Genomic DNA, 72,089 nt, shown 5'->3' with positions numbered 1-72,089 from the left:
AGAGCAACTGTCCAAAGTTTCTTGCTGAGCTGAAAGAGAAAAAGAAAGGTAAATTAGATTTACTTGTACTCGAAGCTTGTATGGTGGAACAAGATAAATTATCATGGATAGTTGATTATGGTTCCACTAACCATGTTTGTTCTTGTTTTCAGATGCTTGAGTCCGCAAAGCAGTTGGAGCAAGGAGAGATGACTATGAGAGTGGGAAGTGGAGCGCTTATTTCAGCTAAAGCATGTGGAACAGTCCATTTAAATTTTAAGAACAATTTTCTAGTTTTGAATAATGTTCTATTTATTCCTGAAATTACTAGAAACATTATTTCTTTATCTTTGTTACATGAACAAAAATTTGGCATTTCTTTTAATAATAATATGATTTTTATTTCAAGGAATGGGAAAAATCTTTGTCATGCAAAACAAAAGGACGGACTGTACATGCTTAATCCAATTGAAAAATAGCTCAATAATTCTGAATTATTTAAAGTAACTATTCCACAAAGTAACAAAAGACAAAAGGTTTCTAAAGAAAAGGACACGTATCTTTGGCACTTAAGATTAGGTCATATTAGTCTAGATAGGATAAACTGGTTAACTAAAGATGGACCTTTGAGGGAACTAACAATTGGAACCCTACCGGTTTGTGAATCCTGTTTAGAAGGAAAATTGACTAAACGACCTTTCACTATGAAGGGAAATAAAGCCAAAGAACCACTAGAGCTTATACATAGTGATGTATGTGGTCCAATTAACATTCAAGCTCGAGGTAGTTATGAAAATTTTGTCACATTTACTGACGACTATTCTAGATACGGTCATGTTTACCTAATGCTTAAGAAGTCAGAAACTTTTGATAGGTTTAAAGACTTCAAAGCCTTAGTTGAGAAGCAAGTAGGTAAATCTTTAAAGACACTTCGATCTGACCGTGGTGGTGAATATTTGGATTCTGAATTCAAAGATTTCTTGCTGGAGCATGGTATTCTATCCCAACTCATAGCACTTAGAACACCACAACAAAACAGAGTTTTAGAGAGAAGAAACCGGACCTTGTTGGACATGGTCAGGTCTATTTTAAGCTACTCTTCACTTCCCTTATCGTTTTGGGGATATGCACTTCAAACAGCTAATTACATTTTGAATGTAGTTCCGTCCAAAGCCATGACAAAGATACCACTAGAATTATGGAATGGAAATAAACCTAGTTTATGACATTTCTGTATTCGGGGTTGTCCTGCTCATGTGCTAAGACCTAAATCTGGAAAACTGGATTCAAGGTCTGAGGTGTGTATATTTGTGGGCTATGCTCCAGAAACAAGAGGTGGATATTTCTATAGCCCAACTGATCAAAATGTATTTGTTTCAACGAATGCAACCTTTTTAGAACATGACTATATGAATGATTTTAAACCTCGGAGAAAAGTAGTTTTAGAGGAACTAATGACAGTGAAAATTTCATCTCCATCTTCTTCATCAGTTAATGATAAAACAACAAAAGAAACCACAATTCTTGAAAAGGAAAAACCAGTGCAACATCGTAGTTGGAGGATTGTGAGACAACCTATTCGCTACAAACATGAGGCACACATTCTTGTATCAGATACTGAAAAGGACGATCCATTGACCTTTAAGGAAGCAATGGAAGACCCTGATGTTGATAAGTGGCAAGCTGCCATGAATCAAGAAATAGAATAAATGTATTCCAATTCAGTCTGGGAACTTGTAGATCTGCCTGACAATGTTAATGACATTGGATGTAAATGGATCTACAAGAAGAAAATGGGTGCAGATGGAAAGGTAGAGACTTATAAAGCAAGGCTTGTGGCCAAAGGCTACACACAGAGAGAAGGTGTAGACTATGAAGAAACATTTTCTCCTGTGGCCATGCTTAAGTCCATTTGCATACTTTTATCCATAGCTGCCATCTATGATTACGAGATATGGTAAATGGACGTCAAGACAGCCTTTCTGAATGGCCAACTTGATGAAACCATTTATATAGAACAACCAGAAGTGTTTATTAAAGAGGATCAACATCAAAAGGTATGCAAGTTGTTGAAATCCATATATGGATTGAAACAAGCATCAAGATCTTGGAACTTAACATTTGATGAAACTATCAAAACATATGGCTTCGAACAAAATGTTGACGAAGCATGTGTTTATAAATACATCAAAGGGAAAGTTGTGGTTTTCATAGTTCTTTACGTTGATGATATCCTACTCATTGGGAATGATGTAGAGACATTATCAAATGTAAAGAAATGGTTGGCTGACAAATTCCAAATGAAAGATTTGGGAGAAGCGAGCTATGTTCTAGGCATTAAAGTTCTAAGAGATAGAAAGAACAAGCTGCTGACACTTTCACAAGCAAATTATATTGATGAAGTGCTTGAAAGATTCTTTATGGAAAAATCCAAAAAGGGTCAATTGCCAACCAAACATGGAATTACTCTTTGCAAAGATCAGTGTCCAAAGACACCATAAGAGCAACAGGACATGAGAAAGTATCCCTATGCATCAGCTGTAAGGTGCCTAATGTATGCAATGTTATGTACTAGACCTGACATATGTTATGCAGTAAGGATTGTCAGTTGTTATCAGTCAAATCCAGGTTTGGAACACTGGATTGCGGTGAAACATATTCTCAAGTATCTCAGGAGAACGAGGAACTATATGCTAGTATATTCGGGTAGTGACCTTGAACCTACTGGATACACTGACTCAGATTTTCAATCAGACAAAGATAGTAGAAAGTCTACTTCTGGATCAGTTTTTACTCTTGGTGGTGGAGCAGTTGTCTGGACAAGCATTAAGCAATCCAGTATAGATGATTCAACCATGGAAGCTGAATACATAGCAACGTGTGAAGCAGCTAAAGAAACAGTTTGGCTGAAAAAGTTCTACACGGATCTGGAAGTGGTTCCAGAAGTGGAGAAACCACTTGTTCTTTACTGTGACAACAGTGGAGTAGTGGCTAATTCTAAAGAACCAAGAAGCCACAAGAGGGGAAAGCATATAGAGCGTAAATACCACTTAGTCAGAGAAATCATACATAGAGGAGATGTGTCCCTTCTGAAAATCGCATCAGAACACAACCTGGCAGACCCATTCACGAAGAGGCTTCCTGCAAAGCAATTCAAGGGTCATGTACGTAATATGGGATTGAGAGAAATGACTCACTTGCTTTAAGTACAAGTGGGAGATTGTTAGGAGTATGTCCTAAAAGCATGTAAAAGACATTTGTTATTTCTATGAATAAATAAATACAATGGTCTATTATTGTTATATTTGGATTATTAAATTATTGTTTGAATAATTTTGTAAATATCAGAAAAATTCCATATTCATTATTGAGGATGTGATCTTGTATTAGTACGAGAGAATTAAGATCACATGAATGAATAAAAATAGTCAACAACAACAAATTAAAGTTAATGAATTCTTTAATTGGGGTTGTAAGTACGGTTTGCTGAGTATCATGTTGATACAAATAATCTAGATTCGGATTATTGATGTGGTAAGACATCTCGGTAAATGTGCTTTATATAATATGATTATATATAACATGGACCGATATGAATAAAATTTTTTATCCAAAAATAATTTAACAATAAAGACTTGTAATTCATATCACAATTGATGATCATTTATAGATCAACCTAAATTCTGAGTGTTCATGAACTCCTATTCATGTTTATTAAATCTTTTGATTTATTCGTTAAGGTCTCTTCATAGAATGAGGCCAATGACTTTTGTTTTGGAGATTAATATTATGGATGGCTGGGAACATGTATCAACAATACAGAATCTAATCTTTCCTAACAGATTGTATATTAGTTCCCTTAAGGGTTAATTCTGGAACTGAATGATTTTGAGCTCAAATCTATAATTAGATTATAGATTAATTATTCACTAGTGAATTAATGTTACTTAAGGAATAAGAAGTAAATTAGAAAGGTAAAATGGTAATTCTTCCATTCTACTTTATGAACTAATTAATTAAAGGGTTGAACTATTGTAAGATGGTTATATCAATGGACAACTTAGAATAAGATTTCTGTAAAAGTATATCTATAACCTAAAGAGTGCAATTTTGAATTTATAGTGGAGAAATATCAGAATTAATAAATTAACTATAATGATTAAAGAGTTTAATAATTTAGTTTCAATTTATTGGAGCTTAATGTTATAGGTCCATGGTCCCCAAAATGGCTCAAACAAACACTGACAAATGTAAATACAAAAATGGGCAAAATGACTTATTTGATAAGTAAAATATTTTTCTATGCACTGAACATAATTATTGTATAATTATGTGTAATTAATTAATTATTTGATTTAACAAAAATTTAATTAATTTTGAATTAATTTAATTTTGGGATTTTTGGTATTTAAATAATAAGAAAAAAATTGAGAAAAATTTCATCCTTTCCTTGGCATGTGGTACACGTGTAGCACAGTGCACAGTCATTGTGCTACATGCATAAGAAGCTCTTGGTAGTTTCTTAGTTCCACAGTTTTAGTTATTTAAATATTAAATAAATAATGAGATATTGTAATATGATTAAAATATTATTATTTAAACATAATCTGATAACTGATTAGTCATTTTCAAATTGTTTAAAATAACTAATATTTTATTTTTAATATATTGGATATATTAAATATAGGATATCAGTTTTTCAGAACGATACTTTTCAAGGATAGAAAATATATCGTGAAATCTCTCTGAGAGAAAGAGAACAGTGATACAAGAATATGTCACTATTCTTCACAAACTTAGGTCCAACATTATCAGATCTCATGTGTTGAGAACATCTGATAAATATATTTTTCTTATTATTTTGTATAGCGAGCCCACACTCGTTCTTTGTGTGCTGAGAACATTTTGGAAGATCTTGGTGTGAGATCTCAATGATTTTTTCCATACAAAAAGATAGCAGTAAGGAAGGACTTGAGGTAATTTTCTTTTCATATCTTTGATTCAATATATATATGTATGTCAAGAAGTAGATCTAGAAATTTTGTGGGGTTAAATTAACAATTTTGATTGTTGTTGTTCCTCTGCGTATAATCTTTGATTTGATCTATGAAAACCAACAGTTTGATTTATTGATTTTCTTGTTGAATGAGTGAAATACATAATGGAAATCATCTTTTTAGAATGAGGTTGCAATGTATTATTTTAAGTTTAGAAATTATTTGAAAATGTGATACCTTGTTTTTGTAGGGTAGTGTTGAATGAATGTTCTGAAACACTTATTTGTAGACAATATTTTTTATGAAGGATCGGTTTCCCATCGCATCATCAGCGTTTAGTATGGTCAATCCTTCTCTCGTAGTAACTCGAGACAAAACAACATATAATTGACCATGGGTGAATACTTGCTTCAAGAGATACAACCCAACATGTTTAAGTGATTTTCCTTGGCTTTTATTGATTGTAATGGCAAAACATGGTGCCAAAGGAAGTTGACATCTGTTAAGCTTGATTGACCATCTTGATTCATTCGGAGACATGATTTTTCTTAGAATTGTGATGTTTTGACCAATATTTGTGCCAGAGATGATGTCACCTTTAATGGACCATTTACCAAGACGTGTGACAATCAATTGTGTGCCATTGCATAGATATTCTATTTGATTCAGATTTTTGAGCAGCATTATAGGAGCACCTTCTTTAAGTCATATGTCATGATTAGGAATGCCATCAAATTTCAAATTGTGTAAAAATTCAGTTGGATACAGAAGATCTTCATCATTTGTCTTTGCACTTGCTTTGCATATACTATCCGAGCTGAAATAAGTTCTCCCTTCACTAGGTACTATATTCATAATCATTTCGTTCAATTAATGCACCATTTCATTTTTTGGTGTTAATATTGCGCTTTCTTTCAAATATGCAGGATCATGGTACTTATGCAAAATTGATGGGTAGATAGCTTGGACAATAGATTTCATTGGGTCTTTAGATGGGTATCTTGAGATATCATGCAAAACTTTTTATTAATTCTTCATCAATATCATCATAGAATGAACCATCTCCAACTTGCAACAACCAATTATCAAAAGAAGCTATTTTAGCAGCATCGATACCACTCACACTTCCATTATAGAGTCTCATATTTTTATTGAGTTCATATATTTTGAAAAATGGCCACAAGTAGGATGAGTTCAAATAAGCATCAACAATGTCAGCTCTTGTACCCTTTGGCACAACTGGAAATATTTGACAAAAATCCTTGTCACAAACTATTGTAAGTCCTCCAAAAGGTTTGTCAGAGCTGTTTCCATACCTTGTTCTTAGAATAAATGTATTATCCAAAGCTTCAAAGGAGAACTTGTTTGCCATAGGTGCTTCATCCCAAATGATCAAAGAAGATTTCATAAGAAGCCCATCTAATAGGGTGCCTTGTCGGATTTCACAAGTTGACTCTACTGTAACATCCAAAGGAATATGAAATCATGAATGAGCTGCCCTCCTATTAGGAAATAACAAAGCCACTATGCCTGAAGTTGTAACAGGCATACTATTTTGAATTTTGATCTTAGCTTTGCAATAATTGTATTTGTTATCTCTCAAAACTCCAGAGATGACGTGGCGAATGAGAAAGCAGCACGTGGCATCACAAATCAGAAAAAACAACGAAGTATTGAAAAAAGACCGATGAGTAAAAAAGATAGGTCCAGGACCTATAGAAAGTCAACCAGGCCTAAACCCCCTAGGGGTGGTCGGCTTGACCCCAACCCAAAGAGGTGGTCAGCCTAAGCATACCCAAGAATCCCTTGGGTGGTCAATTCACCCTATCCTTCATAGGGTGGTCAACCTACACCCCCAAAGACACTTCACTGGGTAAAACTCACACTCATTCAAACTAAGATCAACATGCTTAACACCCAACATATCAACAGGCCTAGCACCCAGAAGATCATAGGCCTAGCACCCAGAGGACCAATGGGTCTAGCACCCAAGCTCTAAAGGGTCATCGAGCCTAGCACCTAAGTCTCATAGAACAATCAAGACTTATTGTTTTCTTGAAGGTATCAATTGTTCATTATCGACCACGATCCAGAGAAGACAATGGGAAGACCCACGATCTCATAATCATGGGAAGGTGGACACGTACCTCAACTCCCAAATGATCGTGTACCAAACCATGATCCCACTCTTACTGATCATGTAAGAGCCCCTGGGTACTATAAATAAAGGACCCAGAGCTTCGTTTCAGAGCTCTCTTTTTCTGGACTTTTTAGATTGATCTTTTGGACGAACTTGTGAGGAGTGAACTCTGAGTTGATCTTTGTAATTGACTATCGAGCGATTCAATACTAAAGACTAAGTTGATTAGGTTATTACCGTTCAGAAGAATTGGGATGAACCACTATAAATTCCTATGTGTTTTTGTTTAGATATCGTATATTAGATTCATTCTGTTCAAAAGGTGTCATATATTGTACATACGACCATTGGCCAATTTCACAGGTCAACATTTTGGTGCTTTCATTGAGAGTGCGAAATCAAGAAACACACTTTCATCACTTTTACGATGCCTCCAAAATCCAGCCAGACAAAGAAGGCGACTCCTAGGGATTCCACCACTCAAGATCCTATCGATCCCTTTAACGAACCTCAGGTGAAGGTTGGAGACCAACCTGATGTAGAAGATCCATAGGATGCTCACCAGGAGGAGATGTCGCAATTTATGGCGAGGTAGGAGGTCTTTGTTGCAGAAATTTCCCTTTAGAGGGCGACTATGGAATGACAACGACGAGAGATAGATGAGCAGGTCCAGAGGATGATCCAGAGGGAGCAGGAAGCTGACCAGAGGCACTAGGAGGCTGTTGTGGCCCTTGAGGTGGCTACTCAGTTAGCCCGAGCTAACGCTGAAGCTGCTGCTCAGGCGGTGAGGGAGGCTTAGGCCAAAGCAACAGGAATGTGAGACAGCAGTAACAAGGAGTCCCAGGGGAGGAGCCGAACCCCAAGGATGCTTCAGAGCCATTTTCCCAGATATAGGATGAAGAGGCATAGTCCAAGACTACCTCCTCCATGACTAAGAAGAATAACACTTCATCTCGGAGTAAGAGTGTTACCAACCTGAAGGCCCCCTCCCAAGGGGATAGACGAAACAACGCATGAGATGAGGGTCAAACATCTGAGAGGCGTGACAGAAATGGAAATGGCCGCTCAAAGTCTCAAAGTCATGTAGGAGGAGAGGCTCGGGGGCAGGGTCGCACCGACAAGGGCAAGGTGGACCTACCACCCCTACATCCTCAGTCTCGCAAGGGAAAGGAACTGATGAACAACACCAATACCGTGTTCGATAGGCTCGGGAAAGATGAACAACCTTAGGATCTGAAGGAGGTCATCAATTGGAGGACCAACGCTCAGGAGGGGGTACCAAGGACGTCTACCCCACCTGGACCAGCAATCCCACATGTAGTGTAGGCTCAAATAGATGCACACGTCATGGTTGTCCAGGGTCTGACAAAGAAACCTTCTGATATTGAGTTGGCTCATAGAAGTGGGAGTCTCTTCAGTGCCAAGATCCAAGCTGCTCAACCACCACCAAAATACAAGACACCAAAACTTCCAACATACACTGGGAAGGAGGACTTAGTACGACACATTGGAAAGTTCAAGGATCAGATGGAGTTACTCGGTGTAGAGCAAGATTATAGGTGCAGGTATTCCCTACCACTCTCTCTGACTCAGCTCAAGAATGGTATTGGAAATTCAAACCTGGATCCATTACTTCTTGGGAGCAGTTCAAGAAGAAATTTTGCAAGGTCTTCAGTGCTGGATGAATTCAACCAGTTTATGCCAACCAGCTAGCTGACATTAAGCAAGGGAAGGATGAATCCTTGAAGGACTACATCCAAAGAATCATGAGAGAGGCAAACCAAGGGTCCACAGTAGGAGATGAGGGGAAGTTTGTTGCCATCTCGACAGGAATAATTTATCGTAGTCCCTTGTGGGATAGCATACACAGGAACCCCATCAACTCCTTGTAGGAGTTCCTGGACCGAGCAGACAAATACATGAAGCTAGATGACGTTATCATGAAAGAAGAAAAAGGCATATACCATCCAATCACTACCAAGACATACAAGAATGGCGCAAAACCTCAGGGCAACAATGGGGGCAACAGTAAAAAAAGGGGTACCTCAGGGGCCGAGCAAGGTGGAGAAAAGAAAGCTAAGTAAGCACCAGCCGACAAACAACCTAAGCATCAACCCTACTGGCCAAGGTCACCAATTATACTGTCCTGACTACATCAAGGTCCGAGATTTACTTGGCAACATACCAGTAGGTACCATACCGAAAGCCACCACCCTTGTGTTCAGAAGGAAAGAGGGACAAGAATAAGTTTTATCGTTACCATAATGATTATGGGCACGAAACAAATGAGTGCAAACAATTGAAGGATGAGATAGAGTTTTTGCTCTGATCAGGAAAACTCTCAAGGTATCGAGTCAAGACCGAACCCCCGAGCATGAATCTAGAGTTCCAAAGGTAGAGAAGTCCACCACTAGAGCCAGCGGCCGTAGACTTCACATTGGATACCATATGTGGGGGGCCCCCACATAGCAGGCAATAGTAACAATGCTTGTAAGAGATATGCAAGGACCCTAAGACATGAGATAGAGGACTTTTCCCAGTGCATGGCAGTCGAGGAGTGATCTCCAAAACATCTGAAGTATGCAAGTGAAACTCTCACTTTTACGGAGGATAACGCTAGGCACGTGAGGTGCTCCCACAATGACCCTCTAGCCTTTACCATTCAAATCGCCAATGCCCAAGTGAAGATATGCATGGTGGATATGGGAAGCTCAGTAGATATCATCTACAAATCATCCCTCAGGAAGATGAAGCTCACGGTCACGGTCAAGGAGCTGACACCTCACTTTGGGGATGACGTCATGGGGGTAGGACCAGTCGAAGATCTTGACGAAGTCCTACTAGATGAGGAGGACCTGACTAGAGTAATTAAAGTCGGGAAGGAGCTAAAGGTGGAAATTAAGGCACGGTTGCTAGAATTTTTGAAGAAGAACCAGGGCATCTTTTCCTGGTCATATAAGGATATGGTTGGAATTTCTCCATCCGTGATAAGACATATCCTCAATGTGGACAAGAACTACCCACCGGTGCAACAAAAGAGGAGACTGCTTGACAAAGATCGATCTCAAGCCCTGAAGGAGGAGGTTGAGCGACTCAAGGAATTTTTTTTTAAAAGGGAGACCTACTACCCAGATTCGGTAACAAACCCCGTGTTGGTCCAAAAGCCAAATGGGAAGTGGAGAACATGCATGGACTTCATAGATTTGAACAAGGCCTGCCCCAAAGACTGCTTCCCACTACCCATAATAGACCAACTGGTCGATGCAACTGCAGGACATGAAATACTCTCATTCATGGATGCGTATTTTGGGAATAATCAAATAAGTATGCACCCTCCCGAAGAGGAACATACCAGCTTTTGGACAAACAAGGGATTGTATTGTTATAAGGTGATGCCATTCGGCTTGAAGAACGCAGGAGCCACCTACCAGCGTTTAGTGAATGGCATGTTCTGAGACTTGATTGGAAAAAATATGGAGGTATACGTCGATGAAATTTTGGTCAAGTCCAAAGAAGCTAGAGGGCATGTTCAAGACTTGGAGGAATGCTTTGCAACACTTAGAAAGTATAGCATGAAGTTAAACCCTCTTAAGTGCTCATTTGGAGTTGGTTTTGGTAAGTTTTTTGGATACATAGTCAATTCACATGGAATCGAGGCTAACCCCGAGAAGATCAAAACATTGATCAACATGAAGTCACCTACCACAATCAAAGAAGTGCAAAGCTTAATAGGGAGAGTAGCTGCACTAAGTAGGTTCATATCGAAGTCAACGGACAAGTGTGTCCCCTTCTTTAACCTACTGGGGGGCAGCAAGAAGATCCAATGGACCGAGGACTGCGAGAAATCTTTCCAAGCCTTGAAGGAGCATCTTGCTTAACCTCTCGTCCTACCGAAGCCAATATATGGTGAAGTACTATTCATCTATTTGGAAATCACCAAGCATGCCATCAGCGCTGCTTTGGTAAAAGAAGAGAATGATGTGGATGCCGAAAATTCGCCAAGGAAAAAAGGTCTGCCCTTATTGAAATAAATGACTAAGGGTCACCGAAGGCATCAAGTACATGTTGGAGGCAAAAGGCTACTATGTGCTACTGAGAGGCTGTTGATGCAAGAGTTCCACATCAAGTATGAACATAGGTAAATTCCCAAAAGCGCATAGCCTATAGTCCCAAGGTGACACACTCCAAAGGTGGTCCCGAACATGCCCACGTCTAACACATAGTGAGACCCTCATCTCACGCCTTGGGTAGCACCTTGAGTCTCGGTGGTGCCTCGCATCCAGCTGAAGGGCCTCACACCAGGAAGGCGCCTTGCGCCTGGAAGGGTGTCTCACGCCTGGAGGGTGCCCTGCACCAGGAAGTCACCTCGCGCTTGGAGGGTGTCTCGCACCTGAAGGGGGTCTCGCGCCAAGAGGGTCTTGAGCATGGAGGGCCTTGCACCAGGAGGGTCTCGCGCCAGAAGGGCCTCACGCCAAGAGGGTCTCGCGCGCAGGAGGGCCTTGTGCAGGAGGGTCTCGCACGCAGGAGGGCCTCGCGCTAGGAGGGTCTCGCACCAGGAAGGCCTCGCTCCTGGAGGGTGCATCACACTAGGAAGGCGCCTCGCGTCTGAAAGGGTGTTTCACACCTAGAGGGTGCCTCGTTCCTGGAAGGGTGTACACTTGGACATCATGTCTCATTGCGTGTGCAGCTAGCCTCATTGAAGAGGCCTTATCTCTCTCCCTGAGATAAGCGCCACCAATGACGTACCTCTTTCCCTGTGGGTCTCATGAGATGCAGAGTCAATGACTTCTTGAATATGCATTCGAGGAAGGTTAAGGAAGTCCTCACAACAGTTCAATATGAAGTCAGAATAGGTACGGAATACACGTACAAACCAAAATGAGTTAGAGTACGGACACAATGTCCACGCCAGACAAGTAGTGACAATACTGGAATGGTACATACTAAGGACTCCCTAAGCACGCCTATGGCATTCATACCCAAAAAGTAGTGGAGGTACGACACGGTACCAAGGCAGGAGTACTTTTGCAGACCCCTGACATATACTGGAGTCGACCACCACTCCTCCAACACCACTACCACCTGTAGCCTGGATATGCAGCTCCTTGTCTCTTCGGGACCACAATGTACCAAGAGCCATTAGAGCTCACCTATAAATAGGGCCTCACTTCATCATTGAAGGGGGTTGGAAAATTCATTGTATGCTCAGAATATTATGCAATATACGAGTTTTCACTCCATCGTTGATCTGCACTTACTTTTCTCAAGTCTATTTTAAGTTCTTACTTAGTTATTCTCTTACTAAACATTGAGTTTTCCGATCTAACATAGATGACGAGTTCTCATCGTCAACAGTTTGGCATCGTCTATGGGAAGAACAAATAAAAAACAATAGTTCTTCCATTAATTTTAGTAAGAAAACATGCCAAGGCATTCAAACTGCCTACAAGACCACCAAGAAGCAAAGGTTTACCTAGACAGAACCCAGCTAAGGGTGTTCAAGAGGGATCCTCCGCCGCCGATGAATCTTCCTAGAGACAATGGCGAAGAGGAAGAATTATCATCCCCTGGCATTTATCTTACACTGGACCCTATAACACATACAACTCACCCTCCGCCACTGGTGTCCCCAAGTCAGAACCATCAGGACCCAGGTCCCTCGAACAAAGACATGGAAAATGCCAACGAGTACACTCAGTGAGTTCAAGTTCTCGATCTCGTTGCTACAAAGAGGAAGTTGTTGGATTTTATAGATCAAATCGGAGATTATACGCAGTGGAACAACAATCAAAATAGTTAATTTAATCCCACAAGATTTCTAGATCTACTTCTTCACATACATATATATATATTGAATCAAAGATATGAATAGAAAATTACCTCAAGTCCTTCCTTGCTGCTATCTTTTTGTATGGAAAAAATCCTTGAGATCACACACCAAGATCTTCCAAAATGTTCTCAGCACACAAAGAACGAGTGTGGGCTCGCTATACAAAATAATAGGCCACATCTATTTATCAGATCTTCTCCACACATGAGATCTAATAAAGTTTGGACCTAAGTTTGTGAAGAACAGTGACCTATGCTTGTAGCACTGTTCTCTTTCTCTCAGAGAGATTTCACGATATATTTTCTATCCCTGAAAAGTATCGTTCTGAAAAACTGATATCCTATATTTAATATATCCAATATATTAAAAAGAAAATATTAGTTATTTTAAACAATTTGAAAATGACTAATCAGTTATCAGATTATGTTTAAAATAATAATATTTTAATCATATGACAACATCTCATTATTTATTTAATATTTAAATAACTAAAATTGTGGAACTAAGAAACTACCATGAGCTTCTTATGCGTGTAGCACAGTGACTGTGCACTGTGCTACACGTGTACCACATGCCAAGGAAGGCATGTGATTTTTCCCAATTTTTTATTATTATTTAAATACCAAAAATCCCAAAAATAAATTAATTATATATTTTTTAAATCAAATAATTAGTTAATTCTTAATTAATTAATCACACATAATTATACAATAATTATGTTTGGTGCATAGAAAAATATTTTACTTATCAAATAAGTCATTTTTGCCAATTTTTGTATTTACCTTTGTTAGTGTTTGTTTGAGCCATTTCGGGGACCATGGACCTATAACTGTTATCCAAAAAATTAGCATTGATGACATGGCAAGTGATCCCTGGACACGTGGCTGATACCTGGAAGAGCTCTGCTAGGGTATCGACCAGAGGACGCATTAGAAGCAGTAAGCAGCCCAGTCTTACCTGCGACCAGTCTGGTCGATGGTTCCGCGTACAAAGTAACATTACTGTGAAGATCTTTGTAAATCCCAAATTTAACTCACACAATCTCCTGAGTATCCGATTATTTAGGAGAGAATATCTGTAACGATCTTATGTAATCCCCCTTGAGCCTATAAATAGAAAAAGATAGCTCAAGGAAGAGGGACTTTGTTTGGCTTTTGAATTATTTGAGATTAGAGTAATTCTCCTCGGAAGATTGTATTGTTCTTCAGAGGTTAGTGAAACTCATTGAACCCTTGTTCTTTGATTACTCCTTTGATTCTTATATCAATAACAGTCTAAGTGGATGTAGGTCATTACCAGATCTTGGGGCCGAACCACTATAAAAATATCGTGTTCTTATTAATTTTTGTCATTACGTTCTTCTCAATACATTAATTCATATCAAGCATATTCTGACTCCGTGTCAATTGACCAAAATCTGGGTCAACATTCTGGTGCTTTCATTGACAGCTTGATTTATCATTGCTGAGAAAACTAGTGGCGAAAACTGGAAGGAAAGCTGGACAGGCGGCCGCTGCTGCGCCATCAAACCCACCTCCTCCTCCCCCTGCGAGCGTGGCGGAGGATGAGCCACATCTGGACTTTGAGGAGGAAGAGATGGATGATGCAACGCTGAAAAGTACCCTGGGGGCATTGCAGGATGAGCTGGCTAGTCTGAAAGCCAGTCAAGAGACTGCTGCCGAAGTTGTGGCGCGGCAGCAGCAGGAGATTGAACGGCAGCGCGCAGAATTAAGCGAAAGGCAGGCGGAGATGGACCGCCGATAGAGCGAAGCCATGGCAGCCCTCGAGGCGGCCTTGCAACTAGCAAGGAATCAGGCCGCACCTGTTTCGTAGCCTGACCAACCTGTCAATGGGCCACCCCAGAGGGGTCCTAATCCCAGCCCACCGATCCAGCCTTCGAGTCCGCAAAGGCCCAAGCAGCCTCAGGTGCCCCATAACGATGTCCCACTGGACCCTGAGGCGCAGCCACCATCCCAAGCTGGTCGCGGCAATCCCCCGCAACAGAGGCAGAATAGGGCCGAACATCAGCCTCGTAGTCCTAGACGTCGTAGGGGCGATGAGCCAAATCTACCAAATAGAGGTCAGTATCCCCCTGGTAACAGGAGGGACTCAGAGTTAGGCTCTGCGGTCCGGGGTCCCCCACGGCATGATAATGCACGGGGACACCACGACCAGTGCAGGCCGCCCTCTAACGCTCGGGACGTTTCAGCCAGGGATGGAAATCGAGGGAACAGTCAATCCCACCATAGCCAATCAAGGTTCGGAGATGGCCATGGGTTTAATGAGGCCGACTCAGGCAAGGGAAACGCTGGCCGAAGGAATGAAGAAAGAGGTAAAGGCAGGAGCCAGGTACCTTAAGATGACCAACCCGATAGACGGGATGCTGGGGGGCAGCCCAGGCACAATAATGTCTTCAACCGGCTCGGGGGTAGCGAGCAGCGGAGAAGAGACAAGGATTTGAGAGACGTACTCAACGATCGCCGTGAGCGGCGTGGCGAGAATGTCCCCCCAGCAATAGATGCCACAACGATTCCTGCTGCTGTACAAGCCCAAATAGATGCCCTCAACCAAGCAGTGTAGCAGCTGGTCGGGGGAAGGACATCTTATATCGACCACGATAGGAGGAAAGGCACTCCTTTCGTACAAAGGATAGCTAATGCCGAAACTCTAAGCAAGTTCAAAATTCCTACACTTCCAAACTTTGACGGGTATGGAGACCCAGTGTCTCATGTCAATAAGTTTGAAATACAAATGGACATTCAGAAAGTGTCTGAAGACGCTCGGTGCAGGATCTTCCCTGCAACACTTTCTGAAGCCGCGCAAGAATGGTTTTTTAAGTTCCCTCCCGCAAGCATAGTTTCCTGGGAAATGTTCGTAAGGGAGTTTTACGGACAGTTCTATGCAGACCGTGTGCATCCGATCGAAGCAAACCAGCTGGTTGAAATTCGTCAGCAGGATGGAGAATCAGTAAAGGACTACATCCAGCGCTTTATGCGAGCGGCGGCTGGAGCAAAAACGGTGGGGGACGAGGAAAAATGATGGCCATAACCACAGGGGTTAAACATCGTTCTCCCATCTGGAAAAGTCTCCGAAAGGAAGGGGTGAGAACTACCCAGGAATTTTTGGACCGGGCTGATCGCTACATCAAGCTCGAAGAAGCCATTGCCGACGATGGAAAGCCCTCAGGCAAGGATAAGAAGGCTTCCGAACCCGCCAAAGCCGCCAATGGGTCCAAACCTAATGGCAACGACAAAGGCAACGGGAACGGCAATGACAATGGCAAGAATGGTGGAAAACGGCCGTATAATGAGCCTTCCACCTCCGACAATAAACGAGCCAAGGGTAATTGTTATGAACCTCGGTTCACTAACTACACTGCCCTCGTTGAGTCTCGGGGAGAGGTTTATCAGGCCACAAGTTCTAGTGTGCCTTATAAAAAAACCTGGCCCCATTCGAAAGGATATTTCGAAAAGAGACACTACCAAGTTCTGTCGTTATCATAACGACTACGGACATGACACCAATGAATGCAACCAGTTGAAAGAAGAAATCGAGTTCCTTATTAGACAAGGACACTTGAGAAGATACGTACGGGCCTCAGGAAATTCCCAATGAGAAGCTTCGGGTAGCAACGAGCAGGCGCCCACGCGCCAGCGCTCGCCACCCTTACAGCCTGCCCCCGTGACTGGCACACTCTTAACCATCTGTGGAGGCCCGCACCTCATGGGAAATATCGTAAAGGCCAGGGAATGATATGGTCAGACTTTGCGCCACGACTAGGACATCGAGATGATGACTGTGGAGGACCGTGCACCAAAAAAGGCTTGGTCAGAGGAAGGTGAGATAACCTTCTCTGATGGCGATGCCCAACACGTCCGGTTCCCACATTCTGATCCGCTGGTCGTGGACATCCAGATGGCCAACATGATGGTAAAGAGAGTACTGGTCGATACAGGAAGTTCAGTGAATATCCTGTATAAATCAACACTGGAACGCATGAAATTGTCCGTTAAGGACTTGGAGCCCTGCAACCAAACGATATACGGCTTCGCCCCCGCCCCCGCCCCCGCCCCTGCCGGATTGATCAAACTACCAATGACGACAGGTACAGCGCCTGCAACAAGGACATTACTCACCACTTTTGTAGTGGTCGATTGTCCTTCAGCGTACAATGCCGTCATTGGAAGGCCTATACTGGTTGATCTACGGACCGTCATCTCTATGTGGCACTTGGCCATGAAGTTCCCAACAGACGCGGGGGTAGGATGCGTGTTGGGGAACCAGAGGGAAGCCAGGGAGTGCTACAATGCCTCAATCACAAAAGCGAAGAGTGGAACGCCGAAGAGCACTACCTCAGATAGGTTGCAGATGGCAGTTGATACACAAGCCCAATCCGGTGATGGAGTCACCAAATAGGGCGTTGCCCAAAGTGAGGATAGAGACTTAGATCCTCGCTTTGGGGATTTTGAAGAAAACGTTGGACCCGTCGAGGACCTGGAGGAGGTCCAACTCGACAAAGAAGACCCGACCAGAGTCGTAAAGGTTGGGAAAAACTTAGAGCCTACCACGAAGCACGCACTGGTGGAATTTTTGCGAAAAAACCAGGAGGTTTTCGCCTGGTCGCATAAAGACATGGCTGGGATAGATCCTGCAGTTATCAGCCATGTCCTAAATATAGACAAGACCTTTCCACCCGTGCAACAAAAGAGAAGGCTGCTCGATAAAGATAGATCGAGAGCCTTAAAAGAAGAAGTTGAAAGACTAAAGGAGAATGGGTTCATCAGGGTGGCATTTTATCCATCGTGGGTCTCCAATCCAGTGCTGGTTCCCAAGCCTAACGGCAAGTGGCGAACCTGCGTGGATTTTACAGACCTCAATAAAGCCTGCCCAAAAGATTGCTTCCCACTCCCAAGGATCGACCAGCTAGTCGATGCAACTGCAGGGCACGAGGTCATCTCGTTCATGGATGCATATTCAGGCTACAACCAGATTAGCATGCATCCCCCCGACGAGGATCACACCAGCTTTCAGACTGATACGGGCTTATACTGTTACAAAGTAATGCCCTTTGGACTGAAAAACGCAGGTGCGACTTACCAACGGCTAGTCAACCACATGTTTAAGGAGCTGATCGGAGTAAACATGGAGGTATACGTGGACGACATGCTGGTGAAGTCTAAAAAGGCAGGAGGACATGTGAAGGATTTACAAAAGTGCTTTGATGTATTGAACAAATACCAAATGAAGTTAAATCCCCTTAAATGTTCCTTCGGAGTTGGATCAGGGAAGTTTTTGGGGTTTAATGTAAATTCAAGAGGAATCGAAGCCAACCCCGACAAGATAAAATCACTGATCGACATGAAATCGCCAGAAAGGATCAAAGATGTACAAAGTTTAACTGGGAGAATCGCAGCCCTAAGCAGATTTATTTCAAAGTCAACAGACAAGTGCGTCCCTTTTTTCAATCTACTTAGGGGAAATAAGAAGTTCGAATGGACAGTAGACTGCGAGCAAGTGTTCCAAGCCTTGAAAGCCCATATGGCACAACCTCCCATCTTATCAAAGCCAATCGAAGGAGAAACTTTGTTTATTTACTTGGTGATTACTGAAGTTGCTGCTAGCGCGGTACTAGTACGAGAGGAAGAAGGCGTACAAAAAGCAGTCTACTATGTCAGCAAAAGACTGATCGGGGCAGAATTGAGATATCCACCGATCGAGAGGTTAGCATATTGCTTAATCCTGGCCTCTAGGAAGCTACGCCCCTACTTTCAAGCTCATCCTATTACAGTTCTAACTGACCAGCCCCTTCGGCAAGTCCTCCAAAAACCAGAGGCGGCTGGGCGATTATTAAAATGGGCAGTCGAATTAGGGCAGTTTGACATAACTTATTCACCACGAGCAGTAGTAAAGGGACAAGTCTTGGCTGACCTTATTGCAGAATTCACCGAACTCCCAGATAGCGAACAGTGCGAACAACCTAAAGCGCCTGGGCCTCAAGACAAAGCTCCTTCGTGGAAGTTATTCACGGATGTGTCGTCCAACGAATCCCACGCTGGAGCGGGAGTGATATTGATAACACCGGAAGGGCATCGATTTCACTGCGCCATCAGGTTCGACTTCACAGCGTCGAATAATGAAGCATAATACGAAGCACTCCTCGCTGGGTTGAGAATGGCGAAAGATATGAGCATAAAAACGCTTGATATCTACAGTGATTCACAGCTGGTGGTGAATCAAGTTCTAGGAGAATATCAAGCGCGAGGCTTAAAAATGGTGGCCTACTTGAATAAAACAAAAGACCTTCTAGCCCAGTCCACGAAGTACACCCTCCAGCAAATTCCGCGAGATCAGAATTCAAACGCAGATGCCTTAGCCAAACTCACGAGCGCGAAGGATGCTGACACTTTGAACATTGTGCCAGTAGAAAGACTGAGTAAACCAAGCATACAAGCGGTCGAATCCAGTATGGAGATTCGAATGGAAGATACATGGATGGCGCCTTATTTGGAGTATCTGACAAACGGTACGCTACCAACAGATAGAAACAAAGCCAGAACTCTACAAAGGCAAGCTGCTAGGTACATACTGGTCGATGGTGTTATGTACCGGAGAGGATATTCCTTGCCACTACTTAGATGCGTTACACCAGAAAAAGCTAAGGAACTCATGAAAGAGGTGCATGAAGGCTTCTACGGGGATCACGCTGGGGGGCAGAGTTTGGCCAAGAAGATTTTAAGGCAAGGCTACTTCTGGCCAACTATGAACGAGGATTCGATGGAGTTTGTACGAAGATGCGATAAATGTCAAAGGTTCTCCAAAATCCCACGAGCAGTTCCAAATGAATTAAAACAGATGCAAAGTCCGTGGCCTTTTGCAGTATGGGGGATAAATTTGATTGGATCCCTACCCGCAGGGAAAGGCGGAGTAAAGTACGCAGTCGTAGCAGTCGATTACTTCACCAAATGGGCCGAAGCTGAACCGCTCGCTACCATCATGACCAAAAAAGTCCTTGACTTTGTTATCAAGAACATTGTCTGTCGATATGGTTTGCCTAGAAAGATAGTTTCAGACAACGGAACCCAATTCGACAGCGACTTATTCACCGATTTCTGCGAAAGACATGGAGTCATTAAAAGCTTTTCTTCAGTTGCACACCCCCAAGCAAACGGGCAGGTCGAGGCCGTGAATAAAACTCTTAAAGACACCCTGAAGAAGAGGCTTGAGGAAGCTAAAGGAGCATGGCCAGAGCAGCTGCCTGAAGTCCTCTGGTCATATAGAACGTCTCACCGAACAGCGACAGGACATACCCCATTTTCCTTAGCCTATGGATATGAGGCAATGTTGCTTGTCGAATTAGATCCCCCCTCACATCGACGCCTAACATACGACCAGGACCAGAACAGCCAACTGATGATGGAATCCCTAGACTCGATTGATGAGATACGGGAGAAGGCCCAACTCCGAGTTGCTGCGTACCAACAAAAAGTCGCCCGGTACTTTAACTCCAAAGTTAAAGAAAGAAAATTCAATGTCGGAGACTTGGTACTACGACGAGTTTTCTTAAATAACCGCGACCCTACTACTGGAGTGCTCGGACCTAATTGGGAAGGACCTTACCAGATTGAAGAAGTCCTTCATCCGGGCACCTACAAACTTGCACGCCTAAATGGAGATCTCGTTCCACGTTATTGGAATGGAGAACACCTGCGCAAGTATTATCAGTGAACAGTTCTTTTTAAAGGACTAGCTTGTATTAATTTTTTCTTTTTACAAGTTTAGCAAAGAGGGTTAGCCACGCTGTATGGCTAATCGCTCGTATATGTAAGATTCTATTTCAGAATCACTTGTAAAGACATGTTTAGTCCATTTTTAATTCGAGATTATAAGGGACTGTGCGCAGCCAGTCATTCTTGCCAACCTTTGTGAATTTATATTTACAAGTATTTGTTCATTACGTGTGTTGTTTTGCTGTATTACAAGTACTATTTTTTCACCCGAACAGGAATGTTCGAACAGGTCATGGTCAAGGCAAGTGACCAAGGACCTAAAGCTCCTCAATCACTTGGGGGCCATATAAGGCACATCGATAGCAAAGCGTACCATGAGGTATGTAAACACATGAACAAAATGAGTGAAAGCATGCCAAGGTGCTTAGAGTATTTTTCAAAATTTATATTTTGTTAAATCATGCCAAAGTACTATGCTAAGTTCGGTCATACGGACAAATGTTATAATAAATGAAAATGTTATAACATCATGCAATCTTTTACACCGCAAGCATCACTGCTTGGATGTAATTGTTCAAATAAAAGAAAAGATTTACTGCCCATGCAGAAAATTTTAAAATAAAAAATATTGTCTTTACATCACGACCCGTGGGTCGTGTAATCAAAAGAGAGAGAAAAAAAATAATAAAGCTTAAGAGGCGTTGGGAGCAGGAGGGTCTTTATCAGCATTCTGATTGGTCATGTCCTCAAAGACCCCTTCTTCTTCAGCACCAGCCAAGCTTGGGGAAGCAGGGATCCTAGCTCTTGCCTCCTCTTCAGCCAGTTGAGCAGTACAGCGAGCCAGCTCAGCAGTCCTGACATCTTTTGAAAGATAGCTGAAATCGGCGCCCTGATTGTGTTTCCAGAAATTATAAAAACATCGGAGCGTCATCTTCTTATACCTTTCCAGATTCTTGGAGTTGTCGAGCTTCAGCTGCTCCACTTTGCCCTCAAGAGTAGCGGTGGCATCGTCCTTGGACTTAATCACCCCTTCCAATCTCTTGACTTCGCGAAGATGGGTTCGGCTGGCATCTTGATACTCCTGCCTCTGCTTTATTACAGCTGCCTTCGAAGCTTTAGCCTCCGACAGCTTGGTTACCGCGGCGTCCCTCTGCTGAGCCATCGCCTCCAAATCCTTTTCGTGCCTGGCCTCTACAGCCGAAAGTTCCTCGGCTGCCTTCACCTAGTGCCTCTCGATAGCCTTTCCTTGAGCCTGTTCAATGGTGGCTTGGGTGTGGGTACGAGCAGCAGTTGCAGACAGCAAAGCCCGAGGACAGAAGATAAAGTTAGAACCTATTACAAAGAATAAAAGACTAAGACCTAAGAGATAAAGAGGCACTTACGCTGGCTATTTCGTTCAGAGTCCTGTTCAGGATTTGGTCGACTGCCATACTCTCTACCTCGACCAGTGCATTTTTGACGTGGCCGTTCTTCGCAATGTGCACGAGGCGGTCTTTAGCTGCTCGTAAGGCATGGCTCGAGAGTTTGGCCCCAAGAGCTTCTTCTCGCTTGTCTTGTTCCCTGGTGGGCGCAGCCGAAGGGTTCGACGGGGCAGGAGGAGTCTGCTTCTTAGCAGGAGCCGGAGGATGAGTAGAAGTTTGCCCAGCTGGCACGTCCCTGGGAGGGTCCTCTGTTCGACTCTTCTTGGCCGGTCTCTGGCTTGTTTCCCCGGTCTGTCTCCTCGACGACTTTCTTCGGAGCTGAGGAACTTCTTCTTCCTCCTCAGCATTGTATAGATCGAAGACGTTGGGAGTGGCCATATCTGCATACAAGTAAAAACATACAAAGGGTAAGATGAAGGCAGATGAAAACTCTTTATTCAACGGAAAAGAAGGTCACAAAGTTAATACCCTAGCTACAACTACTGGTCACTATACTATTGACTCTATTAGTCACACACTCACTATCTGGCACGAAGAAGTCTGGCCCTAGATTTGGAGTATATGTAAAGTTGCCCTCCCCGTCAAACAAGTGACAGGGAATTGGCAAGCTATTTAAAAGCAAAATAATTTTACCGTTCTCATCAGAGGATTCCCCTAAGTCCACAACGGGCTCTTTGGCCTTTTGTTTCCCCTTGCCTTGGGGGGCAGAAGGCCTTTCTGCGGAAGGATTGCCCGTGGGCTCCCTGATTGTAACCCCCGTCGGCCTCCTTCGAGGAGGGGATGCAGGGGGTTGCTGCTCGGGAACCCCCTCGGCAGTGGCATCAGCTACCACGGACCCTCTTGTTTCATGGCGAGGAGCCAGGAGGCCAGACAGCCTCAAGTTTTCATCAGTAACCAGGGACTTAACGATTTTTTCTGCGTCTGTCATCCTGGCCAATGTATTGGACCTCAACACCATGTCTGGTGTTGGGGTCAGACGTAACCATGGGCCTGAAAGACAAAGTACAGTTTGAGAAAAATGAAAGGAGACCCTTTGATTAAAAGTATCGACCAGTAAAAGACAGCAATTACCTCCTCGAGCGAAGGCCAGGTTGTTGCTGGTTATGTCCGGCGTAAGGAAGTACTCCTTATTGTACTACCCCACGTTGGATATGTGCGTAGTGTCACTCAGGAACGTCCGGTTTGTCTCCTGGTAACAAAGATGGAAGAAACCCGTTCCATATTGTTGTGGGTTGGATTTAAGGTCGAAAAGATAATTGACCTCGTGGGGGGTAGGTTCTGGCCATTGTTTAAGTTTGTACAGGATATAAAGTGCGGCCAGCATTCTATATCCGTTTGGGGTAATTTGGAAGGGGGCGACGTCGAAATAATTAGCCACCCCCTGATAAAAAGGATGTAGAGGGAGGAAAGCCCCTGCCTCTATATGATACCGAGACCAGGCACTATATATACCTCCGGGGAGGTTAGCCCTTTGGTCTGCGGCAGGAATTTTAATGGAAACCCCTGTGAGAGGGTACTTCCTGAAATAGTTAGCAACCATCCGAAGGGTCACTACACTGGTCGGGGAAATATACCACTTGACATCAGGCAGATTCTGATGGCGAGGGCGGGCTCTAATTTGGATGTTAGGGTCAGGAACAGGACTGTCTCGACCGCTGGTCGAGGGAGCCCTAGCCTGCGAATCAGGCTGGGCAGGAAGGTTTGGACTATCGTCATATTCAGGTCTTTTCTTGCCTACGGATTTGGAACGAGCCATTAGAGGAGGAGAAGGACGAGGTCTGGGCGAGGATCGAGAGAAAGGAATATCGTGGATTCGGTCAGCCGGTTGTTCTTCGCCTTCAAGCAGCTGGGCGAGAAGATCGTCGTCGATGGGCCGTTCACCTCCCCACAAATCTGGCATCAAGGTCTGCAAATAGAAGAATGGGGAGGTGAGGATAAAGAATTTTTAAAGGCTTTTTAGAATAACGCTGGTCGAGTATAAAAGCCAAGCCTTTATACAACAACATTCTAACAAAAAGCTAAATTTTTCCACACGAACAGTTTGAAAAACGGATTAAAGGGTGAAAGTAAAAAGTTTTTCAAGAAAGCTTTTTCAACTCCCCTAAGGGCGGGAAAAACCTATTTTCCAACTAGCCTAAAGATCGAATTTTTACTTCGATTTTACGTCCTAAAAGTATGATCCTGACTATTAAACTAACTCGTAACCCATTTTTCTCCTACAAGACATTCTACTCACAAGCGTCTCAAACCAGAAACAGATGAACTCAAACAGTCGACATACAGAAGCATGCATTGCAAAAATATAAAACATAAAGGTCCGAAAACTTACCAAGAAAATGATCATGGAGATGGGAAAAGGGTCTTTGGAAATCAAGGAACTCTCGGACTGAGTCTTGAAAATGCAGAAGAACGGTCTCCGGGGAAGATTAGAGCTCTGGTTTTTAGGGTTTCTTGAGAAGGAAATGGCGTGCGTAAAAAGAAAAGGAAGATTTCAGAGGTATTATATAAGTTTGTCTGTGGCATAAAAAAGGTGTAATCATCAGTTTCCCTTTTTCGAAGTATGGGGAAGCGGAATGGCCGTCGAATTATTACTGGGGTACCGAAAAGTCATGATTAGACAGGAGTAGGTTGCTTTTTCCAAGAACACACGAAGGGTTCTGACACGTAAGGTGGGGTTACCGAAGAGTCGTTCGCTCAAAAGTTTATTTATTGCTCGCGATAAATAAACTTGGGGGGCAAATGTTATCCAAAAAATTAGCATTGATGACGTGGCAAGTGATCCCTGGACACGTGGCTGACACCTGGAAGAGCTCTGCTAGGGTATCGACCAGAGGACGCATTAGAAGCAGTAAGCAGCCCAGTCTTACCTGCGACCAGTCTAGTCGATGGTTCCGCGTACAAAGTAACATTACTGTGAAGATCTTTGTAAATCCCGAATTTAACTCACACAATCTCCTGAGTATCCGATTATTCAGGAGAGAATATCTGTAATGATCTTATGTAATCCCCCTTGAGCCTATAAATAGAAAAAGATAGCTCAAGGAAGAGGGACTTTGTTTGGCTTTTGAATTATTTGAGATTAGAGTAATTCTCCTTGGAAGATTGTATTGTTCTTCAGAGGTTAGTGAAACTCATTGAACCCTTGTTCTTTGATCACTCCTTTGATTCTTATATCAATAACAGTCTAAGTGGATGTAGGTCATTACCAGATCTTGGGGCCGAACCACTATAAAAATATCGTGTTCTTATTACTTTTTGTCATTACGTTCTTCTCAATACATTAATTCATATCAAGCATATTCTGACTCTGTGTCAGTTGACCAAAATTTGGGTCAACAATAACATTAAGCTCCAATAAATTGAAACTAAATAATTAAACTCTTTAATCATTATAGTTAATTTATTAATTATGATATTTCTCCACTATAAATTCAGAATTCAACTCTTTATGTTATAGATATACTTTTACAGAAATCTTATTTTAAGTCGTCCATTGATATAACCATCTTACAATAGTTTAACCTTCTAATTAATTAGTTCATAAATTAGAATGGAAGAATTACCATTTTACCTTTCTAATTTACTTCATCTTCCTTAAGTACCATTAATTCACTTGAGAATAATTAATCTATAATCTAATTATAGATTTGAGCTCAAAATCATTCAGTTCCAGAATTAACCCTTAAGGGAACCAATATACGATCCGTTAGGAAATATTAGATTTCGTATTGTTGATACATGTTCCCAGCCACCCATGATTAAATCTCCAAAACAAAAGTCATTAGCATCATTCTTTGAAGAGACCTTAACGAATGAATCAAAAGATTTAATAAACATGAACAGGAGTTCATGAACACTCAGGATTTAGGTTGATCTATAAATGATCATCAGTTATGATATGAATTAAAAGTCTTTATTATTAAATGGTTTTTTGGATAAAGACTTTTATTCATATCGTTCCATGTCATATATAATCATGTTATATAAACCACTTTTACCGAGATGTCTTACCACATTAATAATCTAAATCTAGATTATTTGTATCAACCTGATACCCAGCAAACCATACTTACAACCCCAATTAAAGAATTCCATAACTTCTATTTGTTGTTTTTGACTATTTTTATTCATTCATGTGATCTTAATTCTATAGTACTAATACAAGATCACATCCTCAATAATGAATATGGAGTTTTTCTGATATTTACAAAATTATTCAAACAATAGTTTAATAATATAAATAGAACACTAATAGACCATTGTATTTATTTATTCACAGAAATAACAAATGTCTTTTATATGCTTTTAGGACATACAGACTCCTAACAATCTCCCACTTGTACTTAAAGCAAGTGAGGCATTTCTCTCAATTTCATATTACGTACATGACCCTCGAATTGCTTTGCAGGAAGCGTCTTCATAAACAGGTCTGCCAGGTTGTGTTCTGATGCAATTTTAAGAATTGACACATCTCCTCTATGTACGATTTCTCTGACTAAGTGGTATTTGCACTGTATATGCTTTCCCCTCTTGTGGCTTCTTGGTTCTTTAGAATTAGCCACTGCTCCACTATTGTCACAGTAAAGAACAAGTGGTTTCTCCACTTCTGGAACCACTTCCAGATCCGTGTGGAACTTTTTTAGCCAAACTGCTTCTTTAGCTGCTTCACAAGCTGCTATGTATTTAGCTTCCATGGTTGAATCAGCTATACTAGATTGCTTAATGCTTCTCCAGAAAACTGCTCCACCACCAATAGTGAATACTAACCCAGAAGTAAACTTTTGACTATCTTTGTCAGATTGAAAATCTGAGTCAGTATATCCAGTAGGTTCAAGGTCCCTACCCGAATATACTAGCATATAGTTCCTCGATCTCCTAAGATACTTGAGAATATGTTTCACCGCAATCCAATGTTCCAAACCTGGATTTGACTGATAACGACTGACAATCCCTATTGCATAACATATGTTAGGTCTAGTACATAACATTGCATACATTAGGCTCCCTACAGCTGATGCATAGGGATACTTTCTCATGTCCTATTGCTCTTGTGGTGTCTTTGGACACTGATCTTTGTAAAGAGTAATTCCATGTCTGGTCGGCAATTGACCCTTTTTGGAAATTTCAATAGAGAATCTTTCAAGCACTTTATCAATATAGGTTGCTTGTGAAAGTGCCAAGTGCTTGTTCTTTCTATCTCTTAGAATTTTAATGCCTAGAACATAGCTCGCTTCTCCCAAATCTTTCATTTGGAATTTGTCAGCCAACCATTTCTTTACATTTGATAATGTCTCTACATCATTCCCAATGAGTAGGATATCATCAACGTAAAGAACTATGAAAACCACAACTTTCCCTTTGATGTATTTATAAACACATGCTTCGTCAACATTTTGTTCGAAGGCATATGTTTTGATAGTTTCATCAAATGTTAAGTTCCAAGATCTTGATGCTTGTTACAATCCATAAATGGATTTCAACAACTTGCATACCTTTTGATCTTGATCCTTCTTAATAAACCCTTCTGGTTGTTCCATATATATGGTTTCATCAAGTTGGCCATTCAGAAAGGCTGTCTTGACGTCCATTGTCCATATTTCGTAATCATAGATGGCAGCTATGGATAAAAGTATGCAAATGGACTTAAGCATGGCCACAAGAGAAAATGTTTCTTCATAGTCTACACCTTCTCTGTGTGTGTAGCCTTTGGCCACAAGCCTTGCTTTATAAGTCTCTACCTTTCCATCTGTACCTATTTTCTTCTTGTAGATCCATTTACATCCAATGGCATTAACATTGTCAGGCAGATCTACAAGTTCCCAGACTGAATTGGAATACATTGACTCCATTTCTTGATTCATGGCAGCTTACCACTTATCAACATCAAGGTCTTCCATTGCTTCTTTAAAAGTCAATGGATCGTCCTTTTCAGTATCTGATACAAGAACGTGTGCCTCATGTTCATAGCGAATAGGTTGTCTCACAATCCTCCCACTGCGACGTTGCACTGGTTTTTCCTTTTCAGGAATTGTGGTTTCTTTGGTTGTTTTATCATTAGTTGTTGCTGGTGACTTTGCAACTTCATTGGAGATCATCTCCTCCAGTACAACATTACTGCGAGGTTTGTGGTTATTAACATAGTCATATTTAAGAAAAATTGCATTTGTCGATACAAATGTTTTATTTTCTTTTGGACTATAGAAAAATCCACCTCTAGTCTCTTTGGAATATCCCACAAACATGTACATTTCAGAGCGTGATTCCCACTTCCCGGTCTTCCTTTTAAGCACGTGTGCAGGACACCCCCAAATTCAAAAATGTTGTAAACTAGGTTTACAATCATTCCATAATTCTATGGGTGTCTCTTTGGATAGTCTTAGATGGAACAACATTCAATATGTTTAGAACACATTGAATCGTATAGCCCCAGAATGACAGTGGTAATGATGAGAAACTCATCATTGATTCTAACCATATCTAATAACGTTCTGTTCCAACTTTCTGAAATAGCATTTTGTTGTGGCGTTTCAAATGTAGTGAGTTAGGATTGAATGCCATGCTCACACAAATGGTTCTTGAATTCACAATCCAAGTACTCTCATCCTCGATCAGATCAAAGTGATTTTAGTGATTTACCTAATTGCTTTTCAGCCTCTGCTTGAAATTCTTTGAATTTTCCAAAAGTTTCACATTTTCTTTGAATTAAGTATAGGTAACCATATCTTGAATAATCGTCAATGAAAATAACAAAATATTCATAACCTCCTCTTGATTGTATATTAAGTGGACTGCAAACATCCGTATGTACTAGCTGAAGTGGTACTGTGGCTCTTGAACCTTTAGCAAAGAAAGGTCTCTTGGTCATTTTTCCTTCTAGACAGGATTCACAAACAGGGAGAGATCCAATAGATAGTTCTCTTAAAGAACCATCCTTTACAAGCCTATTTATTACGTCTAGAACAATATGGCCCAATCTCAAGTGCTATTGATATGTCTCACTATCAGAATCAGTCTTTTGTCGTTTAATAGATCTAGGACTGGCTGTTTTAAATAATTCAGAATTATATAATAAATTTGTCATTCATTATAAGTATGTAAATTTTGTTTATCCCAAAGCATTTGCATAACAAGTAAATAGATAATTTCTTCAAATAATAACTACTTTATTAATAAAAAAATAAATGTTATGGAAAAAATAGAAATAAGTTTCTAAACATTAATAATCAAAATTACTAATAATAAACTAAATTTCTAGTCTGTAGTTTTCTTTGTCTAAAGAAATCTAAAATTTCTAAAACAAAATAAAGAAATTTAAATTGTTCAACTAACAATAAAATTACTAAATAAAACTACTCTCCAACTCCAACTCTTTACTCGCTATCAAAATCCTCATCAGTCTCTTCCCCCTTTTCAGGGTTTTGATTCTGTAAAGGAAAAACAAAAGAAAAATAGATTAGTGGCATATTTTTGAATCTACTATCCAAAAATTTGAATATGATATTCATAGTATTTGAATTTACTATTCAAAGTTGAAAAATATATGTAAATCTTATTTACCTTTTTTGTTTGATATAAACTATGACACTCAGCAAAGACTTCCTTTGTCATTGCTCGCCACATCTCATGTACTGAGTCATAGTGTATATATTTTTCCTTTGTTTCGTCAGGCATGGTTGAAAGCATGCAATAACGCGCCAAGTGATCGGATTTCATCCAATTTGCATATTTTTGTTCTGCTTCATAGCTAGTAGCCAAAGGTGGTTCTGTTGGAGGCTTTTCACAGACAGTTGACATCACCCTTTTATAAGAAAAAATGGTCAACATGCCTCGAAACCAGTGTTGCATATTTTCAGGTTAAAAAACCAAGGATTTGAGAAAAACATCGGTGTGTAATTCACCAATAGATATTTTTGCTGGAAATAAATAAATAAATAAAATATGATTATATTTAGAAAAATAAATATCAAAGTTTCAGAAATTAAACGTGATGCATGAGCACAATTAAAACACATAAAAGAAAGTTTAATTTCCACGATAAAACTTTCTAACAATTAAAGTGCCGCCTTAGGGCCGGTGAAATTAATTTTAGAAAATTTATAAGACATTCTTATCTTTATTGTTTAATACTTAAAATAACTATTTATTTTATCTTTTAAACATTAAAGTACCACTTAGTTTGGTCAAGTTATGATTATCCACTGCAAAAGCTTAATCATAACTTTGTGAGTGTAACCCATTATTTCGAAGTTCATGACTTAACTTAAGACATGCCGCCTTAGAGTCGGTCAAGCCTAAAATACATCATTAGATTCTATCTATGTAAGAAATACAACCTTGCTATTGATATGTCTAGACACCTTCCTTAGGGGGACGAAAACAAAGCCATCGCGAGGCGCTATTCATATCTCACGGTGTTATATTAATAATGGAGACCATGGGCTATGTTTGAGATATCAACCCTCTCCCACTCACTATTTTGAAATAAGTGTTTTTAACCTAATTAATTCCAAATTAATTATATATTCTTTAAATTTTATGAACATAATTAAAATTGGAAAGAAAGCGAGTTTCTAGGTCCATATCCAATTTTAAATTACCAATTTTGTTCATCTAAACTTTACTAAAAAAAACAATTTTAAAATAAAGTTGGTTTAAAGAAATTAAGTCATAAAAACTTAAAACCGGTGTGATATTTTACCAAGTTCTCAAATAATAAAACTAAGTAATTTATATGCAATTGTTTTCGCAAAACAATTCATATAAACATATAAGACAATCATAATAATCATGTTTCTACCAATAAGATGCATGATAATGACTGTGTGAGTTTTTTTATGTATGACGCAAAATGCATGAACAGTTATCAATCACATAAAAACAATTATTTAAATAAATAAATAACCAATAAATGTTGAATCGGGTGCTTTTGGGTATTTCTAACTTTACAACCTCTTTATAAAATAAAATAAAACCGCCTTGATCTCCATCGGGCTTCTTTACTTTACTTTCGGTAGGATATGTGTCGTTGTTGGTCCAGAATAATAATAAGAAAACAATTTTCTAATTATCTTGATTAATTAAAACAAAACTTTTAAATAATCATTATTTTATTTTCTTTTTATATTAAAACAACTTTTAATTAAAACTGAAATTTTTTTAATTAAAATATGTTATGTTTTTTTTTTTTAAAATAAGATATTAAAAAAAGTTTGTAAGGATAACAAAATTATCACATTATTTAAATATCAAATTTCTAACAAATAAGATATTTAACATATTAAAATTTTAAAAAAAATAACAGATTAATTTTAAAAAAAAAATTATGGACTAGAAAGATGGGGACACGTGGCATCAAATGGTGCTCCCGGGGCCCATTTGTACGGAACCGTACGGACGTCCGTACGACGTCCGTGGTAGCGGCTCGGAGGGCGGCCTCGGAGGAACGGTGTCTGAATTCTGAATCCCGGGCTCTGTTTTGACTTTTGTGTGATCAGAATTACAATTTTATGGTATAAAAAATCGAATAAAATTACATAAATCCTATGCCCCATAATGGCTTACACAATGATCTAATCATAAACAAATCCTAACCCAAAACAACATACAATTAACGATTCAACATTTCCATGCATTCAATCATATTAAGCCATCCATTCATTCATAAAAAATACATAAAATTAAACCCACACATATTCAATATATATATATATGTGAAGATGGCTCTGATACCATTTGTAGGTTATTATAGATCAAATCAGAGATTATACACAGCGGAACAACAATCAAAATTGTTAATTTAATCCCACAAAATTTATAGATCTACTTCTTCACATACATATATATATATATTGAATCAAATATATGAATAGAAAATGACCTCAAGTCCTTCCTTGCTGCTATCTTTTTGTATGACAAAAATCATTGAGATCTCACACCAAGATCTTCCAAAATGTTCTCAGCACACAAAGAACGAGTGTGGGCTCGCTATACAAAATAATAGGAAAAATCTATTTATCAGATGTTCTCAACACATGAGATCCAATAAAGTTTGGACCTAAGTTTGTGAAGAACAGTGACCTATGCTTGTAGCACTGATCTCTTTCTCTCAGAGAGATTTCACGATATATTTTCTATCCCTGAAAAGTATCGTTCTGAAAAACTGATATCCTATATTTAATATATTCAATATATTAAACATAAAATATTAGTTATTTTAAACAATTTGAAAATAACTAATCAGTTATCAGATTTTGTTTAAATAATAATATTTTAATCATTTTACAATATCTCATTATTTATTTAATATTTTAATAACTAAAATTGTGAAACTAAGAAACTACCATGAGCTTCTTATGCATGAAGTACAGTGACTGTGGACTGTGCTACACGTGTACCACATGCCAAGGAAGGCATGTGATTTTTTCAAATTTTTTATTATTATTTAAATACCAAAAATCCCAAAAAAAAAATTAATTCAAAAATAATTATATTTTTGTGAAATCAAATAAATAATTAATTAATTACACATAATTATACAATAATTATGTTTGGTGCATAAAAAAATATTTTACTTATCAAATAAGTCATTTTGCCCATTTTTGTATTTACCTTTGTCAGTGTTTGTTTGAGCCATTTCGGGGACCATGGACCTATAACATTAAGCTTCAATAAATTGAAACTAAATAATTAAACTCTTTAATCACTATATTTAATTTATTAATTCTGATATTTCTCCACTATAAATTCAGAACTGAACTCTTTATGTTATAGATATACTTTTACATAAATCTTTTTTTAAGTCGTCCATTGATATAACCATCTTACAATAGTTCAACCATCTAATTAATTAGTTCATAAATTAGAATGGAACAATTACCATTTTACCTTTCTAATTTACTTCTTATTCCTTAAGTACCATTAATTCACTAGTGAATAATTAATCTATAATATAATTATAGATTTGAGCTCAAAATCATTTAGTTCCAGAATTAACCCTTAAGGGAACCAATATGCGATCCGTTAGGATAGATTAGATTCCGTATTGTTGATACATGTTCCCAGCCACCCATGATATTAAATCTCCAAAACAAAAATCATTTGTTACATTATTTTATAATATAATGTAATATTATATTATTTTATAATATAATGTTTTAGATTAAATAAATATAACATAGAGTGTCACATATTGTAACATATAATAGAGAATTACATTATTTGGATATATGTGAAATATCCAAACATGTAACATATTTGGTGTTACAAATTCATCACAAATTTGTAACTCCTAAATATCACCCATTATTGTGTAGATTTGTTGTTACACAATATTGAGATGAATTTCTTAAAGTCATATGAGAAATGGCTGATAGAGATGTGATTTTAACTCCCATATTGTGTATGGAAGTTACAAAATCAAGTGGGAATAAATTGGAACGTTTTGGAAAAAACTGAAAAATTTGTTGCTGAACCTGGCTGAGGGCCGCTGCTCCTGGAACAAGCGCCGCGACCCTAGTGGCTGACAACTTCACACAATTTCGGTTTTTATCCAATTTTGAACGATTCCAACAGCCAAGTAACTCCCAAATCTCTATTTTAATTCCATAAAACACCCAATTAATCATTGGTAACAGCCATGGGGATTGGTCGAATTTGAAATTCAAAGGGTGTCTCTAAACTCTATAAATAGGAGCCTAACGCTCACTTGTAAGACACAAATTTTTCTATCCATTAGAGCACTTGGCTAGAAACACCTTGAGGCTTGATTATTCCAGAAAGCATTTCCTATAATCTGTGAGAGATCCCTTAGTGCTTGAGTTAGGGGGAAATAAGCTTTTGGACAAAGGTTTCAAACCTTGTTCAAGTTGGTGATCCCCAACACTCTTCACTTTGGTTGTGTGAGTGAGAGTTTATTGTTTTGGCTCTTGTTCTTATTTTCTTCTATTGCTCTTTCTTCTTTTCTTCTTATTCTATTTACTTGTTCTTTTGTTTAAAAGTTGTAATCCTTTTATTTCCTTTGTTCAAACACTTCTAGTTTACTTGTATCTTTTGTAATAGAGTTGTACTTTCTATTTGTATCATCTTACATCTCCTTCTCCTTTTATTTGTATTTTTCAGTTATAGAGTTGTAACACTTTATTTAATCAATCCTTGTCTATTGTAATATTTTGCATAGCGTTGTAATATTTTCTTACCATTTCCATTGAGGCAATACATATTTTCCTAACATTCAAAAGCTTATCCCTTTTTTGTTTCAATGGAAGGGGAGACCATCAAGATCATGAACCAAGACCTAGTAAGGTTGGATAGGTTTGATGGATCCAATTTTACTAGGTGGCAAGACAAGGTGAGGTTTCTTTTAGCCACTCTCAAAATCGCCTACATCCATGAGTCTTCCTTGGCACCTCTTGCCGAGCCGTCCGACAAAGACACTCCCGAGGAGGTGGAGAAGAGAAGGAAGAGGGAGGAGGACAATCTCCTTTGTAGGGGTCATATCCTCAACGCCCTATCCGATAGGCTCTATGACCTCTACACCGAGACCAAATTGGCCAAGGAGATATGGGATGCACTTGAGAAAAAGTTTAAGGCGGAAGAGGAAGGTACCAAAAAATTTTTGATATCTCAATACTTCGATTTCAAATTTTTTGGTGATAAACCTATTCTTCCTCAGATTCATGAATTGCAAATTATTGTTAATAAATTGAAAGTGTTAAAGATTGAGCTTCCCGAGGCCTTTCAAGTTGGTGCTATAGTGGCTAAATTACCACCAACTTGGAAGAGCTATAGGAAAAGAATCCTTCATAAAAATGAGGATTATTCTTTGGAGGAGATCCAAAAGCATATTCGAATCGAAGAGGAATCGACATGTAGAGATAAACTTGTGGAGGGGTCTAATGGAGAGACTTCCAAAGCAAATGTGGTGTCACAACCAAAACATCCCCAAAAAAAGGGAAAAAGGGTAATGAGAAACCTTTGGGTCCAAAAACCAACCTAAACAAGTATAAGGGCGAGAAAGGTCCTTGCTTTGTGTGTGGGAAAAAGGGGTCACTATGCTAGAGAGTGTAGACATAGAAAATACCAACAAGGACCTAAGGTGAACACAACTCAAGAGGAAAACATAGTTGCTACCCTTAGTGAGGTGAATGCGGTCCAAGGCAAGGTGAAAGGGTGGTGGTATGATACATGTGCCACCGTCCATGTCACCTATGACAAATCATTGTTCAAGACCTTTGAAGAGTCAAAGGGCAACCATGAGATTCAAATGGGCAATGAGGGCAAATCCAAGGTACTAGGCAAATGTACCATTGAAGTATTTTTCACCTCCGGCAAGAAAGTTACATTAGTGAATGTACTTTATGTTCCCAAAATGAGTAGAAACTTGGTAAGTGGTGATTTGCTTGGCAAGCCCGGCATTAAATCTGTTTTTGAGTCTGGTAAACTTATACTTACCAAATCAAATGTATTTTTGGGAAAGGGGTACTCTTGTGAGGGTATGGTTAAATTGTGCACCAATGATGTAACTTTCAATGTTATCAATAACAATGCTAATTCTGCCTATATTGTTGAGTATGATTCTTTATTTTTGTGGAATCTTAGACTATCGCATATAGGTTTTTCAACCATGAAAAGAGTAGTAAAATGTGGTATGATTGCATGCAATATTAAAAACTATGGTAAATGTGAAACATGTGTTAGGGCGAAAATGATTAAGAAACCATTTCCTAGTGTAGAAAGATCATCTAATTTACTAGATTTAATCCATAGTGATCTTTATGAATTAAATGGTATTTTAACTAGAGGTGGTAAAACGTATTGTCTTACTTTTATAGATGATTTTAGTAGATATACCTATGTGTTTCTTTTAAAGCATAAAGATGAGACTTTTGATGCTTTTAAATTGTATAAATTAGAAGTTGAAAATCAACTAAATAAAAAGATTAAGGTGCTAAGAAGTGATAGAGGAGGAGAGTACTTCTCTAATGAATTCAATACATTTTGTGAAGAAAATGGTATAATTCATGAGTGCACTGCACCTTATACACCACAACACAATAGTGTTGCCGAAAGGAAAAATAGGACTTATCTAGAGATGATAAACTCTATGTTGGTGTTTTCTAAGTTGAACTTCAACTTATGGGGTGAAGCGCTTTTAACCGCTTGTCACATTCTAAATCGAATACCGATGAAGAAAAATGAGATATCTCCATATGAGTTATGGAAAGGAAGAAAACCCAACATAGGGTACTTCAAAGTGTGGGGGTGTCTTGCATATTGCAAGAAAAACGAACCTAATAGAACAAAGTTAGGTTCAAGAGCCATAAAGTGTGCTTTTGTTGGTTATGCCAACAATAGCAAAGCTTATAGGCTATTAGACTTAGAGTCTAATATTATGATTGAATCTAGAGAAGTTGAATTCTTTGAGAATATGTTATGTGACAACAATTCTCAAGCTTCTCTAAAGGAGAATTTGTTATATGAGAACAATTCTCAAGCTTCTACATCCAAAGTTGATTCTCAAGAGGAGAATTCTCAAAAGGATGTAAAGCAACCCTTTGAACCTAGAAGAAGTCAAAGGTTTAAAAATCATAAAAGTCTAGTAGTGGATGAGATAGATTCTCAACGAATTTCATTCTACATGGTAGAAGGAAATAGAGAGGAAGTCATTAGGAAAATTCCTATTGTACTTCTCATTGAGGATGATCCTAAGACTTATAGAGAAGCTATGCAATCAAGAGATAGTGCATTTTGGAAAGAAGCCATCAATGATGAGATGGGTTCCATTCTTTCCAATAACACTTGGGAATTGGTAGACCTCCCACCAGGGTCTAAGCCAATTGGGTGTAAGTGGGTATTTAGGAGAAAATACCACACTGATGGCACTATCCAAACCTTTAAAGCTAGATTAGTAGCTAAAGGGTTTAGGCAAAAAGAGGGTATCGATTATTTCGATACCTATGCGCTTGTTGCAAGAACAACTTCTATAAGAATTTTGTTCGCTTTAGCTTTTATACACAACTTGTATGTTCATCAAATGGATGTCAAAACGGCATTCCTTAATGGTGACCTCAATGAGGAGGTCTATATGGAATAACCCGAAGGGTTTGTCCTACCAAAATATGAACATAAATTTTGTAGACTTGTAAAATCCTTACATGTATTGAAACAAGCTCCTAAGCAATGGCATGAGAAATTTGATCAAGCCATCATGTCTAATGGGTTTAGACATAACAATGGAGACAAGTGTTTGTATTCCAAAACTTGTAAGGGATATGTGATCATTGTTTGCTTATATGTGGATGACATGCTTATTCTAAGTAATAGCATGAAGGGGATAGAAGAAACGAAGAGGTTTCTATCATCAACCTTCAAGATGAAAGATCTTGGAGAAGTTGATACCATACTCGGTATCAAAGTAAAGAAACATAGTGGGGGTTTTGAGTTAGGGCAAGCCCACTATGTTAAGAAAGTATTGAACAAATTTAACCATCTCAAGGTTAAAGATGCCAATACTCCATTCGATCATAGTGTAAAACTAGAGAAGAATGAAGGAAGAGCGGTGGCTCAATTGAAGTATGCTAGTGCTATAGGGAGTCTAATGTACGCTGCCCAGTGTACTAGACCTGATATAGCATTTTCGGTAAGTAAACTTAGTAGGTTTACAAGTAATCCAAGTGTGGATCACTGGAAGGAAATTGGAAGAGTCTTAGGTGATCTCAAGAAAACCAAAGGACTAAGCCTTCACTACTCCAAATTTCCTTCGATATTAGAAGGATATACAGATGCAAGTTGGATATCCAATCTTGGGGACAACTTGTCCACAACTGGTTGGGTATTTACACTTGGTGGAGGTGTAATTTCTTGGGGTCCAAGAAACAAACCTGTATATCTCATTCCACTATGGAAGCAGAGTTCATAGCTCTAGCTAGTACCAGCAAAGAGGCCGAATGGTTAAGGGATCTGTTGATAGAGATTCCCCTAATCAAAGAGAATGTATCTACTATATCGATACATTGTGATAGCCAAGCGACATTGGCTAGAGCATACAGTGGAGTGTATAATGGGAAGTCTAGACACATTAGTCTAAGACATGGATATGTAAGAGAATTGATTCAAAGAGGAGTCATCTCAATATCCTATGTGAGAACAAGTGAAAATCTGGCGGATCCTTTCACTAAGCCACAAACGAGGGATTTAGTGGCCGCATCATCTCGAGGGATGGGACTTAAACTCCCTAAAGAGATTCACGATTGATGGTAACCTATCTTAACACTAGTTATTCAACCAGTGTTAGGTTCAATAGGTAATAACAAGTCAATCAAGTGAATATTAGTTGTACTCAAAACAAGTCCCATCTGAGATATTGAGTACTTGTGTGTTACCAAGTGGAGGGTTAAAATCGAAAGGTTTTTTAATAGAATTCAGTCTTGTAAAGACAAGTAGTTTTGGTAACAAAATACTATAAGAATTTTACCTATATGGACCTAGGGGTGGTGCCGCCTCTTATGAGAATTGGGAGTATTCTCAAGAACGTTCATGGATGGAAAGTGCACATGGCCATTAACGGTGCAAAGCGAGACATAGAGGTCTCAAGTGAACATCGCAAAGGTGTGTGTATTATCACCGATTTGTCATCATGAAAAGATGGTTCAATGCCTAGTGCAACCAAATTTTCGACAAATTTTGTGATAATTACACTATAGTAAAGTTCAAGTTGAAAAACGCTTTACTTTATGCATCAATGCAATGACTCCTATAAGAGAGAGTTCTTATTTAATCAAGTGGGGGATATGTTATATTTTTAAATATAATGATTGATTAAATAAGTGTTACAATAGATGACTATTTAATCTAGTGGGGGAATGTTATATTATTTTATAATATAATGCTTTAGATTAAATAAATGTGACATAGAGTGTCACATATTGTAACATATAATAGAGAGTTACATTATTTGGATATATGTGAAATATCCAAACATGTAACATATTTGGTGTTACAAATTCATCACAAATTTGTAACTCCTAAATATCACCCATTATTGTGTAGATTTGTTGTTACACAATATTGAGATGAATTTCTTAAAGCCATATGAGAAATGGATGATAGATATGTGATTTTAACTCCCATATTGTGTATGGAAGTTACAAAACCAAGTGGGAATAAATTGGAACGTTTTGGAAAAAACTGAAAAATTTGTTGCTGACCTGACTAAGGGCCGCGGTGCCTGGAACAAGTGTCGCGTCCCTAGTGGCTGACAACTTCATACAATTTCAGTTTTTATCCAATTTTGAACGATTCCAACAGCCAAGTAACTCCCAAATCTCTATTTTAATTCCATAAAACACCCAATTAATCATTGGCAACAGCCATGGGGGTTGGTGGAATTTGAAATTCAAAGGGTGTCTGTAAACTCTATAAATAGGAGCCTAATGCTCACTTGTAAGACACAACTTTTCTATCTGCTAGAGCACTTGGCTAGAAACACCTTGAGGCTTGATTATTCCAGAAAGCATTTCCTATAATCTGTGAGAGATCCCTTAGTGCTTGAGTTAGGGGGAAATAAGATTTTGGACAAAGGTTTCAAACCTTGTTCAAGTTGGTGATCCCCAACACTCTTCACTTTGGTTGTGTGAGTGAGAGTTTATTGTTTTGGCTCTTGTTCTTATTTTCTTCTATTGCTCTTTCTTCTTTTCTTCTTATTCTATTTACTTGTTCTTTTGTTTAAAAGTTGTAATCCTTTTATTTCCTTTGTTCAAACACTTCTAGTTTACTTGTATCTTTTGTAATAGAGTTGTACTTTCTATTTGTATCATCTTACATCTCCTTCTCCTTTTATTTGTATTTTTAAGTTATAGAGTTGTAACACTTTATTTAATCAATCCTTGTCTATTGTAATATTTTTCATCGAGTTGTAATATTTTCTTACCATTTCCATTGAGGCAATACATATTTTCCTAACATCATTAGCCTCATTCTTTGAAGAGACCTTAACGAATGAATCAAAATATTTAATAAACATGAACAGGAGTTCATGAACACTCAGGATTTAGGTTGATCTATAAATGATCATCAGTTATGATATGAATTACAAGTCTTTATTATTAAATGGTTTTTTGGATAAAGACTTTTATTCATATCGGTCCATGTCATATATAATCATATTATATAAAGCACCTTTACTGAGATGTCTTACCACATCAATAATCCGAATCTAGATTATTTGTATCAACATGATACTCAACAAACCGTACTTACAACCCCAATTAAAGAATTCCATAACTTAAATTTGTTGTTGTTGACTATTTTTATTCATTCATGTGATCTTAATTCTCTCGTACTAATACAAGATCACATCCTCAATAATGAATATGGAATTTTTCTGATATGTACAAAATTATTCAAACAATAATTTAATAATCTAAATATAACAATAATAGACCATTGTATTTATTTATTCATAGAAATAACAAATGTCTTTTACATGCTTTTAGGACATACTCCTAACAGAATTTTGGCAGACTGCCGTTGAGAACATGCAAGAAGTACTCAACGACCTGTTACACGAAAACTCTAATGCTCCCCTCTCTAAGCATAAAGAGAGGGAACATGTATGTAGAGAATCCACCATGCCCATGGACGATGGAAAAATGCAACTCTCCACTAGTTATACCCCTCACCCAAAATTCAAGGAAGATTCTACACCAATGGAGCAACCTTGCGCGAACCCCACCTACGAGAGGTGCGAACCCAAGACAGCCTCCAAAAGAGCCTCATCCGACCTGAAGGATAAACTTAACCAGAGAGGGTCCAAAGTGAAAACCACACCCCTACAGATCCCATGACGGACACAACCAAAGAAAGGATTCACCCTAAGAACCCATGGGACTCCTTAAACAAAAAGTTGAAGGAATTAAACATTGAAGTGCAAAGCCCTCGAAGCAAGATTATCACTGCACCTGGGGGGCATAGAGATGACGAAGAATTTGACCGTGAGTCACCCTTAACAAGGGAGATCCAGGTTGAACAACTCCCCACTAGCTTCAAAGAGCCTCGCATGACTCCGTACGACGACGCTACGAACCCAAAGTTTCACTTAGACACCTTCAATAACTTGATGAAGTTAAGGGGGATCAACAGCAGAGAAAAGTGTCATTGCTTCGTCGTTACACTCAAAGGGGCAGCATATAAGTGGCTCAAGAGGTTAAGGCCAGGAACAATCAAGTCATGTCAACAGTTCTCTGGCGAATTTCTTTAGCAACACTGTAACGACCCAAATTCGCTAATAAGGCTTAAGGGCCTTGATTAGTATGCCAGGAGGGCATTGCTGGAATAATTGTGATTTAATGAGTAATTATGTGTTTAATATTGTTTATATGATAATTGATTGTATTATGTGGTAATATGATATGTGATATATGTGAGAACCACATTATTATGTGGACAGGTTCGTTGAGCACGACTCAAGACGATTCTAGGGTCAGATAGCGGGAAATGACACAATGGGGTTTAAGATTTGACTTTGGACAAGTCGGGGGTACTTTTAGATGGTGGATAGTGATTTGGGTTACCGGGACATGAAAATAAATATATGGAGATATATTTGAGGTTAGGATGTCTAGGTGGGAGTAATGGGGGATTTTACCATTTTGGCCTCGGGGACTGTTCCGGCACCCCGAGCCTCGGGATTAACTTAATAGATAAGTTAGACTTAAGGAAGCCTTTAGAAGAAAAATAAACCGACTAAACACTTAGGCTCTCTCTCTCACGCTCAAGGAAACACAAAGAAAAACACATAGGAAACCAAGGGAAACTAGTGGGGATTTCTGAGTTTGGTGGTGAGAATTTGGAGGTCTAGCTCAGGGATTTATTAAGGAACTAAAGCAAGGTTTAAGGTAAGCATCGAACTCTATTTTCTGTGGTTGAATTATGAGTTTTAGCTGGGTTTTAGTTAAGTGCTAAAACAAGTTTAGTTGTGATGTTCTAAGGCAGAATCAAGAGGGGAAACTTGGGAGCTTAGCCTGGTCACAGCTTGGCAAAGTGATACTACAGCAAAGGTGAGTCTCTACTCCTGGTTTAGAGGTTTTTCATTGAGCTTGATGGCTGGTTTGTGTGTGTTTTAGCACTTGGGTTTCAGAAATTGAGAGGAAGAGATTGGAGTGCGTTAGGCTGTGTTTTCTTGGGAGTTTAGATCATGCTAAAGAGGTTGGGAATTAATTGGTTAAGTGTTGGGATGGTTTAAGGTAAGGTTTTGAGCTTTAAAATGGTGTAAAATATGGGTTCGAAGGGGAGGGTCGCGGCTCTGTTCTAGAGCGCTGCGGCCCTAGCATGCAAAGAAGCCAAGGGGGCTCGGCCAAGGGGGCGCGGCGCGGCGCCCAAAGCAAGGGCCGCGGTGCATGTGTGGTTCAGTGCGGGAGTGGGCTTTGTTTTGAGGAAGGGCCATGGCTAGGCTTAGGGGGCCGCAGCCCTTGGTTGCACACTTGAGATTTTGAGGGTTTTAAGCATGGGGAAGTGGTCTAGTGTGCTCGGGTTTGGTTTCACCACCGTGCTTGGTGGAATTAGGAGTCCCGGGAGTTAGTTTTGTAATTGGAAACCTATATTTGATTATTTATGAAACCCTATGCTTTGGTTGTGGCTAGGTGATAAAAGCTTAGGCTCGGGAACGGATCGTGCTTGAGGGGCGTTGCTCGTAATTCGATAATCGTACAGACTAAAGGTAAGAAAACTGCACCCGGTTGAATATATGTGACGGGACTAAGAGCTCCCTATTGTAGAAGCTTGAAAATATGGTATTATGCCATGCAAGCCATTTAGTGAACCAACGACCTAAGGGTGCCAAGGGTTTCACTAGCGCACAGGGCGCGGCTCGGATACTGGTATCCGAGGACAACTTATTATGCACTGAGCTTGGTTTAAGCGGGCCAAAGTCAGTGGGTTAAACAGAGGGTGCGGCCTAAGTCGTCGGCCCTGAATATTATGTGTGATAGAATGTATCATGGATTGGATTGTATAAGCTGATTATCTGTTGTGGATTATCTGATAAGTATACATGCTTACTGAGCTATTTGTCTGTTGATATTGTTTGAGTTACCTGTGATGTTTTCTTGCTGGGCCTTGGCTCATGGGTGCTACGTGGTGTAGGTAAAGGCAAGGGCAAGTTAGATCAGCCCTGACTGGAGAGCTCAGCGAGCGGAATGTACATAGCCAGGTGCTCGGCTGCCTCGGTTGAGGTCTAGGCAAGGACGTGGAACCTAAAGACCGTCTGTTTTGCCTTAGTATGGCTTGCAGTTATTTATGTACTTTTGGGAGTCTGTAAACTTATCTTAACTTTGTTTTGTATGGGATCCCATGTTTACCACAATTTAAATGTATGAAATGAGTCTTTTGAGACCAAAACATTTTTAACCATAGATCTCACATGTTTAGAAACACGTTTTCAAATTAATGACTTGATTAGCAAGTCCTGCACTTTTATAAGTATACAGTGTAACGGTCTTGGCTATCCAGGGCGTTACAAACACCACGCGGTTTGTGACTATGTTATGCCGAGTACCAACCTTGCTAACATAAAAAAGGCAAGAGTGAAACCCTAAAAAGCTATATCCAAAGATTCGATATGGAAGCAACTAAGATGGGAAGTATGACTTAAGCAGAGCTCAAGATGGCAATCGTAACCAGAGTTCATCTTGGAAGCAAGTTATGGGATAACATGCTTAACAGGGAGATTGCAAACTTAGACGACTTCTTCGAAAGAGCCCAAAAATATATACGTGTGGAAGAGGGCCCATAAGAACTTGTATGTTGAGGGAAGCAATCCTTCCTCCAATCACCCTTTTACCAATACGTCTGAAGATTCTGCATGGAAGAAATTGTTATGATAGAGGAATCACTGATCAAGTTGAAGATTAGAAGAAGTCTACAAGAAGACTTTAGGAAGAAGCTAGCGGGACTCATCAAGGTAACCTCCGATAAGGCTCCTTTATCTGAGTCACTTAGGAACTAGAGAAGTCAACGCAATTGGCCCCCATAAAGATTCAAAGAGGTCGCCAAGCTGACTCCTGAGATGTAATAGGACAATGACATTATGCTACCTTTGCATGTTGTCTACTATTACTAATTTCAAACACCTATCTTATATATTACATCTCTCGTTTACAAGGACAATTATATGACGCACATATTACCATTGTTAGCTGAAATTGTCAAAGCATATCGGAGAGAACGAAAAAAAAAGTACTTGGCAAGAAAGACCCCATTAACCACTTAGGAGGTGTCCAGCCTCACGAGCCTCAACAGGCACCTAGCCATGTGCAAAATAGGTGCCTAGCCTCGCAAGTCTCAACAAGCACCCAACCTTGTGCAAAATAGGCGTCCAACTTTGCAAGCCTCAACAAGCACCTAGCCATGTGCGAAATAGGTGCCTAGCCTCGGGAGCCTCAATAGATGCCTAATCAAGTGTAAAACATGTGTCTGGCCTTGTGAAATATATATAAAAGTACTTATAATGTATATATGTGTGAGTGGTGAATCTTATAAGACAACATTTGAATCTATAAGGACTAGCTACCCTTATAGAATCTAAGGAAGTAAAAAGGTCTCTCAAAAGTGACATCTTCATAAAAACACCCCCTATAAAGGGACCACGTCGCAGAAGACAAAATGGGAGTCCAAAGAGATCCTTATGTCTTTATCGACTGATTCACCTTACCAAGGGAAAAAGGGCCTTGAAAATAGGCGCTTACAAGGTTTCACAAGTACCATCTCCCTATAAGGGTCCCAACCCAAGGGAAGATCTCCTTAAAGACCAAAAAGGGTCCTCATAACAATAGGTTGGCCAAGGTCACCTAACCCAGAAAGGGTCTCAAAGAAGACGCTTGCGAAAAAGGTCTCAAAGAAGACGCTTGTGAAAAGGGTCTCAAAGAAGGCACTTGTGAAAAGAGTCTCAAAGAAGACGCTTGCAAAAAGGGTCTCGAAGAAGACGCTTGCAAAAATAGTAATATGCATAATGACAAGAAGGATGCTTCTCACACAAAATAAAATGCGCATACAAAAATATATAAAAGGATAGTGAGAACCCAAAGGGTCAACATATCCTTACAAGTAATCAAGGTGCACCAACAGACACGAATCACACGCAATAGAGGGGTCCCAAAGGGAACCCTTTCACAATAAAGCTATTGGCACTATGACCATGAGGACTTGCAAAAGTTCCTCACAAAAAAGAAAAAGAAAAAAGATTGGCTTCTTAGAGTCCCAGACTAAGGAAAACAAGGCTTCTCAAAGTCCCATAATCAAGAAAATAGTGGGCTTCCTAAAGTCTCACAGCAATGAGAGAGAGAAAGGGATTTACACTTCCCTTATACTCCTGTGAGCATATAAAATTATCTTGTGAATTGGTACATCTGAAAGAGTTGCGAGATAAGAGGTCCTTGTGTTGTAGGCCCTTGAAAAAATGCGCCCGCATCGCGAGGACGTAGTGAAAGTCAACTTACGGATATCTCTTTAGTAATATCCATCTCACAAAATGAGAGGCATCTCAACTTATACTTTACCAAGTGTGAACGATGGAAATCTTCCCTCGACCTTGATGCCCAATTAAGTTTGCTTCCTACCTTAGACATTCCTTATAGCATCACCAAGTAAAGATGTCCAAAATGAATAGCTCAAGTCGACAAAGGTACGAGACACCTCACACCTTGCAAGAGGATCTCACATAGCAAGGGCACCCTCCCTTGACAAGGTTGCTCTTGGCCTTCTAACTCAATCGGGCTCCACTCCTTCATTGGAAATCTATCTAAATGCCACCTTGCAGACATAAATGAAGAATTAAGTCACGGAGACACAAAATGAGGCTAAGAGGCCTCGCATAGTGAAAGGGCCCTCGCATAGCGAGACCAAATATAGCCTAGTGCTTCCAAAAATTATTGTCTAAGTATTTAACGTGCCCCTAAGACTCATATAAGCCTTATCCTTGAAGGGAAGGTCGATGAAGGTCCCGGGATGTCAACATATGAAGCAAGAAGAGAAGGAGGCAAGCCTCACCATGTGAGAGGGTCTCGCTGTACGAGACCATCTTGCATAGCGAGGTCTTCATCACTCAATAGTGTTGAATGACATCTTTTGCTGCCTTATATGCCTCCAAGCATAATCCAGGTATCACATTTATGAAAAAGGTGACAAGAAAAGGCCTTCACATGTTGATAGGTGATGGTTGAGGATTCAGAGGCATAAAGAAGGTCACCCTCAGCCCAATGCTCCCGAATGGCTTTGTTTGTGGCCTCGCATCTCCATGCTTAGTTCTTTTCATCCAGCACTTGATCATGCCATCCAAAGCATGTTCTCGAGTGCCATACACTTCATCTATGCCTAGTCATCTCGTGAGATCTCACAAGACAATAACACCATGCCATGATGCTCGACAACTCCCCCGTGGAGGTAATGCACGGCTGAATATCGATTAGCTGTCTTTCCAGTCATGCGACCATGACAGCCCAGAGTATACCACCATTGTCACTAGCATCACGAACTTCGTGGACGAGTCCTCACCATCAACAACTTGGTTTACAAGAAATCACAAAGTAGTACCACCAGAGCATAGTTAGTGTAGCATCATAATAAGTCTACAAGGACGCATAAAGACCTCCTCATAGACTGGGGGGCAAGTGTGGATGCCAAAAATCCGCCAAGGAAAAAAGGTCCGCCCTTATTGAAATAAATGGCTAAGGGTCACCGAAGGCATCAAGTACATGTTGGAGGCAAAAGGCTACTATGTGCTACCGAGAGGCTGTTGATGCAAAAGTTCCACATCAAGTATGAACATAGGAGAGTTGCCAAAACCGCATAGCCTATAGTCCCAATGTGACACACTCCAAAGGTGGTCTTGAACATGATCGCGTCTCACACCTAGTGAGACCCTCATCTCTAGCCTTGGGTAGCACCATGAGTCTCGGTGGCACCTCTCATCCAGCCGAAGGGCCTCACACCAGGAAGGCACCTCGCGCCTGGAAGGGTGTCTCGTGCCTGGAGGGTGCCCTGCACCAGGAAGTCGCCTCGCGCCTGGAGGGTGTCTCGTGCCTGAAGGAGGCCTAGCGCCAAGAGGGTCTTGTGCCAGGAGGGACTCGCGCTAGGAGGGTCATGCGCTAGGAGGGCCTCGCGCCATGAGGGTCTTATGCCAGGAGGGCCTCGCTCTTGGAGGGTGCCTCACACTAGGAAGGTGCCTTACACTTAGAAGGGTGTCTAATGCCTGGAGGGTGCCTCATTCCTGGAAGGGTGTACACATGGACATCATGTCTCATCGCATGTGCATCAAGCCTCGTTGAAGAGGCCTTATCTCCGTCCTCGAGATAAGCGCCACCAACGAGGCACCTCTTTCCCTGTGGGTCTCACGAGATGCAGAGTCAATGACCTTTTGAACTTGCGTTCAAGGAGGGTTAGGGAAGACCTCATAATGATTCGATATGAAGTCAGAAGAGGTACGGAATACACTTACAAACCAAGAGGAGTTAGAGTACGGACTCAATGTCCATGCCAGAAAACTAGTGACGGTACTAGAATGGTACATACTAAGGACTCCCCAAGCACGCCTATGATTTTCGTACCCAGATAGTAGTGGAGGTACGACATGGTACCAAGGCAGGAGTACTTTTGTAGACCCCTGACATATACTGGAGCCAACCACCACTCCTCCAACACCACTACCACCTACAGTCTGGATATGTAGTCTCTTCGGGACCACAATGTACCAAGAGCCATTAGAGCTCACCTATAAATAGGGCCTCACTTCATCATTGAAGGGGGTTGAAAAATTCATTGTATGCTCAGAATATTAAGCAATATATGAGTTTTCACTCCATCCTTGATCTGCACTTATCTTTTCTCAAGTCTATTCTAAGTTCTTAATTAGTTATTCTCTTACTAAACTTTGAGTTTTCTGACCTAACATAGTTGATGAGTTCTCACCGTCAACAAATAGGGCACAACACCCTGTGTACTATATCAGTAAAAGGCTAGTACGTGCGGAGTCTAGGTATCCCCCTCTTGAAAAGCTAGCCTACTGTTTATTAATCGCCTCTCGAAAGCTCCATCCATATTTCCAAGGTCACTCGATCCGAGTCTTGACCGATCAACCGCTGAGACAAGTTCTTTAGAAACCAGAGGCCTCGGGACGATTACTCAAGTGGGAAATGGAACTAGGACAGTTTGATATCACTCATCATTCGAGGACGGCGATAAAAAGCCAAGCATTGGCAGACTTCATAGTCAAAGGCATCGACCTTGAAGACCCTTCCTACCAATTGAAGAATGGAGATACCGAGAAGGAAGGAGATACTCCCGTATGGAAGCTATATGTTGATGGAGCATCCAATGAACACAACTCAGGCGAATGAATCATACTGATCACTTCAGAGAATCACTGAATCCATTGCGCTCTCAGGTTTGGATTCAACGCTTCAAACAACGAGGCTGAGTACAAGGCATTATTAGTAGGATTACGCTTATCTCGGGATGTGCATGCACAATCCCTGAAGATATTTAGCAATTCCCAGCTAGTGGTGTACCAGGTACCGGGGGAGTATCAAGCCAAGGGACTTAGGATGGTGCAGTACCTGAACAAGGTGAAGGAATTGTTGACATAGTTCAAGAGATACTCGATTACACAAGTCTCGAAGGAGTAGAATGAAAATGCTGATGCCTTAGCCAAGCTTTCCAGTGCTAAAGACACAGACACCCTGAATGTTGTTCCTGTCGAATACTTGGCGGAAAGAAGCATAGCCGAGCAGGTGGCAAATGTATTATTTTCAAATTATCTGTGTAAAATCCATTGTGCTTCAATGAATGAATGAATTTAATTTCGTAAATTTCACTTAATTCTTTAAATTTGTTTCAACGAGGGACTTGTCCTTTAGACTTGTCAACCCCATCGGATCATGTTCCATTCTGGTTCTTGAGGAGCCTATCGACCCTTACGATCCAAAAGAGAGATAGGTCCTAGGACCTTATCACCCAAATTAATGGATCATGCTCGATCTTGGTTCGTAAGGAGCCTATCGACCCATAAGATCCAAATGAGAGACTGGTCTGAGGACCTTGTCGCCAAACTATTTGATCATGTTTGATCCTGGTTCTTGAGGAACCTATCGACCCACATAATTAACAAGAGAGATAGGTCCTAGGACTCAGTCATCAAATTATGGATCATGTTCGATCTTTGTTCTTGAGGATCCTATCGACCTAAACAATCCAAACAAGAGACTGGTCAGAGGACCTTGTCGCCAATTTATTTGATCACGTTCGATCCTGGTTCTTGAGGAACCTATCGACCCATACGATAAAAAAAGAGGCTGGTCCGAAGACCAGTCGCCTGTTAGGAGTGTGTCCTAAAAGCATGTAAAGACATTTGTGTTTTCTGTGAATAAATAAATACAATGGTTTATTATTATTGTTATATTTAGATTGTTAAATTATTGTTTGAATAATTTTGTAAATATCAGAAAATTCCATATTCATTATTGAGGATGTGATCTTGTATTAGTACAAGAGAATTAAGATCACATGAATGAATAAAAATAGTCAACAATAACAAATTAAAGTTATGGAATTCTTTAATTGGAGTTGTAAATACGGTTTACTGAGTATCATAATGATACAAATAATCTAGATTCAGATTATTGATGTGTAAAGACATCTCGGTAAAGGTGCTTTATATAATATGATTATATATGACATGGACCGATATGAATTAAAGTCTTTATCCAAAAACCATTTAACAATAAAGACTTGTAATTCATATCATAACTGATGATCATTTATAGATCAACCTAAATCCTGAGTGTTCATGAACTCCTGTTCATGTTTATTAAATCTTTTGATTCATTCGTTAAGGTCTCTTCAAAGAATGAGGCTAATGACTTTTGTTTTGGAGATTTTATATCATGGATGGCTGTGAACATGTATCAACAATACGAAATCTAATCTTTCCTAACGGATCGTATATTAGTTCCCTTAAGGGTTAATTCTGGAACTGAATGATTTTGAGCTCAAATCTATAATTAGATTATAGATTAATTATTCACTAGTGAATTAATGGTACTTAAGGAATAAGAAGTAAATTAGAAAGGTAAAATGGTAATTCTTCCATTCTAATTTATTGAAAGATGGTTATATCAATGGATGACTTAAGATAAGATTTATGTAAAAGTACATCTATAACATAATTTATAGTGGAGTAATATCAGAATTAATAAATTAACTATTATAATTAAATAGTTTGATTATTTAGTTTATTTATTGGAGCTTAATGTTATAGGTCCATGCTCCCCAAAATGGCTCAAACAAACACTGACAAAGGTAAACACAAAAATGGGCAAAAATGACTTATGTGATAAGTAAAATATTTTTCTATGTATCAAACATAATTATTGTTTAATTATATGTAATTAATTAATTATTTGATTTAACAAAAATATAATTAATTTTGAATTAATTTAATTTTTGGGATTTTTGGTATATAAATAATGATAAAAATTAGGAAAAATCACATGCCATCACTGGCATGTGGTACACGTGTGGCACAGTGCACAGTCACTGTGCTACACGCATAAGAGACTGTGTTCAATTTCTTGGTTACACAATTTTAGTTATTTAAATATTAAATAAATAATGAGATATTTTAATATGATTAAAATATTATTATTTAAACAAAAATCTGATAACTGATCAGTTATTTTAAATTGTTTGAAATAACAAATATTTTAATATATTGGATATATTAAATATAGGATATCAGTTTTACAGAACGTAACTTTTCAGGGATAGAAAAATATCTAGAAATCTCTCTCAGAGAAAGATAACAGTGAAACAAACAAAAGTCATTGTTCTTCACAAAACCTAGGTCCAAACTTTATCAGATCTCATGTGTTGAGAACATTTGATAAATAATTTTTTGCCTATTGTTTGTATAGCGAGCCCACACTCGTTCTTTGTGTGCTGAGAACATTTTGGAAGATCTTGGTGTGAGATCTCAAGGATTTAGCCATACAAAAAGATAGCAGCAAGGAAGGACCTGAGGTAATTTTTCTATTCTTGTCTTTGATTCAATATATATATATGCATGTGGAGAAGTAGATCTAGAAATCTTTTGGGATTAAACTGACAATTTGATTGTTGTTCCGCTGCGTATAATCTCTGATTTGATCAATAAAAACCAACAAATGGTACCAGAGCCAGGTTCACATATATATATATATATTGAATCTGTGTGGGTTTACTTTTATGCATTTATTTATTTTGATGAATGAATGGATGGCTTAATGTGATTGAATGCATGTGAATGTTGAATCGTTAATTGTATGGTGTTTTTGGGTTAGGATTTGTTTATGATTAGATCATTGTGTAAGACATTAAAGGGCATAGGATTTATGTAATTTTATTTGGTTTTTGACACCATAAAATTGTAATTCCGATCACACAAAAGTCAGAACGGAGCCCGGGATACAGAATTCAGCCACCGATCCTCTGAGGCCGACCTCCGAGCCGCTGCCGGAATGTCGTACGGACGTCCGTATGGTTCCGTATAGTCCAGCCCTGGCAGCCCCGTTTGACGCCACGTGTCCCCGCCTGATTGGTCCATAATTTTTTTTCCTGAAATTAATCTGTTATTTTTAAAATTTTAAAATGTTTAAATATCCTAATTTTGAAATTTGATATTTAAATAATGAGATATTTTTGTTATCTTAACAAACCTTTTTTAATATCTTATTTAAAATTTAAATTTCAAAATAACAGATTTTAATTTAAATTCATTTCAGTTTTAATTAAAAGTTGTTTTAATTAAAAAGAAAAAATAAAAATAATGAATATTTGAAAGTTTGTTTTAATTAATCATAAGTAATTAGAAAATTGTTTTCTTATTATTATTCTGGACCAACAACGACACATATCCTACCGACAAAGTAAAGAAGCCCGATGGAGATCAAGGCAGTTTTATTTTATTTATTTTAATTTTATAAAGTGGTTGTAAAATTAGAAATACCTAAAAGCACCCGGTTCAACATTTATTTTTTATTTAATTATTTAAATAATTATTTTCATGTGATTGATGTGATTGATAACATGTTCATGCATTGTATGCCATACATAAAAACCCACACAGTCATAATCATGCATCTCATTAATAGAAACATGATTATTAGGATTGTCCTATATGTTTATATGAATTGTTTTGCGAAATCAATTGCATGTAAATTACTTAGTTTTATTTTGAAAACTTGGTAAAATATCACACCAAAATTTTAAGTCTTTATGACCTAATTTCTTTAAACCAACTTTATTTTAAAAGTGTTATTTTTTTAGTAAAGTTTAGATGAACATGATTGGTAATTTAAAATTGGATATGGACCTAGAAACTCGCTTTCTTTCCAATTTTAATTATGTTCATAAAGTTTAAAGAAACTATAATTAATTTGGAATTAATTAGGTTAAAAACACTTATTTCAAAATAGTGAGTGGGAGAGGGTTGATATCTCAAACATAGCCCATGGTCTCCATTATTAATATAACACCGTGAGATATGAATAGCGCCTCGCGACGGCTTTGTTTTCGTCCCCCTAAGGAAGGTGTCTAGACATATCAATAGCAAGGTTGTATTTCTTACATAGATAGAATCTAATGATGTATTTTAGGCTTGACCGACTCTAAGGCGGCATGTCTTAAGTTAAGTCATGAACTTCGAAATAATGGGTTACACTCACAAAGTTAGGATTAAGCTTTTGCAGTGGATAATCATAACTTGACCAAACTAAGCGGTACTTTAATGTTTAAAAGATAAAATAAATAGTTATTTTAAGTATTAAAAATAAAGATAAGAATGTCTTATAAATTTTCTAAAATTAATTTGACCGACCCTAAGGCGACACTTTAATTGTTAGAAAATTTTATCGTGGAAATTATTCTTTATTTTATGTGTTTTAATTGTGCTCATGCATCACGTTTAATTTCCAAAACTTTGATATTTATTTTTCTAAATATAATAATAATATTTGTATATATTTATTTATTGCCAGCAAAAATGTCTATTGGTGAATTACACACCGATGCCTTTCTCAAATCCTTGGTTTTTGAACTTGAAAATATGCAACACTGGTTTCGAGGCATGTTGACTATTTTTTCTTATAAGAAGATGATGACAACTGTCTATGAAAAACCTCCAACAGAACCACCTCTGGCTACTAGCTATGAAGCAGAATAAAAATATGCAATTTGGATGAAATCCGATCGGTTGGCACGTTATTGCATGCTTTCAACCATGCCTGACGAAACAAAGGAAAAATATATACACTATGACTCAGCACATGAGATGTGGTGAGGAATGACAGAGGAAGTCTATGCTGAGTGTCATCGTTTATATCAAACGAAAAAGGTAAATAAGATTTACGTATATTTTTCAATTATGAATAGTAGATTCAAACACTATGAATATAAGATTCAAAATTTTCAATTGTAGATTCAAAATTATATGCCACTAATCTATTTTTCTTTTGTCTTTCCTTTTGCAGAATCAGAACCCTGAAAAGGAGGAAGAGACTGATGAGGATTTTTGTAGCAAGTAAGGAGTTGGAGAGCAGTAGTTTTTATTAAGTAATTTTATTGTTAGTTGAACAATTTAAATTTCTTTATTTTGTTTTAGAAATTTTAGATTTCTTTGAACAAAGAAAACTACAGTCTAGAAATTTATTTTATTGTTAGTAATCTTGATTATTAATGTTTGGAAACTTATTTCTATTTTTGCATAACATTTATTTCTTTTATTAATAAAGTAGTTATTATTTAAAGAAATTATCTATTTACTTGTTATGCAAATGCTTTGGGATAAACAAAGTTTACATACTTATAATGAATGACAATTTTTTTTTAAAATTATGAATTATTTAACACAACTAATCCTAGATCTATTTAACTAATTCCAATAGTGAGACATATCTGTGGCACTTGAGATTGGACCATATTGGTCTAGACAGAATAAATAGGCTTGTAAAGGATAGTCCTTTAAGAGAACTATCTATTGGATCTATCCCTGTTTGTAAATCCTGTCTAGAAAACAAAATGACCAAGAGATCTTTCTCTGATAAAGGTTCAAGAGCCACAGAACCACTTCAGCTAGTACATATGGATGTTGCAATCCACTTGATGTACAAGCAAGAGGAGGTTGTGAATATTTCGTCACTTTAATTGATGATTATTCAAGATATGGTTACCTATACTTAATGTAAAGAAAATCTGAAACTTTTGGAAAGTTCAAAGAATTTCAAGCACAGGCTAAAAAGCAATTAGGTAAATCACTTAAAAGCACTTCAATCTAATCGAGGAAGAGAGTATTTGGACTGTGAATTCAAGAACCATCAACGTGAGCATGGCATTCAATTCCAATTCACTACACCTGAAACAACACAGTAAAATGATGTTTCAGACAGTCGGAATAGAACGTTATTAGATATGGTTAGATGAATGATGAGTTTGTCATCATTACCACTGTCATTCAGGGGCTATACGATTCAATGTGTTCTATACACATTGAATGATGTTCCACCTAAGTCTATCCAGAAGACATCCATAGAATTATGGAATGGTTGTAAACTTACTTTCAACCATTTTAGAATTTGGGAGTGTCATGCATACGTGCTTAAAAGGAAGACCGGGAAGTTGGAAACGCGCTCTGAAGTGTGTGTGTTTGTGGGATATTCCAAAGAGACTAGAAGTGGAATTTTCGATAGTCCAAAAAAAAAAATAATAAAACATTTGTATTGACAAATGCAACTTTTCTTGAATATGACTATGTTAATAACCACAAACCTCGCAGTAAGGTTGTACTGGAGGAGATGTGTAATGACCCAACTACTCTAGACTTTGGACCATTAACAACAACTATACATAGACACTAATCTTTAATAAAACTTACAAGTGAAATAATCATTACTTCATTAAAAACTTGTAAAAACAAATGTTAAACTACATAAAATTTAAAGTAGGATATGGGATCCCATTGTTTAAAAGAAAAACATAACATACTTGTAAATAAAATGGATTACATAATAAAGTGTGAAAAATACATATAAAACCATAATTAAAGAGACTTCATCCTCGAATCGAACTCTCGGCCCTTTGATTCCATTCCGCCTCAATACACATCCCCAAGCTTCCAAGAACCTTTCCCGCCACCAAAGCTATTTTCCTGCACGTATAAACATAAAGGAGTGAGCCTAATGCCCAGCAAGGAAAACCTAACACGTAAACCATGTACATAAAATTCATAATGCAACATAAAACATATCATAAACATATGTCACACACATACTATAATGGCCATTATTACTTGGGGTCCCATAAACTAAACAAGTCACATGCCCATTAGATTTGTGGGGCTTGCTAGCTAAGCAAGTCATATGCCCATAAATTTATTGGGGCTTGTTAGTTGTACAGGTCATATGCCCAAGTCTACAAACATACATAACATCACATAAATCATAGGTTAACATAACACATAAATTATAAGATAGCACATAACATAACATATAGAATCCTATCCTATTTTCCTTACCAAAAATACCGGGATATGAGAACAGATTTGGGACTTTGGAACACTCCTAAAAACCATAAATGGAAGGGTGAGTATACTAAAGAGAATGAGATGAAAAGAATGGACGAACTATACCATTAAGAATATACTTACCAAAAACCTTATGTTCAAGATCTTAGATTTCCTATCCAAGAATAAAGAATAAAGTCAGGGTGCTGAGTAGAAAACTATAAGAACTTAAAGAAAACAATACCAAAATGAACTAGAGTTTGGAATACCTTGAATGCTTTTATTACCAATCTAAACCTTGAACCGAAATGTGCTATAAACCTTACTTCCCAAGGGTTTGGTAAGCTTATAATGATTAAGCTTTATAATCCCCAACCCAAGTGTTTATACTCTCAAAATAACCTAGCACCTTGCAGCCTCTGAACTTAGCTTGATGAATGAATAAATGGATGGGTACTAGGTCCTATTTATAGAGTTCAAGAATGAAAAGATCTTCATTTAACTTGAATAAAATAATGGCTTTTAAAGTGAAAAATATTTGAATTATCCTTCAGCAGAGGCTGAAGACTCGGTCAGAAAGATGTTGGACTTATCAAGAGGTTAAAGATTAAAATGGGAACGTTTTCAAAAACATTCAAAATTATGCTAAGGGAGCCGATATATCGCCCCTTGTAGGTAATATATCGCCTAGGCCAGCATGCCCAAGGCGCACAGAAGAAAAAACTGAGAAGTGAATACCCTACTTATAGCCTCTCAGGCTAACAATATATTTTTAGGAATTCAAAATTCTTGAAAAATATCTGGTATGGCTAAAAATTCAAATTCCTTGAAAAATATCTAGCATTTTTAGGAATTCAAATTCCTTGAAAAATATCAGCTATTTTTAGAAATTCAAATTCCTCGAAAAATATCTGCTATTTTTAGGAAATCAAATTCCTTGAAAAATATTTGTATATTTAGGAATTAATATCCTTGAAAAATATATTATATTAATAGGACTTCAAAATTCCTTGAAAAATATATTATATTTTTAGGACTTAAAATTTCCTTGAAAAATATACTAGATTTTTAGGAAATTAATTTTCCTTGAAAAATATAATTATTTTTAGGAATTACAATTATCCTTGAAAACTTCGTGCTAAGAAAATTATCGATAGTTGATAAAATTACTACATAATGTCCTGAGGGACTTTGCTGTTAAAATACTGCTACGATATGTTTCTCTCGCCAGATTAAGTTTACTGTAATGTTGAACACATTACGATAAAATTTGGGGGCAAATATTATCCCTCAACATCTAGAGATGACGTGGCGAATGAGAAAATGACATATGGCACCACAAATCAGGGAAAAATGATGAAGTATTGAAAAAAGACTGATGAGCAAAACAGATAGGTCCAACACCTATAGAAAGTCAACCAGGCCTAAACCCCCTAGGGGTGGTCGGCCTGGCATTGGCCCCTTAGGGGTGGTCGGCCTAACCTCAACCCCTAAGGGTAGTTGGCCTAAGCATACCCAAGAACTCCTTGGGTGGTCAACCCACCCTATCCTTCATAGGGTGGTCGGCCTACACCTCCAAAGAAACTTCACTGGGTAAAACTCACACTCGTTCAAACTAAGATCAACAAGCGTAGTTCCCAGCAGATCAACAGGCCTAGCACCCAGAAGATCATAGTCCTAACACTCAGAAGACCAACGGGTCTAGCACCCAAGCACTAAAGGGTCGTTAAGCCTAGCACCTAAGTCTCATAGACCAATCAAGACTTAGCATTTTCTCGAAGGTCTCAATCGTACATTATCGACCACAATCCAGAGAAGACAAGGGGAAGACCCACGATCTCATATTCATGGTACCAAACCACGATCCCACTCTTATTAATCATGTAACAGCCCCTGGGTACTATAAATAAAGGACCCAGGGCTTCGTTTCAGAGTACTCTTTTTCTGGACCTTTTAGATCGATCTTTGGGAATAACTTGTGAGGGGTGAACTCTGAGATGATCTTTATAATTGTTGTGGATGCTAAAAATTCTATACTTGTTAAAGACCCAAATCTCGTGCTAAGGTCCCATGAATGCCTAAGTACGTGCATGCGCCTACACCCCTAGATGAGTATTGGGCAGCCTCGATAGACGAAGCCCCGTTAGCCACATGAGATCCTCGTCTCGCGCATTGCGCGCTTAGTGGATGCACCTTGCGAGGCCTTCATTAGGCACCTTGCACACCTCATAGTCGCGTTAATGACTTGCGAGACACCATCTCGCGCCCCAGGCCACTGCCTCGCGACCCCGCCTCGAACCATAGGCCCCTGCTGCGTGCCAACGCCTTGCGAGGCAATGTCTCGCACCACATGCCTCTGACGTGCGACCCTGCCTCACCCCATAGGCCCCTGCCACGTGGCAACGCCTCGTGAGGTACTGTCGCATTCCCCAGGCCTCTGCCTCGTGACCTCGTTTCACGCCACAGGCCCCTGCCACGCGCCAACACCTCGCGAGGCACCGTCTCGCTCTCCAGACCTCCGCCTCGCGACCCCGCCTCGTGCAACAAGACCCTGCCACGTGCCAACGCCTTGCGAGGCACGTCTTGCACCCTAGGCCTCTGCCTCGCGACCTCGCCTCATGCCACAGGCCCTTGCTGCGTGCCAACATCTTGCACCCCAGGCCTCTGCCTCGCGACCCTGCCTCATGCCACAAGCCTCTGTCGCGCGCCAACGTCTTGCGAGGCATAGCCTTGCACATGGTCCTCCCCCTGTGACAGGAATCTCACGAGGCTCTGGCCTCCCATGCCTTTTGGGATAGTGTCTCCCATGATGACCCATAAAGACTTCAACACTTAAAGGTTAAAAGAGTAGGATGCATTGTGAGGATAAAACCCTATGAATGACTCAAAGAGTGTAATGCCCCGAATTCTCCAGTATGGTTTAATGGTGGGATTAGTAGGCCGGGAGGGCCATACTTGTTTAATTAAGCCATTAAATGATAATATGCATGTATATTTGAATTATATTATGATATGATGTTATATGCGTGCATGTGGGTCCACATTTGAATATTATGCTGTTTTGATGGTTTGGCCCGTTAAGGGTATATTTGTATATTTGGGAGCGTAATGTGAATTGTGAATGAGCTTCCATTATTATGGAGATATATTCGAGCTATTCGGCATGAGACGGTCATATATAATGGATTAGCGGTTTTGTCATAACGGGGTCAATTTTGGGGTAATAGGAATGTTTATTTGATGATAAATTGGGAATATTTGAGATCAGGAGGAAATTTCGGAGGTTTTGACTATAATGTCCTCGGGGGTGTTTTCGGGGTCCCGAGCACTAGGTTTTTTTTTAGGTTACTTAAGCTTGAAGTAGCTTATCAGATAGAACGTACGTTAGAAAACCTCTCGTTCTCCCTTTCGATAGTTCGTTTTACCGTTTGAACCTTTTCGAGGAAATCTTGAGTTCTAGGAGTCCGAATCAAGCGAGGATCAAGGCATAGCGATCCTAGGAAAGATTAGAAGCTTCTTAACCAAAGGATTTGACGGAAATCAACCCAATCGAAGGTAATCGAAGTTTAAGTTTTGAGTTTTCCGAGTTTCTAAGCTTTGAATTAGATTTTGTAAATTGTTGAGTTTTTGGTTGGTTTGAACCTTGGGTTTTGAGGGTTTTGGAGTACTGGGAAGCTTTGGAACTTTGATTTGATGATTGGGGAATGTTTAAGCATGTTTTTGGAGGATTTGGGAAGTTGAAAACACGTTTGGGAATGGTTCTGGGTTGGGTGTCGCGGCCCTGTTCTTGGGCGCCGCGGCCTTAGCTCGAGGAGGCAGGTGGGCATTCTGTTCTTGCTGGGCGCCGCGGCCCGCGGCCCTTGATGAAGGGCGCCACGTCTCTTGCCTCAAGAAATTCTGGGGGCCGCGGCCCAAGGTGCCAGGGCCACAGCCCTTGCCCAGTTTTCACCCCGTTTGCATGTTTTGACCCCGGGAACTTAGCTATAGGCCTCGGGAGTGTTCCTACTACTTGGATTAGTTTGGATTGATCTCTCGGAGGCTAGATATTGGTTTGGGAACCTATGTTGATCATTATTATTAATGATGTCCCGTGTTTGGTTATGATTAGGTGACCGCTAAAGGACTAAAGGTTGATCGTTCTCAAGGGTCATTCTTTTTATCATTTTAGCTCGATTCTGAGGTAAGAAAACAGTGTATGAATACAATTGAACCCTGTATATGTATATGACATGCGTGATTGTATTGAGGCATGTTGGTTGATAAATGTGGACATGGATTGCATATTATATGCTAGTGAATGATGTATACTTGTATATGTACTGACTAGTCAGGGATATTGACCTAAGAGTCAGAAAGGGCATAGTGTCATGAACGCAAGGCCAAATGAAGATTAGATCTAATCGATATCAGTGTTGAATGGCTCTTAACACTGGACTGACCCTAAGGTCGATGAACTTTTAAGTGCTTGGCTAGTCTACGACTAGTTACTCAGAGCCAGGGCATAAGGCCCCGGTGACTGTTGTCACATGGCTAGGGAACGATGTTCCAGGGTTATGACTCTATGGTCATGAGGAAGGTTATGTTGGTGACTATTCACCATACACCTATCCTATTCAATCTTATGAAAGGATCACATATCTGTTAAGCCCTGGTGATCCTATCGTCACATGGCTAGAGGGGGGCTGTACCCACTTTCGTGACTTTTGCGACTGTCACCTATCTATTTTGGACTGATAGTCCTGAATGATTATTATGATCATTGTTGATATTATATCATGCTATATTGAGTTTTCTTGCTGAGCCTTGGCTCATGGGTGCTATGTGGTGCAGGTAAAGGGAAAGAAAAGCTCACCCAGCCTTGAGTGGAGAGCTTAAGTGGTGACGTGTACATATGCAGCCGCTTGACCACCACGGCCAAGGAGTTCTCAGAGGAACTAGGGGGCTTACCTTATTTTGCCGCTTAGGTTGGCGGGATTGTAAATTTGAAACAGTAATGACCATTTTGTACTGGGAACAACTTGTAAATGTTTTGATTAGCTCTGCAGAGCAGTTTGTAATGAAAAATATCCTTTCCTTTTTATTGGTTTTTCCACCTTAACCTGTTAATCACATTTAGAACACATTTTTAACCAAAGGACTCGGGTAGCGGGTCAAATTTCCGGTTCACCATTAACCGTAACTGTTCTGGGGTAACCATGGCGTTACAACTTGGTATCAGAGCAATGCCGAGGTTAGGGTTCTTATAGACTGGCTGGGCATGTACACACATCACTGAAGTCAAGCTCGACTCATGGTTTGGTAACTATTTATGTAGTTATATGTATAACTACTTAAATACATTTTATGTTCTTTACTTGTATGCATGAGGCACTATGTTAAACCTATGCCCTAAAATATTATATCCTCGGCAACTGTGTGCTTATTAGTACTGAAATTGTTGGGACATACTTATAAGTATGATGGATTATGAATCATTATGTGATACATGCTGAGTGCTAAATGCTATAAACATGTATCTGCCTGTATATTTGTATGACTGTGGAATGTGATAATTGTCTGGTTGTTCTTGGACCGTAAGGCAGCAAGAGGTTTAGTTATTACTACCTGACTGGCCGTATTGACCATTGTTTCAGCAAGGTATCAGATAAGAATGAGCCAAGGGCAGATAGGTACTTCAGTTGGCCAGAGTGATCAGGGCCAGAATAATAATAATAGCCAGGGTCAGGAAAATGACCAGTCACAGATTCCACAGCCAGCTCCAGTAAATTGGCAGTAGATAGTTAGTGATCTGCAGGCTACTATATTAAAATAGGGGGAAGAGCTTCTTCTTATGAAGCAGTAGCAAGGGCTTGTAGTGGCCAGTGTATCAGAGGCACCTCTTGTGTCGGTGCCAGCAGCTGGGCAACTGCCTGAGGTTGGAAATAAATGGGAGCCTCTCTATGAAAGGTTCAGGAAGCAGCAACCTCTAGTATTTGAGGGCAGTGCAGTTCCTACCAAGGCTGAACAGTGGATGAGCATGATTACCACTATCGTTGATTTTATGAGGGTAACTGGTAATGAGAGGGTGGCCTGTGCTACCTATATGTTTCGGGAGGATGCCCGGATTTGGTGGGAAGTGATTACCCAGACCAAGAATGTTAATGCTTTGACTTGGGAAGAGTTTCAGACTCTATTCAACGAAAAATATTATAATGATCCGATCAGGGCGGCGAAGGCCAAGGAGTTTATCAGGCTACTTCAGGGGAACTTATCAGTCACTGAGTATGCCTTAAAGTTTGATCGTTTGGCAAAGTTTGCCATGGAGCTGGTGCCCACTGATGGGACCAGGAGAGAGAGATTCTTGCAGGGGCTACAGCCCAGGTTAGCCCGAGATGTACGTATCACCACAGTGGCTGGGGTTACTACCTATGCACAGGTGGTTGAGAAGGAACTCACAGCTGAGAGTGCAGAGAACAAGATCTGGTGTGACACTGCAGCCAAAAAGGATTTCAGGAGGACAGGTCCTCCATTTGTGGGTTTAGGTAGGGGTGTTGGCCCTAGTGATCAGAAGAGGAAGGCTCCTGACACCTTCCTAGTTCCAGGTCCTGATAGACGGCCCCGTGGTATTACAATGGGTCGTCTAGGTGGCGGTGAAGCCTGGAAGTCTTATCCAGAGTGCCCTAGATGCAAGAGGCATCACTTGGGAGAATGTAGGGAAAAGGCCTGCTTCTCATGTGGAGCAGTGGGTCATCTTAAAACGGATTTCCCTAAGGCAAGAAAAGAAGAACCCAGAAAGGCGGACAGCTCAGCCCCAGCTCGAGTGTTCGCATTGACTCAAGCAGAACCTGAGGCTTCTCCCTCGGTTGTTACAGGTCAGCTTCTTAGTGCTGGAACCCCTTATAATGTGTTGATTGATTCTGGTGCTACACATTCTTTTGTTGCTACTAGTGTTATTGATAGACTGTGTAGACCTTGTGATTTTTATGTTGTGGGGTTTGGAACTTTGTTACCCACTGGAGAGTTAGTGGTATCCAGGAGATGGGCCAGATCTTTGCCAGTGATAGTAGAGGGCAGAGAGTTATCGGTGGATTTAATAGAGTTGGTTATGAATGACTTTGATATGATACTGGGTATGGATTGGTTGGCAAAGTATGGGGCAACTATTGATTTCAGAAGGAAGATGGTCACTTTTGAGCCTGAAGGTGAGGATCCTTTTGTGTTTGTTGGTGTTGTGCATGGACCTCGCATACCTATGATTTCTGTATTGAGGGCTAGGGATCTATTGCAAGGAGGTTGCATTGGATTCTTGGCCAGTGTGGTTGACACCACTCAGGTCGTGCCAGTGAGACCAGAAGATACCAGATTGGTTTATGAATTTCTGGATGTGATTCCAGAGGATTTACCAGGGTTGCCACCGCATAGAGAAATTGAGTTTGTTATAGAACTAGCACCAGGGAGGGAGCTAGTGTCTAGAGCGCCTTACAGAATGGCCCCAGCTGAGTTGAAAGAATTGAAAGTGCAGTTGCAAGAACTGTTGGATTTAGGTTTTATCAGACCTAGCTTTTCACCTTGGGGTGCACCAGTTCTGTTTGTAAAGAAGAAGGATGGTTCTCTGAGGATGTGTATTGATTACAGAGAACTGAATAAGTTAACAATTAAGAATAAGTATCCTTTGCCAAGGATAGATGATCTGTTTGATCAGTTGCAAGGTAAGAAGGTATTCTCAAAGATCGACCTTCGTTCTGGTTATCATCAGTTGAGGGTCAAGGAGGGAGACATACCGAAGACTGCTTTTCGTACCAGGTATGGGCATTATGAGTTCCTAGTTGTGTCATTTGGATTGACTAATGCCCCTGCTCCTTTTATGGATCTGATGAACAGGGTGTTCAAAGATTATCTGGACCGGTTTGTGATTGTCTTCACTGATGACATTCTCGTATATTCTCAGTCAGAGTCAGAACATGAGTATCACTTGAGATTGGTTCTACAGAGACTGAGGGAACACAGACTGTTTGCTAAGTTCAAGAAATGTGAGTTCTGGTTATCTCAGGTATCCTTTCTTGGGAATATTTTCAGTAAGGAGGGGATTAAGGTAGATCCAGCAAAGATTGAAGCGGTCAGGGATTGGCCAAGGCCAAAGAATGCTTCTAAGGTTAGGAGTTTCCTTGGTTTGGCAGGTTACTATAGGCGTTTCGTGGAAGGGTTCTCAAAGATTGCTAGTGTTTTGACTGAATTGACACGCAAGAGCCAGAAATTTGTGTGGTCAAATAAATGTGAGAACAACTTCCAGGAACTGAAGCAGAGGTTGATTACAGCTCCGATTCTGAGTCTTCCGACAGATCAGGAGAAGTTTGTGATTTATTGTGATGCTGCTCATCAGGGTTTGGGCTGTGTTCTGATGCAGTTAGAGAAGGTAATTGCTTATGCTTCTGGTCAGTTGAAGGAGTATGAAAAGAGATAACCTACTCATGATTTAGAGATGGTGGCTGTGGTTTTTGCTTTGAAGATATGGAGACACTATCTCTATGGAGAGAAGTGCAAAATTTATATAGACCACAGGAGCCTGAAATACTTCTTCACCCAGAAAGATTTGAATATGAGGCAAAGGCGTTGGCTGGAGTTAGTAAAAGATTATGATTGTGAGATTCTGTATCATCCAGGAAAGGCCAACGTGGTAGCTGATGCTTTAAGCCGGAAGGGTCCGGGACATTCATGGTATGAGGCTGATAGCCAGGGAGTTATCAGATGATATGACCAGAGCTGGTATAGAGTTGCTGGTGGGCCAATTGGCTAATATTACGTTGCAGTCTACGCTGTTAGAGAGGATTAAGGAGGGTCAGTTGAGTGATCCACAGCTGATCAAGATCAGAGAGGATGTTCTGGCTGAAGCATCTAAAGATTATACAGTGTCTGAGCTAGGCTTGTTGAGATACAAGGGGTGGATATGTGTTCCGTTAGACACTGCTTTGATGCGAGAGATTCTGGATGAATCTCATACTACACCTTACTCTTTGCATCCAGGCACCACGAAGATGTACCAGGATGTGAGATCGTTGTATTGGTGGCCAGTGATGAAGAGAGATGTAGTAGAGTATGTGGTTAAGTGCTTGACATGTCAACAGGTCAAGGTAGAGTATCAGAGGCCGACAGGTTTATTGCAGCCTTTGGATATCCCAGAGTGGAAGTGGGAAGACATCACAATGGATTTTGTGGTGGGCTTACCCAGGACGGTTGGTCAGCATGATTCCATTTGAGTGATAGTGGATCGCTACACCAAATCAGCTCAGTTTCTGCCAGTGAGGACTACTTATACAGTTGACCAGTATGCAGATCTCTATGTGAAAGAGATCGTGCGGCTCCATGGTGCGCCTAGGTCGATCGTGTCAGATCGGGACCCTACTTTTACTTCCAAGTTCTGGGGAAGTTTGCAGAAGGCCATGGGGACACAGTTGAAGTTCAGTACTGCTTATCATCCTCAGGCAGATGGGCAATCTGAGAGGACGATCCAGATATTAGAGGACATGCTGAGAGCATGTGTGTTGGACTTTGGTGGATCTTGGAGTAAGTATCTGCCTTTGATAGAGTTCTCCTATAATAATAGTTATCAGTCTACCATTTGAGTTGCACCTTATGAGATGCTGTATGGTAGGAAGTGTAGATCTCCCATTCATTGGAATGAGACAGGTGAAAGAAGATACTTAGGTCCTGAGGCAGTTTAGAGGACCAATGAGGCCATAGAGAAGATTAGAGCTAGAATGCTTACTTCTTAGAGTAGACAGAAGAGCTATGCAGATCCCAAACGTAGGAACGTGGAGTTCCAGGTAAGAGACTATGTTTTTCTTAGAGTCTCGCCATGGAAAGGGGTGAGAAGGTTTGGGAAGAAAGGCAAGCTGAGTCCTAGATTTTTAGGTCCATTTGAGATCCTGGAGAGGATTGGTCAGGTGGCTTACAGATTGGCTTTGCCTCCGGCGTTGTCAGCCGTGCATAATGTGTTTCATGTTTCAGCTCTTCGGAGGTATGTGCCTGATGTTAATCATATTTTGAGCTATGAAGATCTGGAGCTTGAGGCAGATCTCTCCTATGAGGAACAACCTGTCCAGATACTTGACAAAAAAGATAAGGTCCTCAGGAATAAGACAATACCTTTGGTTAAGGTATTGTGGAGGAACAGCAGGGTCGAGGAAGCGACCTGCGAGCTGGAGTCAGATATGTAGAATCAGTATCCTGAGTTGTTCAGGTAAATTTCGAGGATGGAATTTCTGTAAGGAAGGGATAGTTGTAATGCCCCGAATTCTCCGGTATGGTTTAATGGCGGGATTAGTAGGCCGGGAGGGCCATACTTGTTTAATTAAGCCATTAAATGATAATATGCATGTATATGTGAATTATATTATGATATGATGTTATATGCGTGCATGTGGGTCCACATTTGAATATTATGCTGTTTTGATGGTTTGGCCCGTTAAGGGTATATTTGTATATTTGGGTGTGTAATGTGAATTGTGAATGAGCTTCCATTATTATGGAGATATATTCGAGCTATTCGGCATGAGACGGTCATATATAATGGATTAGCGGTTTTGTCATAATGGGGTCAATTTTGGGGTAATAGGAATGTTTATTTGATGATAAATTGGGAATATTTGAGATCAGGAGGAAATTTTGGAGGTTTTGACTATAATGTCCTCGGGGGTGTTTTCGGGGTCCCGAGCACTAGGTTTTATTTGAGGTTACTTAAGCTTGAAGTAGCTTATCAGATAGAACGTACGTTAGAAAACCTCTCGTTCTCCCTTTCGATAGTCCGTTTTACCGTTTGAACCTTTTCGAGGAAATCTTGAGTTCTAGGAGTCGGAATCAAGCGAGGATCGAGGCATAGCGATCCTAGGAAATATTAGAAGCTTCTTAACCAAAGGATTTGACAGAAATCAACCCAATCGAAGGTAATCAAAGTTTAAGTTTTGAGTTTTCTGAGTTTCTAAGCTTTGAATTAGATTTTGTAAATTGTTGAGTTTTTGGTTGGTTTGAACCTTGGGTTTTGAGGGTTTTGTAGTACTGGGAAGCTTGGGAACTTTGATTTGATGATTGGGGAATGTTTAAGCATGTTTTTGGAGGATTTGGGAAGTTGAAAACACGTTTGGGAATGGTTTTGGGTTGGGCGCCGCGGCCCTAGCTCGAGGAGGCAGGTGGGCTTTCTGTTCTTGCTGGGTGCCACGACGCTTGCCTCAGGAAATTCTGGGGGCCGCGGCCCAAGGTGCCAGGGCCGCAACCCTTGCCCAGTTTTCACCCCGTTTGCATGTTTTGACCCCGGGAACTTAGCTATAGGCCTCGGGAGTGTTCCTACTACTTGGATTAGTTTGGATTGATCTCTCGGAGGCTAGATATTGGTTTGGGAACCTTTGTTGATCATTATTATTAATGATGTCCCGTGTTTGGATATGATTAGGTGACCACTAAAGGACTAAAGGTTGATCGTTCTCAAGGGTCATTCTTTTATCATTCTAGATCGAATCTGAGGTAAGAAAACAGTGTATGAATACAATTGCACCCTGTATATGTATATGACATGCGTGATTGTATTGAGGCATGTTGGTTGATAAATATGGACATGGATTGCATATTATATGCTAGTGAATGATGTATACTTGTATATGTACTGACTAGTCAGGGATACTGACCTAAGAGTCGGAAAGGGCATAGCATCATGAACGCAAGGCCAAATGAAGATTAGATCTAATCGATATCAGTGTTGAATGGCTCTTAACATTGGACCGACCCTAAGGTCGATGAACTTATAAGCGCTTGGCTTGTCTATGACTAGTTACTCAGAGCCAGGGCATAAGGCCCCGGTGACTGTTGTCACATGGCTAGGGAACAATGTTCCAGGGTTATGACTCTATGGTCATGAGGAAGGTTATGTTGGTGACTATTCACCATACACCTATCCTGTTCAATCTTATGAAAGGATCACATATCTGTTAAGCCCTGGTGACCCTATCGTCACATGGCTAGAGGAGGGCTGTACCCACTTTCGTGACTTTTGCGACTGTCACCTATCTATTTTGGACTGATAGTCCTGAATGATTATTATGATCATTGTTGATATTATATCATGCTATATTGAGTTTTCTTGCTGGGCCTTGGCTCATGGGTGCTATGTGGTGTAGGTAAAGGTAAAGAAAAGCTCACCCAGCCTTGAGTGGAGAGCTTAGGTGGTGATGTGTACATATGCGTCCGCTTGACTACCACGGCCAAGGAGTTCTCAGAGGAACTAGGGGGCTTACCCTATTTTGCTGCTTAGGTTGGCGGGATTGTAAATTTGAAACAGTAATGACCAATTTGTACTGGGAACAACTTGTAAATGTTTTGATTAGCTCTGCAGAGCAGTTTGTAATGAACAATATCCTTTCCTTTTTATTGGTTTTTCCACCTTAACCTGTTAATCACATTTAGAACACATTTTTAACCAAAGGACTCGGGTAGCGGGTCAAATTTCCGGTTCACTGTTCACCGTAACTGTTCTGGGGTAACTAGGGCATTACAAAGAGATCATACAAATATGAAGTATGTACGAGGGTATGACTCTGAAGACCCTAGGTGTCTGACCCTAAACACCACGACAGACAAGTAGTGGTCATATGAGTAAGGTACCAGATGTGGTCCTTCCCAGCCAACCTCTGACGTTCGTACTAAAAAGATGATGGAGGTACAACTAGGTACTAAAGTGGAGGTGCTCCCACAGACCCTTGACATGTACAAGAGCCGCCCACCACGCTCCTGGCACCACTAGCATCTGTAGATTGCATATGCAGAGTCGTGTCCCTAGGGACCACCATGTATTGTGAGCCAATAGTGCTCTATTATAAATATGACCTCCCTTCACCTGAGAAGAGGGGAAATTTTTGGAGAATTTTCTAACCAGTTATTGCTAATGAAAAGAGATATTCAACATTCTCTCCATTTTTCATTCTAGAATTCCATCATTTACCTTTGATGTTCTTGAAATCGTAAGGAAGTCTATCATAAGTATAGTGAGTTAACAGTTCACTTCTTTTACAACTCCAAAAGTTCTTGATCTAACTTAGTTGATGAGTTCTTACCACCAATAGTTTGGCACCGTCTGTGGGAAGGACAAGTGTTAATCCACTATTCTTCTATTGATTTCGATAGAGAAAGATGCCAAGACATTCTAAGCATCTGAGAGAACCATGAAAGGTTGAGGTCCACCTCGACGGAGATTAGCTGAAGGCCTCCATGAAGAATCCTCCCCACCTGAAAATGTGGATGCACCAAAGGAGCCCAGGGTTCTTGAAGATGAAAGGGTGTCTGCGTCCCCAGCTATCCAGCCTGATGAAAACTGTCCAAGACCAACAGCTGGTCCTGCGGGAGACGCCGAAGAATTTTCGCCCCCAAGGCCACCGCGGGTGTCGAACTCCGGCCGGCAAGATTCGGGTCCATCAACGCGCAGGCCATACAAGAGTCCCCACGTACATTCCATAAGCTCGAGCTCTAGGTCTCGATTTTACGAACAGGAGACACGCGAATTACACCGGAAGAACCAAAGGCTAGAAACCACCTTAGAGAATATGAAAGAGGTGTTGAATGACCTACTACAGGGAAAATCAAGCATGCCTCTACCTAGACGAAAGAAGAAAGGCCAAGAGGGTGGAGAAACCACAGTCCCTATGGATGATGGGAGGACTCGACTCTCCACTAGTAATACCCCTCGGAAAAGGCAACATGAATGTCCTAGATAGGCGAAGCTGCCCAAGAAGCCAGAGCGGAAGAACAACGCTAACCCTCATAATGAATTTGAAGATGAACGAGAGGACTACACCTCCTATGGCTTCCCAGGAAGACAAAAGGAAAGAAAAGGCCAACCCATCCAACTTGAGAGACTCCTTAAACAAAAGGAGACAAGACCTAGATACTGAAATGAGGAGTATCTGGAGGGCACACTGTCGGAGCAAGATAATCCTCCGGAGCAAGATAATCATCGCATCTGGAGGGCACACTGTCGACGATGAGTTCGATTATGAATCACCCTTCATTAGGGAAATCCAAGCCGTTCGGCTCCCAACCAACTTAAAAGAGCTTCACATGACCCCTTATGAGGGAAATACGAATCCCAAATACCATCTGGATGCGTTCAATGACCTAATGAAATTGAGAGGAATTAATAGAAGAGCCAGATGCCACTGCTTTGCTGTAATGTAAAAGGGTCCTGTGTACAAATGGTTCAAAAGACTTTGGCCAGGGTCCATCAGGTCTTGGCAACAATTTTCTGAAGAATTTCTCCAACAACATCACGCTGTGCGTGATTACACTATGCCAGGCACCAGCCTCGCTAATGTAAAACAAGGAGAAGAGTTCAATATGGAGGCAGCCAAAGTAGGAAGCTTGATCTGAGGAGAGTTAAAAATGGCCATTATGACCAGAGTGCGCCCGGGTAGTAAGCTATGGGATGTCACTGACTTAGATGATTTCTATGAGCAAGCACAGAAATACATCCATGTCGAGGATGGTCACGAGAGCCTTAAGGTCGGAAAAGGTAGGTCACCTCCAAAACCCTCAATCCGTGAAGGCCTAAGTAGCGCAAAGAAAAAGAGGATCTACGAAGGGTCGAGAGATGATCGGCCTCGGAAGACCTGTGAGGCAGAGAAAGAGGGCGCTAGATCTAGAAAAATACACGGCCCTGAAAGAAGAAGTCGACAAGTAGAAGGAAAATGGGTTTATCCGAGAATCATTCTACCCAATATGGGTATCCAACCCAGTCTTAGTCTCGAAGCCCAATGAAAGTGGAGGACTTGTGTGGATTTTACTAACCTCAATAAAGCCTGCCCCAAGGACAACTTCCCGCTTCCTAGGATATATCAGTTAGTAGATGCCATGGCCGGGCACGAGCTACTTAGCTTCATGGATGCATATTCCAGGTACAATCAAATACCCATGAACCCAGCTGATGAGGAGCACACTTCGTTTATAACAGACAATGGGCTTTATTGCTACAAGGTGATGCCTTTTGGGTTAAAAAATGCAGGTGCTACTTATCAAAGGTTGGTAAACAGAATGTTTGCCAATTTGATAGGAAGAAATATGGAAGTATATGTAGATGAAATGTTGGTAAAGACAAGGAGGGCAGAAGAGCTCACAAGAAACCTGAGTGAGATGTTTGACACCCTTCGAAGATTTAGAATGAAGCTAAACCCGCTTAAGTGCACCTTTGGAGTTTCGTCAGGGAAGTTCCTCGGTTTTATGGTGAATTCCCAAGGTCTCGAGGCCAATCCTGACAAAATCAGAGCATTATTGGAAATGAGCATACCACGAAACAAGAAGGAGGTGCAATGCTTGACAGGGAGAGTAGCAGCTCTCAATAGGTTCATTTCCAGATCCACCGACAAGTGTCTCCCCTTCTTCAACATCCTAAAAGGGACCAAAAGGTTTTCTTGGGATAAAGATTGTCAGGAAGCCTTCGCTAAGCTAAAGGAACACCTCGGAAAACCACCCCTTTTGGCTAAGCCAGAAAAAGGGGAAAGATTGTACTTGTACTTAGCAGTGTCAGAGCATGCCATAGGCGTCGCCCTAGTCAAAGGAGAAAAGAAGCATCAATAGCCCGTATACTATGTCAGCAAGCGGTTGGTAGACGTAGAAACTTGATACCCAAAAATAGAAAAATTAGCATATGCCTTAGTAGTGGCTTCGCGAAAGCTAAGGTCCTATTTTCACGCTCATACTATTGAGGTGCTCCCCAACACCCCTTTGCCTCAAGTCTTGCATAAACCAGAGACTTCAGGAAGGTTGCTAAAATGGTCAATTGAATTAAGTCAGTTTGACATCATTTATACCCTAAAAACCTTGATCAACAGGCAAGTACTTGCAGATTTTATAGTTGAGTTTGCCTACCGACCCCATGAGGAGGGAGAAATTACAGAGAATGAACTAACTTGTAGAAGGGAAAAATAACCTAAAGAATGGAGCCTCCATGTAGACCAGACATCCAACGAAGGAGGAGCTGGCACTGACATAGTAATGACAGAACCTGAGGGACATAAGATGTATTGCGCATTAAGATCGTATTTAGAGCATCCAACAACGAAGTAGAATACGAAACACTCCTGGCTGGCCTGCGACTAGCCAGGGAGCTGAAGGTAACACATATGCATGCCTTTAGTGACTCACAGTTAGTAGTATTTTAGGTAAAGGGCGAATATCAAGCTAGAGGCCTAAAAATGGCTGCATACCTGGCCAAAGTAAAAGGGTATTTGGATCAGTTCGAAAAGTACACCATAGAACATATCCCGATAGAGCAAAACATGAATGTTGATGCTCTCGCAAAACTCGCCTCTACTCGAGATGAAGATATGCTTGAGTCCATCCCTGTTGAATACCTTTCCAGGCCAAGTATAGCAGAAGAGGAGGTTCACATGGTCAATTCTCCTGAG

Source organism: Humulus lupulus, chromosome 3 (assembly GCF_963169125.1).
Source record: "Humulus lupulus chromosome 3, drHumLupu1.1, whole genome shotgun sequence".
Classification (NCBI taxonomy): Eukaryota; Viridiplantae; Streptophyta; class Magnoliopsida; order Rosales; family Cannabaceae; genus Humulus; species Humulus lupulus.
This window is presented reverse-complemented; position numbering follows the sequence as displayed.